Raw genomic sequence first — 72,089 nt, 5'->3', positions numbered from 1 at the left:
ATGTCACAATGCCCCCTCAGGCAGATCACAGACAAGGGCCAGTGACCTGGGTGACCAGTGCAGAGTTATGATGTCACACTACCCCCTTAGGCAGATCACAGTCAAGGGTCTCTCACCTGGGTGACCAGTGCAGAGGTATGATGTCACAATGCCCCTTAGGAAGAGCACAGACAAGGGAAGGTCACCTGGCTGCCCGGTGCTGAGTTATGATGTCACAATACCCTCTTATGCAGATCACAGTCAAGGGACTGTCACCTCGGTGCCCAGTGCAGAGTGTTGATGTCACAGTGAACCCTCAGGCAGATCACAGACAAGGGACTCTCACCTGGGTGACCAGTACAGAGTTATGATGTCACAATGCCCCCTTAGGCAGATCACAGAAAAGGGCCTGCCACCAGGGTGAACACTGCAGAGTTATGATGTCACAATGCACCCTCAGGCAGATCACAGACAAGGGCATGTCACCTGGGTGACCAGTGCAGGGTTACGATGTCAAAATGCCCCCTTAGGCAGATCACAGACTACGTCCTGTCACCTGGGTAACCATTGTAGGGTTTTGATGTCACAATGCACCTTAGGCAGATCACAGACAAGGTCCTGTCAACTGGTTGACTAGAGCAGATTTATGATGTCACAATACCCCCATAGGCAGATCACAGACAAGGGCCTGTCACCTGGCTGACCAATGCAGAGTTATGTCATCACAGTGTACCCTTTGGCAGATAACAGAAAAGGACCTGTCACCTGGGTGTCCAGTGCAGAGTTACGATGTCACAATGTCCCCTTAGGCAGATCACAGTCAAGGGCCAGTCACCTGGGTGTCCGGTGCAGTTATGGTGACACAATGTCCACCTAGGCAGATCATACATAAGGGCCTGTCACCTGGGTGACCAGCACAGAATTATGATGTCACAATGCCCCCTTAGGCATATCACAGACAAAGGTCTCTCACTTGGGTGACCAGTGCAGAGTTATGATGTCACAATACACCCTTAGGCAGATCTCAGACAAAGGCCTCTCACCTGAGTGCCCAGAGCAGAGTTATGATGTTCACAATGCCCCTTACGCAGATCACAGACAAGAGCCTGTCTACTGGGTGACTAGTGCAGACTTATGATGTCACAATGCCCCCTTAGGCAGATCACAGACAAGGGCCTGTCACCTGGGTGTCCAGTACAAAGTTGTTATATCACAATGCCCCCTTAGGCAGATCACAGACAAGGGCCTGTCACCTGGGTGCCCAATGCAGAGTTATGATGTCACAATGCCCCCTTAGGCAGATCACAGACAACGTCCTGTCACCTGGGTAACCACTGCAGATTTATGATGTCACAATGCCCCTCATGCAGATCACACACCAGTGCCTGTCACCTAGGTGACTAGTGCAGAGTTATGATGTCACAATGCCATCTTAGGCATATGACTGACAAAGGTTTCTCCCTTGGGAGACCAGTGCAGAGTTATGATGTCACAATGCACCCTTAGGCAGATCTCAGACAAAGGCCTCTCACCTGGGTGCCCAGTGCAGAGTTATGATGTCACAATTTCCGTTACGCAGATCACAGGCAAGGGCCTGTCTCCTGGGTGCCTAGTGCAGACTTATGATGTCACAATGCCCCCTTAGGCAAATCTCAGAAAAGGGCCTGTCACCTGGGTGCCCAGTACAGAGTTATGATGTCACAATGCCCCCTTAGGCAGATCACAGACAACGTCCTGTCACCTGGGTAACCAGTACAGAGTTATGATGTCACAATGCCCCCTTAGGGAGATCACAGACAAGGGCCTGTCACCTGGGTGACCAGTGCAGAGTTACGATGTCACAATGCCCCCATATGCAGATCACAGACAGTGGCCTGTCACCTGTGTGACCAGTGCAGAATTACGATGTCACAATGCCCCTTAGGCAGATCACAGACAAGGTCCTGTCACCTGAGTGACTAGTGCAGACTTATGATGTCACGAAGCCCTCTTAGGCAGATCAAACACAAGGGCCTGTCACCTGGGTGACCAGTAGAGAGTTATGATGTCACAATGACCCCTTAGGCAGATCACAGACAGGGCTCTGTCACCTGGGTGACCAGTGCAGTGTTATGATGTCACAATTTCCCCTCAGGCAGATCACACACAAGGGTCTGTCGTCTGAGAGACCAGTACAGGGTTAGGATGTCACAATGCCCCTTTAGGCAGATCTCACACAAAGCCTTGTCACCAGGTGACCATTGCAGAGTTATGATGTCACAATGCCACCCTACGCAGATCACACACAGTGGCCTGTCACCTGGGTGACCAGTGCAGAGTTATGATGTCACAATGCCCCCTTAGGCCGATCTCAGACAAGGGCCTGTCACCTGGGTGACTAGTGCAGAATTATGATGTCACAAAGCCCCCTTAGGCAGATCACAGAAAAGGGCCTGTCACCTGGGTGACCAGTGCAGGGTTATGTTGTCACAATGCCCCCTTAGGCAGATCACAGAAAAGGGACTGTCACCTATTTGCCCAATGGAGAGTTATGATGTCACAATGCCCCCTTAGTCCGATCACAGACAAAGTCCTGTCTCCTGGGTAACCATTGCAGAGTTATGATGTCACAATGCCCCTTAGGCAGATCACAGACAAGGGCCTGTCACCTGGGTGACTAGTGCAGACTTATGAAGTCACAATGCCCCCTTACGCAGATCACAGACAAGGGCCTGTCACCTGGGTGTCCAGTACAGAGTTATGATGTCACAATGCCCCCTTACGCAGATTACAGACAAGGACCTGTCACCTGGGTGACCAGTGCAGAGTTACGATGTCACAATGCCCCCTCAGGCAGATCACACACAAGGGCCTGTCATCTGTGTGACCAGTGCAGGGTTATGATGTCACAATACCCCCTTAGGCAGATCACAGACAAAGGCCTGTCGCCAGGTGACCAGTGCAGAGTTATGATGTCACAATGCCCCCATACGCATATCACAGACAGTGGCCTGTCACCTGTGTGACCAGTGCAGAATTATGATGTCAAAATACCCACTTAGGCAAATCACAGACAAGTTCCTGTCACCTGGGTGACTAGTGCAGAGTTATGAAGTCTCAATGCCCACTTAGGCAGATCACAGACAAGAGCCTGTCTCCTGTGTGACGATTACACAATTATGATATCACAATGCCCCCTTAGGCACATCAGAGACAAGTGTCTTTCACCTGGGTCACCAGTGCAGAGTTATGAAGTCACAGAACTCCCTTAGTCAGATCACAGACAAGAGACTGTCACCTGGGTGCCCAGTGCAGAGTTAAGTTGTCACTATGACCCCTTAGGCAGATTACAGATAAGGGCCTGTCACCTGGGTGACCATTACAGAGTTATGATGTCACAATAGCCCCTTATGGAGATCACACACAAGGGCCTGTCACCTGGGTGACAAATGCAGAGTTATGATGTCACAATGCACCCTCAGGTAGATCACAGCCAAGGTCCTGTCACCTGGGTGACCAGTGGAGAGTTATGATGTCACAATGCACCCTCAGGTAGATCACAGCCAAGGTCCTGTCACCTGGGTGACCATTACAGACTTATGATGTCACAATAGCCCCTTAAGGAGATCACAGACAAGGGCCTGTCACCTGGGTGACAAATCCAGAATTATGATGTCAAAATGCACCCTCAGGTAGATAACAGACAAGGGCCTGTCCCCTGGGTGACCAGTGCAGAGTTTTGATGTCACAATGCCACCTCAGGCAGACCACACACAAGGGCATGTCACCTGTGTGACCAGTGCAGGGTTATGATGTCACAATGCCCCCTTATGCATATCATAGTCAGTGGCCTGTCACCTGGGTAACCAGTGCAGATTTATGATGTCACAATACCCCCATAGGAAGATCACAGACAATGGCCTCTCACCTGGGTGCCGAGTGCAGAGGTATGATGTCTCAATGCCCCCTTAGGCAGATCACAGACAAGAGCCGGGCACCTGGGTGCCTCATGCAGAGTTATGATGTCACAATGCCCCCATATGCAGATCACAAACAGTGGCCAGTCACCTGGGTGACCAGTGCAATGTTATGATGTCACAATACCCCCTTAGGCAGATCTCAGAAAAAGGCCTCTCACATGGGTGCCCAGTGCACAGTTATGATGTCACAATGCCCCTTAGACAGATCACAGACAAGGCCCTGACACCTGGGTGACCAGTGCAGGGTTATGATGCCCCAATGCCCCCTTAGGCAGATCACAAAAAAGGGCATGACACCTGGTTGACCAGTGCAGTGTTATGATGTCACAATGTCCCCTTAGGCAGATCACAGACAAGGGCCTGTCACCTGGGTGCCCAGTGCAGAGTTATGATTTTACAATGCCCTCTTAGGCAGATCACAGACAAGGGCCTGTCACCTGTGGGACCAGTACAGATTTATGATGTCACAATGTCGTCTGAGGAAGATCACAGCAAGGGCCTGTCACACGGGTGACCAGTGCAGAGTTATGATATCACAATACACCCTTAGGCAGATCACAGACAAAGGCCTCTCACCTGCGTGCCCAGTGCAGAGTTATGATTTCACAATGCCCCCTTAGGCAGATCACAGAGGAGGGTCTGTCACCTGGAAGACCAGTGCATAGTTATGATGTCGCAATGGCCCCTTAGGCTGATCAAAGCCAAGGGTCTTTCACTTGGGTGACCAGTTCAGGGTTATGATCTCACAATGCCCCGTTATGCAGATCCCAGTCAATGGTCTGACATCTGGGTGACCAGTGCATAGATATGATGTCACAATGGCACCTTAGGGAGATCACAGACAAGGGACTCTCACCTGGTTGTCCAGTGAAGACTTATGATGTCACAATGCCCCCGTAGCAGTTCACAGACAAGGCCCTGTCACATGGATGACCAGTACAGGCTTATGATGTCCAAATGCCCCCTTAGGCAGATCACCAAAATGGGCATGTCAGCTGGGTGACCAGTGCAGTGTTATGATGTCACAATGTCCCCTTGGGCAGATCACAGATAAGGGACTGTCACCTGGGTGCGCAGTGCAGAGTTATGATGTCACAATGAGCCCTCAGGTAGGTCACATACAACGACCTGTCACCTGGGTGACCAGTGCAGATTTATGATGCAACAATGCCACCTGAGGCAGATCACACACAAGTGTCTGTCGCCTGTGTGACCAGTGCAGGTTTATGATGTCACAATGCCCCTTATGCAGATCACAGGCAAGGGTCTGTCACCTGGGTGACCAGTGGAGAGTAATGATGTCACAATGGACCCTTACGCAGGTCAAAGACAAGGGTCTTTCACCTGGGTGACCAGTGCAGGGTTATGGTGTCACAATGCCCCCTTACGCATATCACAGACAATGGTCTGTCCCCTGGGAGACCAGTGCAGGGTTATCATGTCACAATGCCCCCTTAGCAGATCACAGACAAGGCCCTGTCACCTGGGTGACCAGTGCAGGGTTATGATGTCCCAATGCCCCCTCAGGCAGATCACAGACAAGGGTCTGTCACCTGGGTGACTAGTGCAGACTTATGATGTCACAATGCCCCGTTAGGCAGATCACAGACAACGGCCTGTCACTTGGGTGACCAGTGCAGAATTATGATGTCACAATACCCCTTAGGCAGATCACAGACAAAGGCCTCTCACATGGTTGCCCAGTTCAGAGTTATGATGTCACAATTCCCCTTACACAGATCACAGACAAGGGCCTGTCACCTGGGTGGCTAGTGTAGAATTATGATGTCACAAAGCCCCCTAAGGCAGATCACAAAGAAGGGCCTGTCACCTGGGTGACTAGTGCAGACGAATGATGTCACAATGCCCACTTACGACGATCACAGACAATGGCCTGTCACCTGGGTGACCAGTACAGAGTTATGATGTCACAATGCCCCCTTAGGCAGATCACAGACAATGGTCTCGTTACCTGGGTGATCAGTGCAGTGGTATGATGTCACAATGCCCCTCAGGCAGATCACACACAAGGGCCTGTCACTGTGTGACCAATGCAGGTTTATGATGTCACTATGCCCCCTTAGGGAGATCACAGACAAAGGACAGTCACCAGGGTGACCTGTCCAGGGTTATGATGTCACAATGCCCTCTTACGCAGATCACAGACATTGGCCTTTCACCTGGGTGACCAGTGCATAATTATTGTGTCACAATACCCCCTTACGTAGATCACAGACAAGGGCCTGTCACCTGGGTACCCAGTGCAGCGTTATCATATCACAATGCCCCCTTAGGCAGATCACAGACAAGGGTCGGTCACCTGGGAGCCCAATGAAGGGTTATGATGTCAAAACGCCCCCTTAGGAAGATCACAGACAAGTTCCTGTCACCTGGGTTACCAGTGCAGAGTTATGAGGTCACAATGCCACTTACGCAGATCACAGACAACGGCCTGTCACCTGGGTGAGTAGTGCAGAATTATGATGTAACAATGCCCCGTTAGGCAGATCAGAGACAAGGGCCTGTCGCCTGGGTGACCAGTGCAGAGTTATGATGTCACAATGCCCCCTTAGGCAGATCACAGACAAGGGACTGTCACCTATTTGCCCAATGCAGATTTATGATGTCACAATGCCCCCTTAGGCAGATCACAGACAAAGGCCTGTCGCCAGGTGACCAGTGCAGAGTTATGATGTCAAAATAACCCCTTAGGAAAATCACAGACAAGGGCCTGTCACCTGGGAGCCCTGTACAAAGTTATGATATCACAATGCCCCCTTAGGCAGATCACAGACAAGGGCCTGTCACCTGGGTGCCCAATGCAGTTACGATGTCACAATGCCCCCTTAGGCAGATCACAGACAACGTCCTGTCACCTGGGTAACCAGTTCAGAGTTATGATATCACAATGCCCCTTATGCAGATCACAGACAAGTGCCTGTCACCTAGGTGACTAGTGCAGACTTATGATGTCACAATGTCCCCTTAGGCAGATCACAGACAAGGGCCTGTCAGCTGGGTGACCAGTGCAGATTAATGATGTCAAAATACACCCTTAGGGAGATCACAGACAAAGGCCTCTCACCTGGGTGCCCAGTGGAGAGTTATGATGTCACAGTGCCCCGTAGGCAAATCACAGACAAGGGCCTGTCATTGGGTGACTAGTGCAGACTTATGATGTCACAATGCCCCCTTAGGCAGATCACCGACAAGGGCCTGTCACCTGGGTGACCAGTGCAGAGTTATGAAATCACAATGTCCCCTTCGGCAGATAACAGAAAAGGACCTGTCACCTGGGTGTCTAGTGCAGAGATACGATGTCACAGTGTCCCCTAAGGCAGATCACAGTCAAGGGCCTGTCACCTGGGTGTCCAGTGCAGAGTTACGGAGACACAATGTCCACCTAGGAAGATCATAGACAAGGGCCTGTCACCTGGGTGACTAGTGCAGACTAATGATGTCACAATGCTCACTTACGAAAATCACAGACAATGGCCTGTCACCTGGGTGACCAGTACAGAGTTATGATGTCACAATGCCCCCTTAGGCAGATCACAGACAAAGGTCTGTCACCTGGGTGACCAGTGCAGTGGTATGATGTCACAATGCCCCCTCAGGCAGATCACACACAAGGGCCTGTCACTGTGTGACCAATGCTGGCTTATGATGACACTATGCCCCCTTATTGAGATCACAGAAAAAGGCCTGTCACCAGGGTGACCAGTCCAGAGTTATGATGTCCCAATATGCCCTTATGCAGGTCACAGACATTGGCCTTTCACCTGGGAGACCAGTGCAGAATTATTGTGTCACAACACCCCCTTACACAGATAACAGACAAGGGCCTGTCACCTGGGTGCCCAGTGCAGATTTATGATATAACAATGCCCCCTTAGGCAGATCACAGACAAGGGCCGGTCATCTGGGTGCCCAATGCAGAGTTTTGATGTCACAATGCCCCCTTAGGGAGATCACAGACAAAGGCCTGTCACCTGGGTTACCAGTGCAGATTTATGAGGTCACAATGCCCCTTACGCAGATCACAGACAAGGGCCTGTCACCTGGGTGACTAGTGCAGAATTATGATGTCACAAAGCCCCATTACGCAGATCACAGACAAGGGCCTGTCACCTGGGTGACCAGTGCAGGGTTACGATGTCACAATGCCCCCTTAGGCAGATCACAGAAAAGGGACTGTCACCTATTTGCCTAATGCAGAGTTATGATGTCACAATGCCCCCTTAGGCCGATCACAGACAAAGTCCTGTCACCTGGGTAACCATTGCAGAGTTATGATGTCACAATGCCCCTTAGGCAGATCACAGACAAGGGCCTGTCAACTGGTTGACTAGTACAGACTTATGAAGTCACAATGCCCCCTTAGGCAGATCACAGACAAGGGCCTGTCACCTGGGTGTCCAGTACAGAGTTATGATGTCACAATGCCCCTTACGCAGATCACAGACAAGGGCCTGTCACCTGGGTACCCAGTGCAGACTTATGATGTCACAATGCCCCCTTAGGCAGATCACAGACAAGGGCCTGTCAACAGGGAGCCAAATGCAGAATTATGATATCACAATGCCCCCTTAGGCACATCAGAGACAAGTGTCTGTCACCTGGGTCACCAGTGCAGAGTTATGAAGTCACAGTACTCCCTTAGTCAGATCACAGACAAGAGACTGTCACCTGGGTGCCCAGTGCAGAGTTAAGGTGTCACAATGACCCCTTAGGCGGATTACAGATAAGGGCCTGTCACCTGGGTGACCATTACAGAGTTATGATGTCACAATAGCCCCTTATGGAGATCAAAGACAAGGGCCTGTCACCTGGGTGACAAATGCAGAGTTATGATGTCACAATGCACCCTCAGGTAGATCACAGACAAGGGACTGTCTCCTGGGTGACCAGTGCAGAGTTTTGATGTCACAATGACACCTCAGGCAGACCAAACACAACGGCCTGTCACCTGTGTGACCAGTGCAGGGTTATGATGTCACAATGCCCTCTTAGGCAGGTCATAGTCAGTGGCCTGTCACCTGGGTGAGCAGTGCAGATTTATGATGTCACAATACCCCCTTAGGAAGATCACAGACAAGGGCCTCTCACCTGGGTGCCGAGTGTAGAGTTATGATGTCTCAATGCCCCCTTAGGCAGATCACAGACAAGGGCCGGGCACCTGGGTGCCTAATGCAGAGTTATGATGTCACAATGCCACCATACGCAGATCACAGACAGTGGCCTGTCACCTGGGTGACCAGTGCAGAATTATGATGTCACAATACCCCCTTAGGGAGATCACAGACAACGGCCTGTCACATGGGTTTCCGGTGCAGAGTTATGATGTCACAATGCCCCCTAAGGCCGATCACAGACAAGGGCCTGTCACCTGCGTGCCCAATGCAGAGTTTTGATGTCATAATGCCCCCTTAGGCAGATCACACACAATGGCCTGTCGCCTGAGTGACCACTGCAGAGTTATGATGTCACAATGCCCCCTTAGGAAGATCACCGACAATGTCCTGTCACTTGGGTAACCAGTGCGGAGTTATGATGTCACAATGCCCCTTAGGCAGATCACAGACAAGGGCCTGTCACCTGGGTGACCAGTGCAATGTTGTGATGTCACAATACCCCCTTAGGCAGATCTCAGAAAAAGGCCTCTCACATGGGTGCCCAGTGCACAGTTATGATGTCACAATGTCCCTTAAGCAGATCACAGACAACGACCTGTCACCTGGGTGACCAGTGCAGTGTTATGATGTCCCAATGCCCCCTTAGGCAGACCACAAAAAAGGGCATGACACCTGGTTGACCAGTGCACTGTTATGATGTCACAATGTCCCCATAGGCAGATCACAGACAAGGGCCTGTCACTTGGGTGCCCAGTGCGGAGTTATTTTGTTACAATGCGCTCTTAGGTAAATCACAGACAAGGGCCTGTCACCTGGGTGCCCAGTGCAGAATTATGATGTCACAATGCCCCCTTAGGCAGATCACAGACAAGGTTCTGTCACCTGGGTGACCAGTGCATAGTTATGATGTCACAATACTCCCTTAGGGAGTTCAGAAACAAGGGACTGTCACCTGGGTGCCCAGTGCAGTTATGATGTCACAATGCCCCCTCAGGCAGATCACACAGATGGGCCTCTAACCTGTGTGACCAGTGCAGGGTGATGATGTCACAATGCCCCCTTGGGCAGATCACAGACAAAGGCCTGTCACCCGGGTGACCAGTGCAGTTATGATGTCACAATGCCCCCTTAGCGAGATCACCGTCACTTGCCTGTCACCTGGGTGACCAGTGCAGAGTTATGATGTCACAATGCCCCCTTAGGCAGACCAAAGTCAGGGGCCGGTCACCTGTATGCCCAGTGCAGAGTCATGATGCCACAATACCCCTTTAGGCAGATCACAGAGAAGGGATTCTCACCTTGGTGCCCAGGGAAGGGTTATGATGTAACACTGCACCCTTAGGCAGATCGCAGATAAGGGCCTGTCACCTGTGTGGCCAGTAAAGATTTATGATGTCACAATGGACTCTGAGGAAGATCACAGACTAGGGCCTGTCACCTGGGTGACCAGTGCAGAGTTATGATGTCACAATACACCCTTAGGCAGATCACAGACAAAGGCCTCTCACCTGGGTGCCCAGTGCAGAGTTATGATTTCACAATGCCCCTTAGGCAGATCACAGAGAAGGGTCTGTAACCTTGGTGACCAGTGCATAGTTATGATGTCACAATGGCCCCTTAGGCTGAACAAATCAAGGGTCTTTCACCTGGGTGACCAGTGCAGGGTTATGATCTCACAATGTCCCCTTATGCAGATCACAGGCAATGGTCTGTCACCTGGGTCACCAGTGCATAGTTATTATGTCACAATGGCCCCTTAGGGAGATCACAGACAAGGGACTGTCACCTGGTTGACCAGTGAAGACTTACGATGTCACAATGCCCCCGTAGCAGATCACAGACAAGGCCCTGTCACCTGGATGACCAGTGCAGGGTCATGATGACCCAATGCCCCCTTAGGCAGATCAAAAAAAAGGGCATGTCAGCTGGGTGACCAGTGCAGTGTTATGATGTCACAATGTCCCCTTTGACAGATCACAGACAAGGGAATGTCACCTGGATGCCCATTGCAGAGTTATGATGTCACAATGCACCCTTAGGCAGATCACAGACAAGGGCCTGTCACCTGGGTGTCCTGTGCAGAGTTATGATGTACCAATGTACTCTTAGGCAAATCACAGACAAGGGCCTGTCACCTGGTTGAGGAGTACAGACTTATGATGGCACAATGCCCCATTAGGCAGACCATAGACAAGGGTCTGTCACCTAGGTGAACATTGCAGACTTACGATGTCACAATGCCCCCTTAGCAGATCACAGACAAGGCCCTGTCACCTGGATGACCAGTGCAGGGTTATGATGTCACAATGCCCCCTTACGCAGATCACAGACAGTGGTCTGTCACCTGGGTGAACAGTGCACACTTATCAAGTCACAATGCCCCCTTAGGCAGATCACAGGCAATGGTCTGTCACCTGGGTGACCAGTGCAGAGTTATGATGTCACGATGCCCATTTAGGCAGATCACAGACAACGGACTGTCACCTGAGTGACCAGTGCAGACTTATGATGTCACAATGCCCCCTCAGGCAGATCACGCACAAGGGCATGTCACCGGTGTGACCAGTGCATGGTTATGATGTCACAATGCTCCCTTAGGCAGATCACAGATATGGGTCTGTCACCTGGGTGACCAGTGCAGAGTTATGATGTCACAATGGCCTCTTAGGCTGATCAAAGACAAGTGTCTTTCACCTGGGTGACAAGTGCACGGTTATGATGTCACAATGCCCCATTACGCAGATCACACACAGCGGTCTGTCACCTGGGTGACCAGTGCAGACTTATCACGTCACAATGACCCCTTAGGCAGATCACAGACAATGGTCTGTCACCTGGATGACCAGTGCAGAATTATGATGTCACAATGCCCCCTTAGGCAGATAACAAAAAATGGCATGTCACCTGTGTGACCAGTGCAGGGTTATGATTTCACAAGGCCCCCTTAGGCAGATCACAGACAAGGGTCTGTCACCTGGGTGACCAGTGCATAGTTACGTTGTCACAATGGCCCCTTAGGCAGATCAAAGACAAGGGTCTTTCACCTGGGTGACCAGTGCAGGGTTATGATGTCACAATGCCCCCTTACGCAGATCACAGACAATAGTCTGTCATCTGAGTGACCAGTGCAGAGTTATCATGTCACAGTCGCCCCTTAGGCTGATCACAGACAATGGTCTGTAACCTGGGTGACCAGTGCACAGTTATGATGTCACGATGCCCCATTCGGCAGATCACAGACAAGGGACTGTCACCTGGGTGGCCACTGCAGACTTATGATGTCACAATGCCCCCTTATCAGATCACAGAAAAGGCCCTGTCTACTGGGTGACCATTGCAGAGTTATGATGTCACAATTCCCCCTTAGGCAGATCACAGACAAGGGTCTGACACCTGGGTGTCCAATGCACAGTTATGATGTCACAATGGCCCCTTAGGCAGATCAAAGACAAGGGACTTTCACCTGGGTGCCCAGTGCAGGGTTATCATGTAACAATGCCCCCTTAGCAGACCACAGACAAGGCCCTGTCACCTGGGTGACCAGTGCAGGTTTATGATGTCCCAATGCCCTATTAGGCAGATAACAAAAAAGGGCATGTCAGCTCTGTGACCAGTGCAGGGTTATGATTTCACAATGCACCCTTAGGCAGATCACAGACAAGGGTCTGTCTCCTGGGTGACCAGTGCATAGTAACGTTCTCACAATGGCCCCTTAGGCAGATCAAAGACAAGGGTCTTTCACCTGGGTGACCAGTGCAGGGTTATGATGTCACAATGCCCCCTTACGCAGATCACAGAAAATGGTCTGTCACCTGGGTGACCAGTGCAGAGTTATCATGTCACAATGCCCCCTTAGGCAGATCACAGACAAGGGTCTGTCACCTGGGTGACCAGTGAAGTGTTATGATATCACGATGCCCCATTAGGCAGATCACAAACAAGGGACTGTCACCTGGGTGGCCAGTGCAGACTTATGATGTCACAAAGCCCCCTTAGCAGATCACAGACAATGCCCTGTCACCTGGGTGACCAGTGCAGGGGTATGATGTCCCAATGCCCCCTTAGGCAGATCACATACAATGGTCTGTGACCTGGGTGACCACTAAAGAGTTGTGATGTCACAATGCCCCCTTAGCAGATCACAGACAAGGCCCTGTCACCTGGATGACCAGTGCAGGGTTATGATGTCACAATGCCCCCTTACGCAGATCACAAACAATGGTCTGTCACCTGGGTGACCAGTGCAGAGTTATCCTGTCACAATGCCCCTTAGGCAGATCACAGGCAATGGTCTGTCACCTGGGTGACCAGTGCAGAGTTATGATGTCACGATGCCCCATTAGGCAGATCACGGACAAGGGACTGTCACCTGGCTGACCAGTGCAGACTTATGATGTCACAATGCCCCCTTAGCAGATCACAGACAAGGCCCTGTCACCTGGGTCACCACTGCAGGGTTATGATGTCCCATTGACTCCTTATCAGATCACTAAAAGGGCATGTGAGCTGGGTGACCAGTGCTGTGTTATGATGTCACAATATGCCCTTTGGCAGATCACAGACAAGGGCCTGACACCTGGGTGCTCAGTGCACAGTTATGATGTCACAAACTGCCCTCAGGCAGGTCACAGACAACGGCCTGCCACCTGGGTGACCAGAGCAGAGTTATGATGCAATAATGCCCCTGAGGAAGATCACACACAAGTGTCTGTCACCTGTGTGACCAGTGCAGGGTTATGATGTCACAACGACCCCTTACGCAGATCACAGGAATGAGTCTGTCACCTGGGTGACCAGTGCAGTGTTAAGATGTAACAATGGCCCCTTAGGCAGGTCAAAGACAAGGGTGATTCACCTGGGTGACCAGTGCAGTGTTATGGTGTCACAATGCCCCCTTACGCATATCACAGACAATCGTCTGTCACCTGGGTGACCAGTGCATGGTTATCATGTCACAATGCCCCCTTAGGCAGATCACCAACAAGAGACTGTCACCTGGGTGACCAGTGCAGACTTATGATGTCACAATGCCCCCTTAGTAGATCACAGACAAGGCCCTGTCACCTGGGAGACCAGTGCAGGCTTATGATGTCCCAATACCCCCTTAGACAGATCACAAAAAAAGGCATGTCACCTGGGTGACCATTGCAGAATCATGATGTCAAAATTCCCCCTTAGGTAGATCACAGACAAGGGTCTGACACCTGGGTGTCCAGTGCAGTGTTATGATGTCACAATGGCCCCTTAGGCAGATCAAAGACAAGGGTCTTTCACCTGGGTGACCAGTGCAGGGTTATGATGACACAATGCCCCCTTACGCAGATCACAGACAATGGTCTCTCACCTGGGTGACCAGTGCAGAGTTATCATGTCACAATGGCCCCTTAGGCAGATCACAGACAATGGTCTGTCACCTGGGTGACCAGTGCACAGTTATGATGTCACGATGCCCCATTCGGCAGATGAAAGACAAGGTTCTTTCACCTGGGGGACCAGTGCTGGGTTATCATGTCACAATTCCCCCTTAGGCAGATCAGAAAAAATGGTCTGTCACCTGGGTGACCAGTAAATAGTTCTGATGTCTCAATGCCTCCTTATGCAGATCACAGACAAGGGCCTGTCACCTGGGTGACCAGTGCAGAGTTATGATGTCACAATGCAACCTCAGGCAGATCACCGACAAGGGCCTGTAACCTGGGTGACCAGTGCAGACTTATGATCTAACAATGCCCCTTCAGGCAGATCTCACACAAGGGCCTGTCACCTGTGTGACCAGTGCGTGGTAATGATGTCACAATGCCCTCTTAGGCAGATCACAGACAAGGGTCTCTCACCTGTGTGACCAGTGCAGAGTTATATTGTCACAATGCACCCTCAGGCAGATCACATGCAAGGGCAAGTCACATGAGTGACCAGTGCAGAGTTATGATGTCACAATGCCCCCTTAGGCAGATCAAAGACAAGGGACTGTCACCTGGGTGAGCAGCGCAGACTTATGATGTCACAATGCCCCCTTAGCAGATCACAAAAAAGGTCGTGTCACCTAGGTGACCAGTGCAGTGTTATGATGTCACGATGCCCCTTAGGCAGATCACAGACAAGGGCCTATAACCTGGGTGTTCAGTGCAGAGTTATGATTTCACAATAGCCCCTTCAGGGAGATCACAAACTGGGTCCTGTAACCTGTGTCACCAGTGCATGGTTATGATGTCACAATGCCCCCTTAGGCAGATCACAGACAAAGGCCTATCACTAGGGTGACCAGTGCAGTTATGATGTCACAATGCCCCCATAGCCAGATCACAGACAGTTGCCTGTCACCTGCGTGTCCAGTGCAGAATTGTGATGTCACAATACCCCCTTAAGCAGATCACAGTCAAGGGCCTCTCACCTGGGTGCCCAGTGCCGAGTTATGATTACACAATGTCCCCTTATGCATATCACAGAAAAGGGCCTGACACCTGGTTGACCAGTACAGAGTTATGATGTCACAATGCCCCATTAGGCAGATCACAGACAAGGGACTGTCACCTGGTTGACCAGTGCAGACTTATGATGTCACAATGCCCCCTTAGCAGACCACAGACAATGCCCTGTCACCTGGGAGACCAGTGCAGGCTTATGATGTCCCAATGCCCCCTTAGGCAGATAACAAAAAAGGGCATGTTACCTGTGTGACCAGTGCAGGGTTATGATTTCACAATGCCCCCTTAGGCAGATCACAGGCAAGGGTCTGTCACCTGGGTGACCAGTGCATAGTTACGATGTCACAATGGCCCCATAGGCAGATCAAAAACAAGGGTCTTTCACCTGGGTGACCAGTGCAGGGTTATGATGTCACAATGGCCCCTTAGGCCGATCACAGACAATGGTCTGTCACCTGGGTGACCAGTGCACAGTTATGATGTCACGATGCCCCATTCGGCAGATGAAAGACAAGGTTCTTTCACCTGGGTGACCAGTGCCGGGTTATCATGTCACAATTCCCCCTTAGGCAGATCACAAACAATGGTCTGTCACCTGGGTGACCAGTAAATAGTTCTGATGTCTCAATGCCCCCTTATGCAGATCACAGACAAGGGCCTGTCACCTGGGTGACCAGTGCAGAGTTATGATGTCACAATGCAACCTCAGGCAGATCACCGACAAGGGCCTGTAACCTGGGTGACCAGTGCAGACTTATGATCTAACAATGCCCCTTCAGGCAGATCACACACAAGGGCCTGTCACCTGTGTGACCAGTGCGTGGTAATGATGTCACAATGCCCTCTTAGGCAGATCACAGACAAGGGTCTCTCACCTGGGTGACCAGTGCAGAGTTATATTGTCACAATGCACCCTCAGGCAGATCACAGGCAAGGGCAAGTCACATGAGTGACCAGTGCAGAGTTATGATGTCACAATGCCCCCTTAGGCAGATCAAGGCAAGGGACTGTCACCTGGGTGAGCAGCGCAGACTTATGATGTCACAATTCCCCCTTAGCAGATCACAGACAAGGCCCTGTCACATGGGTGACCAGTGCAGGGTTATCATGTCTCAATGCCCCCTTAGGCAGATCACAAAAAAGGTCGTGTCACCTAGGGGACCAGTGCAGTGTTATGATGTCAGGATGCCCCTTAGGCAGATCACAGACAAGGGCCTATAACCTGGGTGTTCAGTGCAGAGTTATGATTTCACAATAGCCCCTACAGGGAGATCACACACAGGGTCCTGTCACCTGTGTCACCAGTGCATGGTTATGATGTCACAATGCCCCCTTAGGCAGATCACAGACAAAGGCCTGTCACCAGGGTGACCAGTGCAGTTATGATGTCACAATGCCCCCATAGCCAGATCACAGACAGTTGCCTGTCACCTGCGTGTCCAGTGCAGAATTGTGATGTCACAATACCCCCTTAAGCAGATCACAGTCAAGGGCTTCTCACCTGGGTGCCCAGTGCAGAGTTATGATGACACAATGCCCCCTTATGCATATCTCAGAAAAGGGCCTGTCACGTGGTTGACCAGTACAGAGTTATGATGTCACAATGCCCCATTAGGCAGATCACAGACAAGGGACTGTCACCTGGGTGACCAGTGCAGACTTATGATGTCACAATGCCTCCTTAGCAGACCACAGACAATGGTCTGTCACCTGGGTGACCAGTGCAGAGTTATCATGTCACAATGCCCACTTAGGCAGATCACAGACAATGGTCTGTCACCTAGGTGACCAGTGAAATGTTATGATATCACGATGCCCCATTAGGCAGATCACAAACAAGGGACTGTCACCTGGGTGGCCAGTGCAGACTTATGATGTCACAATGCCCCCTTAGCAGATCACAGACAATGCCCTGTCACCTGGGTGACCAGTGCAGGGGTATGATGTCCCAATATCCCTTTAGGAAGATCACAGACAATGGTCTGTGACCTGGGTGACCACTACAGAGTTCTGATGTCACAATGCCCCCTTAGCAGATCACAGACAAGGCCCTGTCACCTGGATGACCAGTGCAGGGTTATGATGTCACAATGACCCCTTACGCAGATCACAAACAATGGTCTGTCACCTGGGTGACCAGTGCAGAGTTATCATGTCACAATGCCCCTTAGGCAGATCACAGACATGGGTCTGTGACCTGGGTGACCAGTGCAGTGTTATGATGTCACAATGCATCCTCAGGCAGATCACAGACAAGGGCCTGTCACCTGAGTGACCAGTGCAGACTTATATTTTAACAATACCCCCTTAGGCAGATCACACACAAGGGCCTGTCACCTGTGTGACCAGTGCAGGCTTATGATGCCACAATGCCCCCTTAGGCAGATCACAGAGAAGGGTCTGTCACCTGGGTGACCAGTGCAGAGTTATGATGTCAAAATGGCCCCTTAGGCAGATGAAAGACAAGGGTCTTTCACCTGGGTGACCACTGCAGGGTTATCATGTCACAATACCCCCTTACGCAGACCACAGACAATGGTCTGTCACCTGGGTGACCAGTAGAGAGTTATGATGTCACAATGCCCCCTTATGCAGATCACAGACAAGGGCCTGTCACCTGGGTGACCGGTGCAGAGTTATGAGGTCACAATGCACCCTCAGGCAGATCACAGACAAGGGCCTGTAACCTGGGTGACCAGTGCAGACTTATGATGCAACAACGCCCCCTCAGGCAGATCACACACAAGGGACTGTCACCTGTGTGACCAGTGCATGGTTATGATGTCACAATGCCCCCTTAGGCAGATCACAGAGAAGGGCCTGTCACCTGGGTGACCAGTGCAGACGTATGATGTCACAATGGCCCCTTAGGCAGATCAAAGACAAGTGTCTTTCACTTGCGTGACCAGTGCAGGGTTTTGATGTCACAATGCCCCCTTACGCAGATCACAGACAGTGGTCTTTCACCTGGGTGACCAGTGCAGACTTATCACGTCGCAATGCCCCCTTAGGCAGATTACAGACAATGGTCTGTCACCTGGGTGACCAGTGTAGAGTTATGATGTCACAATGCCCCCTTAGGCAGATCACGGACAAGGGTCTGTCACCTGGGTGACCAGTGCAGACTTATGATGTCACAATGCACCCTTAGCACACCACAGACAAGGCCCTGTCACCTGCGTGACCAGTGCAAGGTTATGACGTCACAATGCCCCCTCAGGCAGAAAACAATAAAGGGCATGTCACCTGTGTGACCACTGCAGGGTTATGATTTCACAATGCCCCCTTAGGCAGATCACAGAGATGGGTCTGTCACCTGGGTGACCAGTGCATAGTTATGATGTCACAATGGCCCCTTAGGCAGACCAGTGGAGAGTTTTGATTTCATGATGCCCCATTAGGCAGATCACAGACAACGGACTGTCACCTGGGTGACCAGTGCAGACTTATGATGTCACCATGCCCCCTCAGCAGATCACAGACAAGGCCCTGTCACCTGGGGTCCCGTGCAGGGTTATTATGTCCCAATGCCCCCTTAGGCAGATCACAAAAAAGGGCATGTCACCTGTGTGACCACTGCATGGTTATGATGTCACAATGCCCCCTTAGGCAGATCACAAAAAAGGGCATGTCAGCTGAGTGACCAGTGCAGTGTTTTGATGACACAAGATCCCCTTAGGCAGATCACACACAAGGGATTGTCACCTGGCTGCCCAGTGCAGAGTTATGATGTCAAAATGCACCCTTAGGCTGATCACAGGCAAGGGCCTGTCACCTGCGTGCCCAGTGCAGAGTTATGATGTAACAATGCCTCCTGAGGCAAATCACAGACCAGGGCCTGTCACCCGGTTGATCAGTAAAGACTAATGATGTCACAATGCCCCATTAGGCAGATCACAGACAAGGCACTGTCACCTGAGTGACCAGTGCAGACTTACGATGTCACAACGCCCCCTTAGCAGATCACAGACAAGGCCCTGCCACCTGGATGAGCAGTGCAGCATTCTGCTGTCCCAATGCCCCCGTAGGCAGATCACATAAAAGGGCATGTCTGCTGGGTGACCAGAGCAGTGTTATGATGTAAAAGTGTCCCCTTAGGCAGATCACAGACAAGGGACTGTCACCTGGGTGACCAGTGCAGAGTTATGATGTCACAATGCACCCTTAGGCAGATCACAGACAAGGGCCTGACACCTGCGCGCTCAGTGCACAGTTATGATGTAACAATGCCCCCTTAGGCATATCACAGACAACGGCCTCTCACCTGGTTGACCAGTACAGAACTATGATGTCACAATGCCCCATTAGACAGATCACAGACAAGGGACTGTCACCTGGGTGACCAGTGCAGACGTACGATGTCCCAATGCCCCCATAGCAGACCACAGACAAGGCCCTGTCACCTGGGTGACCAGTGCAGGTTTATGATGTCCCAATGCCCCCTTAGGCATAGAAAAAAAAGGGCAGGTCACCTGTGTGACCAGTGCAGGGTTATGATTTCACAATGACTCCTTAGGCAGATCACAGACAAGGGTCTGTCACCTGGGTGACCAGTGCATAGTTACGATGTCACAATGGCCCCTTAGGCAGATCAAAGGCAAGGTTTTTTCACCTGGGTGACCAGTGCAGGCTTATGATGTCACAATGCCCCCTTATGCAGATCACAGAGAGTGGTCTGTCACCTGGGTGACCAGTACAGAATTATGATGTCAAAATGCCCCCCTATGCAGATCACAGACAAGGGCCTGTCACCTGGGTGACCACTGCAGAGTTATGATGTCACAATACACTCTTAGGCAGATCACAGACAAGGGACTGTCACCAGGGTGACCACTGCAGAGTTATGATGTCGCAGTGCCCCCTTAGGTAGATCACAGATAGTGGCCTGTCACCTAGGTGACCAGGGCAGAAGTATGATGTCACAATACCCCCTTAGGCAGATCACAGACAAGGACCTGTCACGTGTGTGACCAGGGGAGGGTTATGATGTCACAATGCCCCCTTAGGCAGATCACAGTCTAAGGCCTGTCAGCAGGGTGACCAGTGCAGAGTTATGATGTCTCAATGCCCCCTAAGGCAGATCTCATACAAGGGCCTGTCACATGGGTGCTCAGTGCAGAGTTATGATGTCACAATGCCCATTTAGGCAGAACACAGACAAGATCCTGTCACCTAGGCGACCAGTGCAGAATTATGATGTCACAATACCCCCTTAGGCATATAAGAGTCAAGGGCCTGTCACCTGGGGGCGCAGTGCAGAGTTGTGATATCACAATGCCACCTTTGGCAGATCACAGAAAAAGGCCTGTAACATGGGTGACCAGTGCAGAGTTATGTTTTCACAATACCGTCTTTGGCAGATCACAGACAAGGGACTGTCACCTGGGTGTCCAGTGCAGAGTTACGATGTCACAATGCCCCTTAGGAAAATCACAGACAAGGGCTTGTCACCTGGTTGACCACTACAGAGTTATGATGTCACAATGCCCCCTTAGGCAGATCAAAGACAATGGCTGGTAACCTGGCTGCCCAGTGCAGATTTATTATGTGACAATACACCTTCAGGCAGATCACAGACAAGGGATTGTCACCTGGGTGCCCATTGCAGAGTTATGATGTAACAATGCCCCCTTAGGCAGATGACAGATAAGGGCCTGTCACCTCGGTGACCAGTACAGATTTATGATGTCACAATGCCCCCTGAGGCAGATCACAAACAAGGGCCTGTCACCGGGGTGACCAGTGCAGGGTTATGACGTCACAATGCCCCTGAGACAGATCACAGACAAAGGCCTGTCAACAGGGTGACCTGTGCAGAGTTATGATGTCACAATGCCCCCTTAGGCAGATCACAGACAAGGTTCTGTGACCTGGGTGACCAGTGCAGATTTATGATGTCACAATGCCCCCTTAGGCAGATCACCGACTAGGGACTATCACCTGGGTGACCAGTGCAGAATTATGATGTCTCAATACACCCTTAGGCAGATCGCAGACAAAGGCCTCTCACCTGGGTGCCCAGTGCAAAGTTGTGATGTCACAATGCCCCTTACGCAGATCACAGACAAGGGCCTGTCTCCTGGGTGACTTGTGCAGACTTATGATGTCACAATATCCCGTTAGGCAGAGCACAGACAAGGGCCTGTCACCTGGGTGCCTAGTACAGAGTTATGATATCAAAATTCCCATAAGGCACATCACAGACAAGGGCCTGTCACCTGGTTTCCCAATGCAGACTTATCATGTCACAATGACCCCGTAGGCAGATCACAGACAACGTCCTGTCACCTGGGTAACCAGTGCAGAGTTATGATGTCACAATGCCCCTTAGGCAGATCATAGACAAGGGCCTGTCACCTGGGTGACCAGGGCAGGGTTATGATGTCACAATGCCCCCTTAGGCAGATAACAGAAAAGGGCCTGTCACCTGGGTGACCAGTGCAGAGTAATGATGTCACAATTCCCTCTTAAGCAGATCTCAGTCAAAGCCCTGTCACCCGGGTGTCCAGTGCAGAGTTATGATGACAGAATGCCCACTTAGGGAGACCAGAGACAAGGGCCTGTCACCTGGGAGACCTTTGCAGAATTATGATGTCACAATGCCCCCTTATGCTGATCACAGGCAAGGGTCTGTCACCTTGATTACCATTGCAGAGTTATGATGTCACGATGCCCCCTTAGGCAGATCACAGAGAAGGTTCTGTCACCTTGGTGACTAGTACAGAGTTATGATGTGACAATACTCCCTTAGGCAGATCAGAGACAAGCGACTGTCACCTGGGTGCCCAGTGCAGACTTATGATGTTACAATGCCCGCTCAGGCAGATCACACACAAGGGCCTGTCACCGGTGTGACAAGTGCAGGGTTATGATGTCACAATGCCCCGAAGCAGATCACAGACAAGGGTCTGTCACCTGGGTGACCAGTGCAAGTTATGATGTCACAATGGCCCCATAGGCAGATCAAAGACAAGGGTCTTTCACATGGGTGACCAGTGCAGATGTATCATGTCACATTGCCCCCTTAGGCAGATCACAGACAATGGTCTGTCACCTGGGTGACCAGTACAGAATTATGATGTCAAAATGCCCCCTTATGCAGATCACAGAGAAGGGCCTGTCACCTGGGTGAGCAGTGCATGGTTATGATGTCAAAATGTACCCTCAGGCAGATCACACACAAGGGCATGTAACCTGGGTGACAAATGCAGACTTATGATGAAACAATGCCCCTTCAGGCAGATCACACAGAAGGGCCTGTCACCTGTGTGACCAGTGCAGGGTTATGATCTCACAATACCCCCTTAGTCAGATCACAGACAAAGGAGTGACACCTGGGTGCCCAGTGTAGAGTTATGATGTCACAATACCCCTTTAGGCAAAACAGAGACAAGGGCCTGTCACCTTGTTGACCAGTACAGAGTTATGATGTCACAATGCCCCCTTAGGCAGCTCAAAGACAATGGCCGGTCACCTCGCTGCCCAGTGCAGGGTTATTATGTCACAATACCCCTTCAGGCAGATCACAGACAAGGGATTGTCACCTGGGTGCCCAGTGAATAGTTATGATGTAGCAATGCCCCCTTAGGCAGATCACAGATAAGGGCCTGTCACCTGGGTGACCAGTACAGACTTATGATGTCACAATTCCCCCTGAGGCAGATCACAGACAAGGGTGTGTCACCTTGGTGGCCAGTGCAGGGTTATGATGTCACAATGCATCTTAGGGAGATCACAGACAAAGGCCTGTCACCAGGGTGACCTGTGCAAAGTTATGATGTCACAATGCCCCCTTAGGCAGATCACAGTCAGCTGCCTGTCACCTGGGTGACCAGTGCAGAATTATGATGTCACAATGCCCCTTAGGCAGATCACAGACAAAGGCCTCTCACTTGGGTGCCCAGTGCAGAGTTATGATGTCACAATGCCCCCTTAGGCAGATCTTAGACAAGGGCCTGTCACCTGGGTGCCCTATGCAGGGTTATGATGTCAGAATGCCCCATTAGGCAGATCACAGACAAGGGCCTGTCACCTGGTTGACTAGTGCAGATTTATGATGTCATAATGCCCCCTTAGGGAGATCACAGAAAAGGGCCTATCACCTGGGTAACCAGTGCAGAATAATGATGTCACAATACACCCATAGGCAGATTCCAGACAAAGGCCTCTCACCTGGGTGACCAGTGCAGAGTTATGATGTCACAATGCCCCCATACGCAGATCACAGCCAGTGACCTGTCACCTGGGTGACCAGTGTAGAATTATGATGTCACAATACCCCCTTAGGCAGATCACAGACAATGGCCTGTCACCTGGATGCCCAGTGCAGAATTATGATGTCACAATGCCTCCTTAGGCAGATCACAGACAAAGGACTGTCACCAGGTGACCAGTGCAGAGAGATGATGACACAATGCCCCCACACGCAGATCACAGACTGGCCTGTAACCTGGGTGACCATTGCAGACTTATGACGTCACAATGACCCTTAGGCAGATCACAGATAAGGTCCTGTCAACTGGGTGACCAGTAAAGAGTTATGAAGACAGAATACCCCCTTGTGCAGATCACAGACAAGGGTATGTCACCTGTGTGACCAGTGCAGAGTTATGATGTCACAATACCCCTAAGGCAGATCACAGAAAAAGGCCTGTCACCAGGGTGACCAGTGCAGAGTTATGATGTCACAATGCCCCCTTAAGCAGATTGCAGTCAGTGGCCTGTCACCTGGGTGACCAGTGCAGAGTTACGGTGTCACAATGCCCCCTTAGGCAGATCACAGACAACGTCCTGTCACCTGGGTAATCAGTGCAGAGTTATGATCTCACAATGACGACTTAGGCAGATCACAGACAAAAGCCAGTCACCAGGGTGACCAGTGCAGAGTTATGATGTCTCAATACACCCTTAGGCAGATCGCAGACAAAGGCCTCTCACCTGGGTGCCCAGTGCAAAGTTGTGATGTCACAATGCCCCTTACGCAGATCACAGACAAGGGCCTGTCTCCTGGGTGACTTGTGCAGACTTATGATGTCACAATATCCCGTTAGGCAGAGCACAGACAAGGGCCTGTCACCTGGGTTCCCAGTACAGAGTTATGATATCAAAATTCCCGTAAGGCACATCACAGACAAGGTCCTGTCACCTGGTTTCCCAATGCAGACTTATCATGTCACAATGACCCCTTAGGCAGATCACAGACAACGTCCTGTCACCTGGGTAACCAGTGCAGAGTTATGATGTCACAATGCCCCTTAGGCAGATCATAGACAAGGGCCTGTCACCTGGGTGACTAGTGCAGGCTTATGATGTCACAATGCCACCATAGGCAGATCACACACAAGGGCCTGTCACCTGGGTGACCAATAAAGAGTTATGATGTCACAATCCCCTTTAGGCAGATCACAGACAAGGGACTGTCACCTGGGTGCCCAATGCAGAGTTGTGATGTCACAATGCCCCTTTAGGCAGATCAGAGACAAAGGCCTGTCAGCTGGGTGACTAGTGCAGACTTATGATGTCACAATGACCCCTTAGGCAAATAACAGACAAGGGACTGTCACCTGGGTGACCAGTGCAGGATTATGATATCACAATGCCCCCTTAGGCAGATGACAGACAAGGGCCTGTCACCTGGGTAACGATTGCAGAATTATGATGTCACAACGCCCCTTAGGCAGATCACAGACAAGGGTCTGTCTCCTGGGTGACCAGTGCAGGGTTCTGAGGTCACAATACTCCCTTAGTCAGATCACAGAGAAGAGACTGTCACCTGTGTGCCCAGTGCAGAGTTATGATGTCACAATGCCCCCTTAGGCAGATCACAGATAAGGACCTGTCACCTGGGTGACCAGTACAGAGTTATGATGTCACAATACCCCCTTAGGCAGATCACAGAAAAGGTTCTGTGACCTGGGTGACCAGTGCAGATTTATGATGTCACAATTCCCCCTGAGGCAGATCACAGACAAGGACCTATCACCTGGGTGACCAGGGCAGAATTATGATGTCACAATACACCCTTAGGCAGATCACAGACAAAGGCGTCTCACCTGGGTGCCCAGTGCAGAGTTATCATGTCACAATGCCCCTTAGGCAGATAACAGACGAGGGCCTGTCTCCTTGGTGACTAGTGCAGACTTATTATGTCACAATGCCCCCTTAGGCAGATAACAGACAAGGGCCTGTCACCTGGGTGACCAGTGCAGACTTATGATGTCACAATGCCCCCTTAGGCAGATAACAGAAAAGGGCCTGTCACCTGGGTGACCAGTGCAAGGTTATGATGTCACAATGCCCTCTTAGGCAGATCACAGGCCAGGGCCTGTCACCTGGGTGTCCAGGGCAGAGCTATGATGACAAAATGCCCACTTAGGAAGATCAGAGACAAGGGTATGTCACCTGGGTGACCTTTGCAGAATTATGATGTCACAATGCCCCCTTATGCAGATCAGAGTCAAGGGTCTGAAACCTGGGTGCCTAGTGCAGAGTTATGATGGCACAATGCCCCTTAGGCAGATCACGGACGAGGGCCTGTCCCTGGATGAATAGTGTGACTTATGATGTCACAATGCCCCCTTAGGCAGATAACAGGAAAGGGCCTGTCACCTGGGTGACTAGTGCAGACTTATGATGTAACAATGCCCCCTCAGGCAGATCACACACAAGGGCCTGTCACCAGTGTGACCAGTTCAGGGTTATGTTGTCACAATACCCCCTTAGGCAGATCACAGACAAGGGACAGACACCTGGGTGCCCAGTGCAGAGTTATGATGTTACAATGCCCCCTTAGGCAAATCTAAGACAAGGGCATCTCACCTGGCTGACCAGTACAGAGTTATGATGTCACAATGCACCCTTAGGCAGATCAAAGACAATGGCCGGTCACCTGGCTGCCCAGTGCAGGGTTATTATGTCACAATTCCCCTTCAGGCAGATCACAGACAAGGGATTCTCACCTGGGTGCCCAGTGCAGAGTTATGATGTAACAATGCCCCCTTAGGCAGATCACAGGTAAGGGCCTGTCACCTGGGTGACCAGTACAGACTTATGATGTCACAATTCCCCCTGAGGCAGATCACAGACAAGGGCGTGTCACCTGAGTGGCCAGTGCAGCGTTATGATGTCACAATGCCCCTTAGGGAGATCACAGACAAAGGCCTGTCACCAGGGTGACCTGTGCAGATTTATGATGTCACAATGCCCCCTTAGGCAGTTCACAGTCAGTTGCCTGTCACATGGGTGACCAGTGCAGAATTATGTTGTCACAATACAGCCTTAGGCAGATCACAGACAAAGACCTCTCACTTGGGTGCCCAGTGCAGGGTTATGATGTCACAATTCCCCCTTAGGCAGATCAGAGAGAAGGGCCTGTCACCTGGGAGCCCAATGCAGAGTTATGATGTCAGAATGACCCCTTAGGCAGATCACAGACAAGGGCCTGTCACCTGGTTGGCTAGGGCAGATTTATGATGTCACAAGGCCCCTTAGGCAGATCACATAAAAGGACCTATCACCTGGGTGACCAGTGCAGAATTATGATGTCACAATGCACCCTTAGGCAGATCACAGACAAAGGCCTCTCACCATGGTGCCCAGTGCAGAGGTATGATGTCACAATGACCCTTAGGCAGATCACAGACGAGGGCCTGTCTCCTGGGTGACCAGTGCATAGTTATGATGTCACAATGCCCCCATACGCAGATCACAGCCAGTGGCCTGCCACCTGGGTGACCAGTGTAGAATTATGATGTCACAATACCCCCTTAGGCAGATCACAGAGAGTGGCCTGTCACCTGGATGCCCAGTGCAGAATTCTGATGTCACAATGCTCCCTTAGGGAGATCACAGACAAGGGTCTGTCACCTGGGTGACCAGTGCAGAGTTATGATGTCACAAAGCCCCCTCAGGCTGATCACAGACAAGGGTCGAACACCTGGCTGTCCAGTGCAGAGTTATGATGTCACAATGGCCCCTTAGGCAGATCAAAGACAAGGGTCTTTCTCCTGGGTGACCAGTGCAGGATTATGATGTCACAATGCCCCCTTACGCAGATCACAGACAAAGGTCTGTCACCTGGGTGACCAGTGCAGAGTTATGATGTCCCAATGCCCACTTAGTCAGATCACAAAAAAGGTCATGTCACCTGGGTGACCAGTGCAGTGTTTTGATGTCACAGTGTCCCCTTTGGCAGATCACAGACAAGGGCCTGTCTCCTGGGTGACTAGTGCAGACTTATGAGGTCACAATGCCCCCTTAGGTAGATTACAGACAAGGGCCTGTCACCTGGGTGAACAGTGCGGAGTTATGATATCACAATGCCCCCTGAGGCAGATCACAGAGAAGGGCCTGTCACCTGTATGACAAGTGCGGTGTTATGATGTCACATTGCCCCCTTAGGCAGATCTCAGACAAAGGCCTGTCACCAGGGTGACCAGTGCAGAGTTATGAAGTCACAATACTCCCTTAGGCAGATCACAGACAAGGGACTATCAGCAGGGTGACCAGTGGAGAGTTATGATGTCACAGTGCCCCCTTAGGCAGATCACAGACAGTGGCCTGTCACCTGGGTGACCAGGGCAGAATTATGATGTCACAATACCCCCTTAGACAGATCACAGGCAAGGGCCTCTCACCTGGGTGCCCAGTACAGAGTTATGATGTCACAATGACCCCTTAAGCAGATCACAGACAAAGGCTGGTCACATGGTTGCCCAGTGCAGAGTTATGATGTCACAATGACACCTTAGGCATATCACAGACAAGGGTCTGTCACTTCGGTGAATGGTGCAGATTTATGATGTCACAATGCACCCTCAGGCAGATCACAGACAAGGGCCTGTCACCTGGGTGACCAGTGCAGAGTTATGATGTCACAATGTCCCCTCACGCAGATCAAACACAAGAGCCTGTCACCTGTGTGACCAGTGGAGGGTTAGGATGTCAAAATGCCCCCTTTGGCAGATCACAGACAAAGGCCTGTCAGCAGGGTGACCAGTGCAGAGTTATGATGTCACAATGCCCCCTTAGGCAGATCTCATACAAGGGCCTGTCACCTGGGTGCCCAGTGCAGAGTTATGATGTCACAATGGCCATTTAGGCAGATCACTCACAAGGACCTGTCACCTGGGTGACCAGTGCAGAATTATGATGTCACAATAACCCCTTAGGCTTATAACAGTCAAGGGCCTGTCCCCTGGGTGTGCAGTGCAGAATTGTGATGTCACAACGCCCCCTTAGGCAGATCACAGACAAAGGCCTGTAACATGGGTGACCAGTGCAGGGTTATGATGTCACAATGTCCCCTTATGCAGATCACAGACAATGGTCGTTCACCTGGGTGACCGGTGCCGAGTTGTCATGTCACAATGCCCAGTTAGGAAGATCACAGACATTGGTCTGTCACCTGGGTGACCAATGCAGTGTTATGATGTCACAGTACCCCCTTAGGCAGATCACAGACAAGGGTTTGTCACCTGGGTAACCATTGCAGGGTTATGATGTCCCAATGCCCCCTTAGGCAGATCACAAAAAAGGGCATGTCACCTGGGTGACCAGTGCAGTGCTTTGATGTCACAATGTCCCCTTAGGCAGATCACAGACAAGGGCCTGTCTCCTGGGTGACTAGTGCAGACTTATGATGTCACAATAAACCCTAAGGCAGATCACAGACAAGGGCCTGTAACCTGGGTGACCAGTGCAGAGTTATGATGTCACAATGCCACCTGAGGCAGATCAAAGAGAGGGGCCTGTCACCTGTGTGACCAATGCAGGATTATGATGTCACATTAGCCCCTCAGGCAGGTCACACACAAGGGCCTGTCACCTGTGTGACCAGCGCAGGGTTATGATGTCACAATGCCCCTAAGCAGATCACAGACAAGCGTCTGTCACATGGGTGACCAGTGCAAGTTATGATGTCACAATGGCCCCATAGGCAGATCAAAGACAAGGGTGTTTCACATGGGTGACCAGTGCAGATTTATCATGTCACATTGCCCCCTTAGGCAGATCACAGACAATGGTCTGTCACCTGGGTGACCTGTACAGAATTATGATGTCAAAATGCCCCCTTATGCAGATCACAGACAAGGGCCTGTCACCTGGGTGACCACTGCAGAGTTATGATGTCACAGTGCCCCCTTAGGTAGATCACAGACAGTGGCCTGTCACCTAGGTGACCAGGGCAGAATTATGATGTCACAATACCCCCTTAGGCAGATCACAGACAAGGGCCTGTCACGTGTGTGACCAGGGGAGGGTTATGATATCACAATGCCCCCTTAGGCAGATCACAGTCTAAGGCCTGTCAGCAGGGTGACCAGTGCAGAGTTATGATGTCTCAATGCCTCCTAAGGCAGATCTCATACAAGGGCCTGTGACATGGGTGCTCAGTGCAGAGTTATGATGTCACAATGCCCATTTAGGCAGAACGCAGCAAGGTCCTGTCACCTAGGCGACCAGTGCAGGATTATGATGTCACAATGCCCCCTTACGCAGATCACAGACAAAGGTCTGTCACCTGGGTGACCAGTGCAGAGTTATGATGTCCCAATGCCCACTTAGTCAGATCACAAAAAAGGTCATGTCACCTGGGTGACCAGTGCAGTGTTTTGATGTCACAGTGTCCCCTTTGGCAGATCACAGACAAGGGCCTGTCTCCTGGGTGACTAGTGCAGACTTATGAGGTCACAATGCCCCCTTAGGTAGATTACAGACAAGGGCCTGTCACCTGGGTGAACAGTGCGGAGTTATGATATCACAATGCCCCCTGAGGCAGATCACAGAGAAGGGCCTGTCACCTGTATGACAAGTGCGGTGTTATGATGTCACATTGCCCCCTTAGGCAGATCTCAGACAAAGGCCTGTCACCAGGGTGACCAGTGCAGAGTTATGAAGTCACAATACTCCCTTAGGCAGATCACAGACAAGGGACTATCAGCAGGGTGACCAGTGGAGAGTTATGATGTCACAGTGCCCCCTTAGGCAGATCACAGACAGTGGCCTGTCACCTGGGTGACCAGGGCAGAATTATGATGTCACAATACCCCCTTAGACAGATCACAGGCAAGGGCCTCTCACCTGGGTGCCCAGTACAGAGTTATGATGTCACAATGACCCCTTAAGCAGATCACAGACAAAGGCTGGTCACATGGTTGCCCAGTGCAGAGTTATGATGTCACAATGACACCTTAGGCATATCACAGACAAGGGTCTGTCACTTCGGTGAATGGTGCAGATTTATGATGTCACAATGCACCCTCAGGCAGATCACAGACAAGGGCCTGTCACCTGGGTGACCAGTGCAGAGTTATGATGTCACAATGTCCCCTCACGCAGATCAAACACAAGAGCCTGTCACCTGTGTGACCAGTGGAGGGTTAGGATGTCAAAATGCCCCCTTTGGCAGATCACAGACAAAGGCCTGTCAGCAGGGTGACCAGTGCAGAGTTATGATGTCACAATGCCCCCTTAGGCAGATCTCATACAAGGGCCTGTCACCTGGGTGCCCAGTGCAGAGTTATGATGTCACAATGGCCATTTAGGCAGATCACTCACAAGGACCTGTCACCTGGGTGACCAGTGCAGAATTATGATGTCACAATAACCCCTTAGGCTTATAACAGTCAAGGGCCTGTCCCCTGGGTGTGCAGTGCAGAATTGTGATGTCACAACGCCCCCTTAGGCAGATCACAGACAAAGGCCTGTAACATGGGTGACCAGTGCAGGGTTATGATGTCACAATGTCCCCTTATGCAGATCACAGACAATGGTCGTTCACCTGGGTGACCGGTGCCGAGTTGTCATGTCACAATGCCCAGTTAGGAAGATCACAGACATTGGTCTGTCACCTGGGTGACCAATGCAGTGTTATGATGTCACAGTACCCCCTTAGGCAGATCACAGACAAGGGTTTGTCACCTGCGTAACGATTGCAGGGTTATGATGTCCCAATGCCCCCTTAGGCAGATCACAAAAAAGGGCATGTCACCTGGGTGACCAGTGCAGTGCTTTGATGTCACAATGTCCCCTTAGGCAGATCACAGACAAGGGCCTGTCTCCTGGGTGACTAGTGCAGACTTATGATGTCACAATAAACCCTAAGGCAGATCACAGACAAGGGCCTGTAACCTGGGTGACCAGTGCAGAGTTATGATGTCACAATGCCACCTGAGGCAGATCAAAGAGAGGGGCCTGTCACCTGTGTGACCAATGCAGGATTATGATGTCACATTAGCCCCTCAGGCAGGTCACACACAAGGGCCTGTCACCTGTGTGACCAGCGCAGGGTTATGATGTCACAATGCCCCTAAGCAGATCACAGACAAGCGTCTGTCACATGGGTGACCAGTGCAAGTTATGATGTCACAATGGCCCCATAGGCAGATCAAAGACAAGGGTGTTTCACATGGGTGACCAGTGCAGATTTATCATGTCACATTGCCCCCTTAGGCAGATCACAGACAATGGTCTGTCACCTGGGTGACCTGTACAGAATTATGATGTCAAAATGCCCCCTTATGCAGATCACAGACAAGGGCCTGTCACCTGGGTGACCACTGCAGAGTTATGATGTCACAGTGCCCCCTTAGGTAGATCACAGACAGTGGCCTGTCACCTAGGTGACCAGGGCAGAATTATGATGTCACAATACCCCCTTAGGCAGATCACAGACAAGGGCCTGTCACGTGTGTGACCAGGGGAGGGTTATGATATCACAATGCCCCCTTAGGCAGATCACAGTCTAAGGCCTGTCAGCAGGGTGACCAGTGCAGAGTTATGATGTCTCAATGCCTCCTAAGGCAGATCTCATACAAGGGCCTGTGACATGGGTGCTCAGTGCAGAGTTATGATGTCACAATGCCCATTTAGGCAGAACGCAGCAAGGTCCTGTCACCTAGGCGACCAGTGCAGAATTATGATGTCACAATACCCCCTTAGGCATATAAGAGTCAAGGGCCTGTCACCTGGGTGCGCAGTGCAGAGTTGTGATATCACAATGCCACCTTTGGCAGATCACAGAAAAAGGCCTGTAACATGGGTGACCAGTGCAGAGTTATGTTGTCACAATACCGTCTTTGGCAGATCACAGACAAGGGACTGTCACCTTGGTGTCCAGTGCAGAGGTACGATGTCACAATGCCTCCTTAGGCAAATCACAGACAAGGGCTTGTCACCTGGTTGACCACTACAGAGTTATGATGTCACAATGCCCCCTTAGGCAGATCAAAGACAATGGCTGGTAACCTGGCTGCCCAGTGCAGAGTTATTTTGTGACAATACACCTTCAGGCAGATCACAGACAAGGGATTGTCACCTGGATGCCCATTGCAGAGTTATGATGTAACAATGCCCCCTTAGGCAGATCACAGATAAGGGCCTGTCACCTCGGTGACCAGTACAGATTTATGATGTCACAATGCCCCCTGAGGCAGATCATAGACAACGTCCTGTCACCTGGGTAACCAGTGCAGAGTTATGATGTCACAATGCCCCTTAGGCAGATCACAGACAAGGGCCTGTCACCTGGGTGACCCGTGTAGAGTTATGATGTCACAGTGCACCCTCAGGCAGATCACAGACAAGGTCCTGTCACCTGGGTGACCAGTGCAGGGTTATGATGTCACAGTGCCCCCTTAGGCAGATCACAGGAAAAGGCCTGTCACCAGGGTCACCAGTGCAGAGTTATGGTGTCACAATGCCCCCTTAGGCAGATTACAGACAAAGGCCAGTCACCAGGTGTCCAGTACATAGTAATGATGTCACAATGCCCCCATACGCAGATCACAGACAGTGGCCTGTCACCTGAGTGATCAGTGCAGAATTATGATGTCAAAATGCCCCCTTAGGCAGATCACAGAGAAAGGCCTGTCACCACGGTGACCAGTGCAGAGTTATGATGCCACAATGCCCCTTAGGCAGATCACACACAAGGTCCTGTCACCTGGGTGACTTGTGCAGACTTATGATGTCACAGTGCCCCCTTAGGCAGATCATAAACAAGGGCCTGTAAACTGGGTGACAAGTGCAGGGTTATGATGTCACAATGCCCCCTTAGGCAGATAACAGACAATGTCCTGTCACCTGGGTGATCAGTGAAGAATTATGTTGTCACAATGCCCTCTTAGGCTGATCAAAGACAAGGGCCTGTCACCTGGGTGACTAGTGCAGGCTTATGATGTCACAATGCCACCATAGGCAGATCACACACAAGGGCCTGTCACCTGGGTGACCAATAAAGAGTTATGATGTCACAATCCCCCTTAGGCAGATCACAGACAAGGGACTGTCACCTGGGTGCCCAATGCAGAGTTGTGATGTCACAATGCCCCCTTAGGCAGATCACGGACAACGTCCTGTCACCTGGGTGACCAGTGCAGAGTTATGATGTCACAAAGCCCCCTCTGGCAGATCACACACAAGGGCCTGTCAACTGTATTACCAGTGCAGAGTTATGATGTCACAATGCCTCCTTAGGAAGATCACAGATAAGGACCTGCCACCTGGGTGACCAGTACAGATTTATGATGTCACAATACCCCCATATGCAGATCACAGACAAGGGTCTGTCACCTGGGTGACCAGTGCACAGTTATGATGTCACAAAGCCCCCTCAGGCAGATCACACACAAGGGCCTGACAACTGTATTACCAGTGCAGAGTTATGATGTCACAATGCCTCCTTAGGAGGATCACAGATAAGGACCTGCCTCATGGGTGACCAGTACAGATTGATGATGTCACAATACCCCCATATGCAGATCACAGACAAGGGCCTGTCACCTGGGTGACCCGTGTAGAGTTATGATGTCACAGTGCACCCTCAGGCAGATCACAGACAAGGTCCTGTCACCTGGGTGACCAGTGCAGGGTTATGATGTCACAGTGCCCCCTTAGGCAGATCACAGGAAAAGGCCTGTCACCAGGGTCACCAGTGCAGAGTTATGGTGTCACAATGCCCCCTTAGGCAGATTACAGACAAAGGCCAGTCACCAGGTGTCCAGTACATAGTAATGATGTCACAATGCCCCCATACGCAGATCACAGACAGTGGCCTGTCACCTGGGTGATCAGTGCAGAATTATGATGTCACAATGCCCCCTTAGGCAGATCACAGAGAAAGGCCTGTCACCACGGTGACCAGTGCAGAGTTATGATGCCACAATGCCCCTTAGGCAGATCACACACAAGGTCCTGTCACCTGGGTGACTAGTGCAGACTTATGATGTCACAGTGCCCCCTTAGGCAGATCATACACAAGGGCCTGTCAACTGGGTGACAAGTGCAGGGTTATGATGTCACAATGCCCCCTTAGGCAGATCACAGACAATGTCCTGTCACCTGGGTGATCAGTGAAGAATTATGTTGTCACAATGCCCTCTTTGGCTGATCAAAGACAAGGGCCTGTCACCTGGGTGTCCAGTGCAGAGGTATGATGACAAAGTGCCCACTTAGGAAGATCAGAGACAAGGGCATGTCACCTGGGTGACCTTTGTAGAATTATGATGTCACAATGCCCCCTCATGCAGATCACAGTCAATGGTCTGTCACCTGTGTGACCAGTACGGAGTTATGATATCACAATGTCCCCTTTTGCAGATCACAGACAAGGGCCTGTCATCTGGGTGACCGGTGCTGGGTTACGATGTCACAATGTACCCTCAGGCAGATCACAGGCAAGGGCCTGTATCCTAGGAGACCAGTGCAGACTTATGATGTAACAATGCCCCCTCAGGCAGATCACACACATGGGCCTGTCACCAGTGTGACCAGTTCAGGGTTATGTTGTCACAATACCCCCTTAGGCAGATCACAGTCCAGGGACTGACACCTGGGTGCCCAGTGCAGAGTTATGATGTCACAATGCCCCCTTAGGCAAATCACAGACAAGGGCCTGTCACCTTGTTGACCAGTACAGAGTTATGATGTCACAATGCACCCTTAGGGAGATCAAAGACAATGGCCGGTCACCTGGCTGCCCAGTGCGGGGTTATTATGTCCCAATACCCCTTCAGGGAGATCACAGACAGGGGATTGTCACCTGGGTGCCAAGTGGAAACTTATGATGTAACAATGCCCCCTTAGGCAGATCACAGATAAGGATCTGTCACCTGGGTGACCAGTACAGACTTATGATGTCACAATTCCCCCTGAGGCAGATCACAGACAAGGGCGTGTCACCTGGGTGACCAGTGAAGGCTTATGATGTCACAATGTCCCTTAGTTAGATCACAGACGAGGGCCTGTCTCCTGGGTGACCAGTGCAGAGTTATGATGTCACAATGCACACTCAGACAGATAACAGACAAGAGTCTGTCACCTGGGTGACCAGTGCAGACTTATGATGTAAAAATGCCCCTCAGGCAGATAACACACAAGGGCCTGTCAACTGAGTGACCAGTCCAGCGTTATGATGTTACAATGCCCACTTAGGCAGATCAAGGCAATGGTCGGTCACCTGGATGCCCAGTGCAGAGATATTATGTCACAATACCCCTTCAGGCAGATCACAGACAAGAGAATGTCACCTGGGTGCCCATTCCAGAGGTATGATGTAACAATGCCCCCTAAGGCAGATCACAGATAAGGGCCTGTCACCTGGGTGACCACTAGAGACTTATGATGTCACAATCCCCCCTGAGGCAGATCACAGACAAGGGCCTGTCACCTGGGTGACCAGTGCAGGGTTATGATGTCACAATGCCACTTAGGCAGATCACAGAAAAAGGCCAGTCAACAGGGTGACTTGTGCAGAGTTATGATGTCACAATACCCCTTAGGGAGATCACAGACAAGGTTCTGTGACCTGGGTGACCAGTGCAGAGTTATGATGTCACAATGCCCCCTTAGGCAGATAACAGAAAAGGGCCTGTCACCTGGGTGACCAGTGGAGAGTTATGATGTCACAATGCCCTCTTAGGCAGATCACAGATAAGGGCCTGTCACCTTGGTGTACAGTGCAGAGCTATGATGACAAAATGCCCACTTAGGGAGATCAGAGACAAGGACATGTCACCTGGGTGACCTTTGCAGAATTATGATGTCACAATGCACCCTTATGCAGATCAGAGTCAAGAGTCTGTCACCTGGGTGACCATTGCAGAGTAATGATGTCACAATGCCCCCTTAGGCAGATCACAGACAAGGTTCTGTCAAGTTGGTGACCAGTGCAGAGTTATGGTGTCACAATACTCCGTTAGGCAGATCAGAGACAAGGGACTGTCACCTGGGTGCCTAGTGCAGGCTTATGATGTAACAATGCCCCCTCTGGCAGATCATACAGAAGGTCCTGTCACCTGTGTGACCAGTGCAGGGTAGTGATGTCACAATGCCCCTTAGGCAGATCACAGACAATGTCTGTCACCTGGGTGGCCAGTGCAAGTAATGATGTCACAATGGCCCCTTAGGCAGATCACAGACAATGGTCTGTCACCTGGTTGACGAGTACAGAGTTGCGATGTCACAAGACCCCTTATGCAGATCACAGACAAGGGCCTTTCACCAGGGTGACCAGTGCAGGGTTATGATGTCACAATGCACCCTCAGGCAGATCACAGACAACGGCCCGTAACCTGGGTGACCAGTGCAGACTTATGATGTAACAATGCCCCTCAGGCAGATCACACACAAGGGCTTGCACCTGTGTGACCAGTTCAGTGTTATGTTGTCACACTACCCCCTTAGGCAGATCAAAGCTAAGGGACTGACACCTGGGTGCCCAGTGCAGAGTTATGATGTCACAATGCCCCCTTAGGCAAATCACAGACAAGGGCCTGTCACCTGGTTGACCAGTACATGGTTATGATGTCACAATGCACCCTTAAGCAGATCAAAGACAATGTTCGTTCACCTGGCTGCCCAGTGCAGGGTTATTATGTCACAATACCCCTTCAGGCAGATCACAGACAAGGTATTTTCTCCTGGGTGCCCAGTGCAGAATTATGATGTAACAATGCCCCCTTAGGCAGATCACAGATAAGGGCCTGTCACCTGGGTGACCAGTACAGATATATGATGTCACAATTCCCTCTGAGGCAGATAACAGACAAGGGCGTGTCACCTGGGTGGCCAGTGCAGGGTTATGATGTCACAATGCCCCTTAGGGAGATCACAGAAAAAGGCCTGTCAGCAGGGTTACATGTGCAGGGTTATGATGTCACAATGCCCCCTTAGGCAGATCACAGTCAGTTGCCTTTCACCGGGGTGACCAGTGCAGAATTATGATGTCACAATACACCCTTAGGGAGATCACAGACAAAGGCCTCTCACTAGGGTGCCCAGTGCAGAGTTATGATGTCACAATGCCCCCTTAGGCAGATCACAGACAAGGACCTGTCAACTGGGAGCCCATTGCAGAGTTATGATGTCAGAATGTCCCCTTAGGCAGATCACAGACAAGGTCCTGTCACCTGGTTGGCTAGGGCAGATTTATGATGTCACAAGGCACCTTAGGCAGATCACATAAATGGGCCTATCACCTGGGTGACCAGTGCAGAATTATGATGTCACAATACACCCTTCGGCAGATCACAGACAAAGGCCTCTCACCTGGGTCCCCAGTGCAGAGTTATGATGTCCCAATGTCCCTTAGGCAGATAACAGACCAGGGCCTGTCTCCTGGGTGACCAGTGCACAGTTATGATGTCACAATGCCCCCATACGCAGATCACAGCCTGTGGCCTGTCACCTGGGTGACCAGTGTAGAATTATGATGTCACAATACCCCCTTAGGCAGATCACAGACAGGGGCCTGTCACCTGGATGCCCAGTGCAGAGTTCTGATGTCACAATGATCCCTTAGGTAGATCACAGACAAGGTTCTGTCACCTGGGTGACAAGTGCAGAGTTATGATGTCACAAAGCCCCCTCAGGCAGGTCACACAGAGGGGCATGTCAACTGTATGACCAGTGCAGGTTTATGATGTCACAATGACTCCTTAGGCAGATCACAGACAAAGGACTGTCACTAGGTGACCAGTGCAGAGTTATGATGTCAAAATGCTCCCATACGCAGATCACAGGCAGTGGTCTGTCACCTGGGTGACCAGTGCAGACTTATGATGTCACAATGCCCCTTAGGCAGATCACAGACAATGCCCTGTCACCTGAGTGACCAGTGCAGGGTTATGATCTCACAATGCCCCCTTAGGCAGATCACAGACAAGGGCCTGTCACCTGGGTGACCATTGCAGAATTATGATGTCACAATGTCCCCTTAGGCAGATCACAGACAAAGGTTTGTCACGTGGGTGACCACTGCAGAGTTATGATGTCACAATACTCCCTTAGTCACATCACAGGCAGGAGACTGTCACCTGGGTGCCCAGTGCAGAGTTATGATTTCACAAGGACCCCTTATGCAGATCACAGATAAGAGCCTGTCACCTGGGTGACCATTACATAGTTATGATGTCACAGTACGCCCTTATGCAGATCACAGACAAGGGCCTGTCACCTGGGAGCCCAGTACAGAGTTATGATATCACAATGCCCCCTTAGGCAGATCACAGACAAGGGCCTGTCACCTGGGTGCCCAATGCAGACTTATGATGTCACAATGACCCCATACGCAGATCACAGACAGTGGCCTGTCTCCACGGTGGCCAGTGTAGTATTATGATCTCACAATACCCCCTTAGGCAGGTCACAGAAACGGGCCTGTCACCTGTGTGCCCAGTGCAGAGTTATGATGTCACAATGCCCCCTTAGGCAGATCACAGAAAAGCGCCTGCCACCTGGGGGCCCAATGCAGATTTATGATGTCACAATGCCCCCTTAGGCAGATCACAGACAAGTGTCTGTCAACTGCGTGACCAGTGCAGAATTCTGATGTCACAATGCCCCTCAGGCAGATCACACACAAGGGCCTGTCATCTCTGTGACCAGTGAAGAGTTATGATGTCACAATGTCCCCTTAGTCAGATCTCAGACAAAGGACTGTCACCAGGTGACCAGTGCAGAGTTATGATGTCACAATGCCCCCATAGGCAGATCACAGACAGTGGCCTGTCACCTGGGTGACCAGTGCAGATTTATGATGTCAAAATGCTCCTTACGCAGATCACTAACAAGGGCCTGTCACCTGGGTGACTAGTGCAGACTTATGATGTCAAAAAGCCCCCTTAGGCAGATAACACACAAGGGCCTGTCACTTGGGTCACCAATACAGAGTTATGATGTCACAATCCCCCTTAGGCAGATCACAGACAAGGGACTGTCACGTTGGTGCCCAATGCAGAGTTTTGATGTCACAATGCCCCCTTAGGCAGATCACAGAAAACGTCCTGTCACCTGGGTAACCAGTGCAGATTTATGATGTCACAATGCCCCTTAGGGAGATCACAGTCCTGAGCCTGTCAGCTGGGTGACCAATGCAGTGTTACGATGTCACAATGCAACCTCAGGCAGATCACCGACAAGGGCCTGTCACCTGGGTGACCAGTGCAGAGTTATGATGTCACAATGCCACCTCAGGCAGATCACACTCAAGGGCCTGTCACCTGTGTGACCAGCGCAGGGTTATGATGTCACAAAACCCCCTTAGGCAGATCACAGACAAAGGCCTGTCACCAGGGTGACAAGTGCAGAGTTATGATGTCACAATGTGCCCTTAGGCAGAAAACAGACAAGGGCCTGTTACCTGGGTGACCATTAAATAGTTATGATGTCACAGTACCCCTCTATGCACATCACAGACAAGGCCTGTCACCTGGGAGCCCAGTACAAAGTTATGATATCACAATGCCCCCTTAGGCATATCACAGACAAGGGCCTGTCACCGGGGTGCCCAATGAAGACTTATGATGTCACAATGACCCCATACGCAGATCACAGGCAAGGTCCTGTCACCTGGGTTACCAGTGCAGAGTTATGATGTCAGAATGCCCCTTACGCAGATCACAGACAAGGGCCTGTCACCTCGGTGACTAGTGCAGACTTATGATGTCACAATGTCCCTTAGGCAGATCACAGACAAGGGCTTGTCACCTCGGTGACCAGTGCAGTGTTATGATGTCACAATGAGCCCTTAGGCAGATAACAGACAAGGGCCTGTAACATGGGTGACCATTGCAGAATTATGATGTCACAATTGCCCCTTAGGCAGATCACAGACAAGGGTCTGTCTCCTGGGTGACCAGTGCAGTGTTATGATGTCACAATACTCCCTTAGTCAGATCACAGACAAGAGACTGTCACCTGGGTGCCCAGTGTAGAGTTATGATGTCACAATGACCCCTTATTCAGATCACAGATAAGGACCTCTCACCTGGGTGACCAGTAGAGTTATGATGTCAGAATATCCCCTTATGCAGATCACAGACATGGGCCTGTCTCCTGGGTGACCAGTGCAGAGTTATGATGTCACAATGCACCCTCAGGCAGATCACAGACTAGGGCCTGTCACCAGGGTGACCAGTGCAGAATTATGATGTCACAATGCCCCCTTAAGCAGATCACAGTCAGTGGCTTGTCACCTGGGTGACCAGTGCAGAGTTATGATGTCACAATGCCCCCTCAGGCAGATCACACACAAGGGTCTGTCATCTGTGTGACCAGTGCAGGGTTATGATGTCACAATGCCCCTTAGGCAGATCACAGACAAAGGCCTGTCACCAGGTGACCACTGCAGAGTTAAGACATCACAATGCCCCATATGAAGATCACAGACAGTGGCGTGTCACCTGGGTGACTAGTGCAGAACTATGATGTCACAATTCCCCCTTAGGCAGATCACAGACAAGGTCCTGTCACCTGGGTGACCAGTGCAGAGTAATGATGCCACAATGCCCCCTTAGGCAGATCACAGACAAGGGACTGTCACCTGGGTGACCAGTGCAGGGTTATGACGTCACAATGCCCCCTTAGGGAGATCACAGACAAGGGCCTGTCACCTGGTTGCCCAGTTCATATTTATGATGCCACAATGCCCCCTTAGGCAGATCACAGCGGAGGGCCTGTCACCTGGGTGCCCAGTGCAGAGTTATTACCTCACAATGCCCCCTTAGGCAGATTACTGACCAAGACCTGTAACATGGGTGACCATTGCAGAGTTACGTTGTCACAATACGCCCTTAGGCAGATCACAGTCAAGGGACTATCACCTGGGTGCCCAATGCAGATTTATGATGTCACAATGCTCCCTTATGCAGATCACAGAAAAGGTCCTGTCACCTGGGTGCACAGTGCAGAGTCATGATGCCACAATACTCCTTTATGCAGTTCATAGACTTCGGATAGTCACCTGGGAGCCCAGTGCAGATTAATGAGGCAAAAATGTCCCCTTAGGCAGATAACAGATAAGGGCCTGTCACCTGGTTGACCAGTACAGAGTTATGATGTCACAATGCCCCCTGAGGCAGATCACAGACAAGGGCCTGTCACCTTGGTGACCAGTACAGTGTTATGATGAAACAATGCCCCCTTAGGCAGATCACAGACAAAGCCTGCCACCAGGGTGAGCAGTGCAGGCTTATGATGTCACAATACTCCCTTAGGCAGATCACAGACAAGGGTCTGTCACCTGGGTGACCAGTGCAGAGTTATGATGTCACAATACTCCCTTAAGCAGATCACAGTCAAGGGACTGTCACCTGGGTTCCCAGTGCAGAGTTATGATCTCACAATGACCCCATAGGCAGATCACAGATAAGGGCCTGTCACCTGGGTGCCCAGTACAGAGTTATGGTGTCACAATGGACACTCAGGCACATCAAAGTAAAGGGTCTGTCACCTGGGTGACCAGTGCAGAGTTATGATGTCACAATTCCTCCTCAGGCAGATCCCATACAAGGGCCTGTCACCTGTGTGACCAGTGCTGGGTTATGATGTCACAATGCCCCCTTAGGCAGATCACAGACAGTGTCCTGTCACCTGGGTGACCAGGGCAGAATTATGATGTCACAATACCCACTTAGGCAGATCACAGAAAAGGGCCTCACAACTGGGTTCCCAGTACAGAGCTATGATATCACAATGACCCCTTAGGCAGATAACAGACAAGGGCTTTTCACCTGGGTGCCCAATGCAGAGTTATGATGTCACAATGCCCCCTTAGGCAGGTCACAGACAAGGTCCTGTCACCTGGGTAACCAGTGCAGAGTTATGAATTCACAATGCCCCTTAGGCAGATCACAGACAAGGGCCTGTCACCTGGGTGACTAGTGCAGACTTATGATGTCACAATGCCTCTTAGGCAGATCACAGACAAGGCCTGTCATCTGGATGATTAGTGTAGATTTATGATGTCACAATACCGCATTAGGCAGATCACACACAAGGGCCTGTCACCTGGGAGACCAGTGGAGAGTTATGATGTCACAATACGCCCTTAGGCAGAACACAGACTAAGGCCTGTCACCTGGCTGACCACTGCAGAATTCTGATGTCATAATGCCCCCTTAGGCAGATCACAGACAAGGGCCTGTCTCCTGGGTGACCAGTGCAGAGTTATGATGTCACAATATTCCCTTAGGCAGATCACACACAAGGGACTGTCACCTGGGTGCCCAGTGCAGAGTTATGATGTCACAATGACCCCTTAGGCAGATCACAGATAAGGGCCTGTTACCTCGGTGACCAGTACAGAGTTATGATGTCACAAGGCCCCCTTTTGCAGATCAGAGACAAGGGCCTGTAACCTGGGTGACCAGTGCACAGTTATGATATCACAATGCACACTCAGGCAGATCACTGACAAGGGCCTGTCACCTGGGTGACCAGTGCAGACTTATGATGTCACATGGCCCCCTCAGGCAGACCACCCACAAGGGCCTGTCAGCTGTGTGACCAGTGCAGGTTTATGATGTCACAATGCCCCCTTAGGCAGATTACAGACAAGGGTCTGTGACCTGGGTGACCAGTGCAGAGATACGATGTCACAATGCCCCCTTAGGCAGATCACAGACACGGGCCTGTCACCTGGTTGCCCAGTGCATAGTTATGATGTCACAATGCCCCCTTAGGCAGATCACAGAGAAGCGCCTGTCACCTGGGTGCCCAGTCCAGAGTTACTAGGTCACAATGCCCCTTAGGCAGATCACAGACAAAGACCTGTAACATGGGTGACCAGTGCAGAGTTATGTTGTCACAATACGGCCTTAGGCAGATCACATACATGGGACTGTCACCTGGGTGCCTAATGCAGACTTATGATGTCACAATGCCCCCTCAGGCAGATCACAGACAAGGTCCTGTCACCTGGGTGCCCAGTGCACACTTATGATGTCACAATAATCCTCCAGGCAGTTCATAGACATGGGATTGTCACCTGGATGCTCAGTGCAGATTAATGATGTAAAAATGCCGCCTTAGGCAGATAACAGATAAGGGCCTGTCACCTGGGTGACCAGTACAGAGTTACGATGTCACAATGCCCCCTGAAGAAGATCACAGACAAGGGCCAGTCACCTGGGTGACCAGTGCAGAGTTATGATGTCACAATGCCCCCTCAGGCAGATCACACACAAGGTCCTGTCACCTGTGTGACCAGCACAGGGTTATGATGTCACATTGCCCCCTTAGGCAGATCACAGACAAAGGCCTGGCACATGGGTGAGCCGTGCCGAGTTATGGTGTCACAATACTCCCTTAGGCAGATGACAGACAAAGGTCTGTCACCTGGGTGACCAGTGCAGAGTTATGATGTCACAATGCCCCCTTAGGCAGATGACAGACAAGGGACTGTCACCTGGGTGCCCAGTGCAGAGTTATGATGTCACAATTACCCCTTAGGCAGATCACAGATAAGGGCCAGTCTCTTGGGTGTCCAGTCCACAGTTATGATGTCAAAATGCCCCCTGAGGCAGATCACACACAAGGTCCTGTCACCTGTGTGTCCAGTGCAGGGTTATGATGTCACATTGCCCCCTTAGGCAGATCACAGACAAAGGCCTGGCACCAGGGAGACCAGTGCAGAGTTTTGATGTCACATTACTCCCTTAGGCACATCACAGACAAGGGTCTGTCACCTGGTTGACAAGTGCAGAGTTATGATATCACAATACTCCCTTAAGCAGATCACAGACAAGGGCCTGTCACGTGGGTGCCCAGTGCACAGTAATCATCTCACAATGACCCCATAGGCAGATCACAGATATGGGCCTGTCACCGGGGTGACCAGTACAGAGTTATGATGTCACAATGCCCCCTTACGCAGATAACAGAAAAGGGCTTGTCACCTGGGTGACCAGAGCAGAGTTATGATGTCACAATGCACACTCAGGCACATCACGGAAAAGGGCCTGTCACCTGTGTGAGTAGTGCAGAGTTATGATGTCACAAATCCCCCTTCGGCAGGTCACAGACAAGGTCCTGTCACCTGGGTAACCAGTGCAGAGTTATGAAGTCACAATGCCCCTAAGGCAGATCACAGACAAGGGCCTGTCACCTGGGTGACTAGTGCAGACTTATGATGTCACAATTCCTCTTAGGCAGATCACAGACAAAGGCCTGTCATCTGGATGACTAGTGCAGATTTATGATGTCACAGTACCACATTAGGCAGATCACACACAAGGGCCTGCCACCTGGGTGACCAGTGGAGAGTTATGATGTCACAATACGACCTTAGGCAGAACACAGACAAAGGCCTGTCACCTGGCTGACCACTGCAGAATTCTGATGTCACAATGCCCCCTTAGGCAGATCACAGACAAGGGCCTGTCACCTGGGTGACCAGTGCAGAGTTATGATGTCACAATATTCCCTAGGCAGATCACAGACAAGGGACTGTCACCTGGCTGCCCTGAGCAGAGTTATGATGTCACAGTGACCCCATAGACCGATCACAGATAAGGGCCTGTCACCTTGGTGACCAGTACAGAGTTATGATGTCACAATGACCCATTTTGCAGATCACTGACAAGGGCATGTTACCTGGGTGACCAGTGCAGAGTTATGATGTCACAATTCCTCCTCAGGTAGATCCCATACAACGGCCTGCCACCTGTGTGAACAGTGCTGGGTTGTGATGTCACAATACCCCCTTAGGCTGATCACAGACAGTGTCCTGTCACCTGGGTGACCATGGCAGAATTATAATGTCACAATACCCAATTTTGCAGATCACAGAAAAGGGCCTCACAACTGGGTGTCCTGTACATAGCTATGATATCACAATGCACCCTTAGTCAGATAACAGACAAGGGCTTGTCACCTGGGTGACCAGTGCAGACTTATGATGTCACATGGCCCCCTCAGGCAGAACACACACAAGGGCCTGACACCTGTGTTACCAGTGCAGGTTTATGATGTCACAATGCCCCCTTAGGCAGATTACAGACATTGTTCTGTCTCCTGGGTGAGAAGTTCAGGGTTACGATGTCACAATGGCCCCTTAGGCAGATCAAAGACAAGGGTCTTTCTGCTGGGTGACCAGTGCAGGGTTATGATGTCACAATGCCCCCTTAGGCAGATCACAGACAAGGTTCTGTCACCTGGGTGACAAGTGCAGGTTTATGATATCAGAATGACCCCTTTGGCAGATGACAGAAAAGGGACTCTCACCTGGATGACCAGTGCAGAATTATGATGTCACAATGCCGCCTTAGCACATCACAGAGAAGGCCCTGTCACCTCGGTAACCAGTGCAGGATTATGATATCCCAATGCCCCGTTAGGCAGATCACAAAAAAGGGCATGTCAAATGGGTGACCAGTGCAGTGTTATGATGTCACAATGTCCCCTTAGGCAGATCACAGACAAGGGCCTGTTACCTGGGTGACCAGTGCAGAGTTATGATGTCACAATGCCCCCTTAGGCAGATCACAGACAAGGGACTGTCACCTGGTTGCCCAGTGCAGAGTTATGATGTCACAATCCTCCCTTAGGCAGAACACACAGAAGGGCCTGTCACCTGGGTGACCAGAGCAGAGTTATGATGTCACAGTGCCCACTCAGGCAGATCACACACAAGGTCCTGTCACCTGTGTGACCAGTACAGGGTTATGATGTCACAATGCCCCCTTAGGCAGATCACAGACAAAGGCCTGGCACCGGGGTGACCGCTGCCGAGTTATGATGTCACAATACTCCCTTAGGCAGATCACAGACAAGGGCCAGTCACCTGGGTGACCAGTGCAGAATTATGATGTCACAATGCCCCCTCAGGCAGATCACACACAAGGTCCTCTCACCTGTGTGACCAGTACAGGGTTATGATGTCACATTGCCCCCTTAAGCAGATCACAGACAAAGGCCTGGCCCCTGGGTGAGCAGTGACGAGTTATGATGTCACAATACTCCCTTAGCAGATCACAGACAAGGGTCTGTCACCTGGGTGACCAGTGCAGAGTTGTGATGTCACAATACTCCCTTAGGCAGATCACAGACAAGGGACTGTCACCTGGGTGCCCAGTGCAGTGTTATGATGTCAAAATTACCCCTTAGTCAGATCACAGATAAGGGCCTGTCACCTGGGTGACCAGTACAGAGTTATGATGTAACAATGCCCACTTAGGAAGATCACAGACGAGGGCCTGTCACCTGGGTGACTAGTCCAGAGTTATGATGTCAAAATGCCCCCTGAGGCAGATCACACACAAGGTCCTGTCACCTCTGTGACCAGTGCAGGTTTATGATGTCACATTGCCCTCTTAGGCAGATCACAGACAAAGCCTGGCACCAGGGTGACCAGTGCAGAGTTATGATGTCTCAATACTCCCTTAGGCAGATCACAGACAATGGTCTGTCTCCTGGGTGACCAGTGCAGAGTTATGATGTCACAATACTCCCTTAAGAAGATCACAGTCAAGGGACTGCCACCTGGGTGCCCAGTGCAGAGTTATGATCTCACAATGACCCCATAGGCAGATCACAGATAAGGGCCTGTCACCTAGGTGACCAGTTCAGAGTTATGATGTCACAATGCCCCCTCATGCAGATCACAGACAAGGGCTTGTCACCTAGGTGACCAGAGTGGAGTTATGATGTCACAATGGACATTAAGGCACATCACAGAAAAGGGCCTGTCACCTGGGTGACCAGTGCAGAGTTATGATGTCAAAATTCCTCCTCAGGTAGATCCCATACAAGGGCCTGTCACCTGTGTGACCAGTGCTGGGTTATGATGTCACAATGCCCACTTAGGCAGATCACAGACACTGTCCTGTCCTCTCGGTAACCAGGGCAGAATTATGATGTCACAATACCCACTTAGGCAGATCACAGAATAGGGCCTCACAACTGGGTGCCCAGTACAGAGCTATGATCTCACAATGCCCCCATACGCAGATCACAGACAAGGGCTTGTCACCTGGGTGACCAGTGCAGGTTAAGATGTCACAATGCCACTTACACAGATCACAGACAAGGGCCTGTCACCTGTGTGACTAGTGCAGACTTATGATGTCAGAATGCCCCCTTAGGCAGATCACAGACAAGGGCCTGTCACCTGGGTGACCAGTGCGGAGTTATGATGTTTCAATGCCCCCTTAGGCAGATAACAGACAAGGGTCTGTCACCTGGGTGACCACTGCAGATTTATGTTGTCGCAATGCCCCCTTAGGCAGATGACAGACAAGGGTCCGTCACCTGGGTGACGAGTGCAGAGTTATGGTATCAGAATACACCCTTAGGCAGATCACAGACAAGGGACTGTCAACTGGGTGCCCAGTGCAAGTTAAGATGTCACAATGACCCCTTAGGCAGATCACAGATAAGGGCCTGTCACCTAGGTTACTAGCACATAGTTATGATGTCACAATGCCCCCTTATGCAGATCACAGAAAAGGGACTGTCACCTGGGTGACTAGTGCAGAGTTATGATGTCACAATGACCCCTTAAGCAGATCACAGACAAGGTTCTGTCACCTGGGTTACCATTGCAGTGTTAGGATGTCACAATTCCCCCTTAGGGAGATCACAGACAAGGGTCTGTCACCTGGGCGACCAGTGCAGAGTTATGATGTCACAATGGCCCCTTAGGCCGATCAAAGACAAGGGTATTTCACCTGGGTGACCTGTGCAGAGTTTTGATGTCACAAAGCCCCATTATGCAGACCACTGTCAAGGGTATGTCACCTGGGTGACCAGTGTAGAGTTATCATATCACAATGCCCCTTAGGCAGAACACAGACAAGGTCCTGTCACCTGGGTGACTAGTGCTGAGTTATGATGTCACAATGCTCCCTTAGTCAGATCAGTGTCAGTGGCCTGTCACCTGGGTGACCAGTGCTGAGTTATGATGTCACAATACGCCCTTAGGCAGAACACAGACAAATGCCTGTCACCTGGCTGAACACTGCAGAATTCTGATGTCACAATGCCCCCTTAGGAAGATCACAGACAAGGGCCTGTCACCTGGGTGACCAGTGCAGAGTTATGATGTCACAATATTCCCTTAGGCAGATCACAGACAAGGGACTCTCACGTGGGTGCCCAGTGCAGATTTATGATGTCACAATGCCCCCTTTTTCAGATCACAGACAAGGGCCTGTCACCTGGGTGACCAGTGCAGAGTTATGATGTCACAATGCACACAGAGGCAGATCACAGACCAGGGTCTGTCACCTGGGTGACCATTGCATACTTATAATGTCACAATACCCCCTCAGGGAGACTACACACAAGGGCCTGTCATCTGTGTGACCAGTGCAGGGTTATGATGTCACAATGCCCCTTAGGCAGATTACAGAGAAGGGTCTGTCACCTGGGTGACCAGTGCAGAGTTACGATGTCACAATATCCGCTAAGGCAGATCAAAGCAAGGGTCTTTCTCCTGGGTGATCAGTGGACGGTTATGATGTCAAAATGCCCCCTTAGGTAGGTCACAGACAAGGTTCTGTCACCTGGGTGCCCAGTGCAGAGTTATGATGTCACAAGGCCCCTTAGGCAGATCACAGTCAAGGGCCAGTTATCTGGGTGTCCAGTGCAGAGTTATGATGACAAAATGCCCACTGAGGAAGATCACAGAAAAGAGCCTGTTACCAGGGTGACCATTGCAGAATTATGATGTCACAATGCCCACTTAGGAAGATCACAGACAAGGGTCTGTCACCTTGGTGACAAGTGCAGAGTTATGCTGTCACAATGCCCCCTTAGGCACATCACAGACAAGGGACTGTCACCTGGGTGACCAGTGCAGACTTATGATGTCACAATGCCCCCATAGCAGATCACAGACAAGGCCCTGTCACCTGGGTGACCAGTGAAGGGTTATGATGTCGCAATACCCCTTAGGCAGATCACAAAAATGGCATGTCACCTGGGAGCCCAGTACAGAGTTATGATGTCACAATGCCCCCTAAGGCAGATCACAGACAAGTGCCTGTCACCTGGGTGACTAGTGCAGACTTATGATGTCACAATGATCCCCTCGGCAGCTCACAGAAAAGGGCCTGTCACCTGGGTGACCAGTGCAGATTTATGGTGTCACAATAGCCCCTTAGGCAGATCACAGACAAAGTCCTCTCACCTGTGTGCCCAGTGCAGATTTAAGATGTCACAATGCCCCTTAGGCAGATCACAGACAAGGGCCTGTCACCTGGGTGACGAGTGCAGAGTTATGATGTCACAATGACCCCTTAGGCAGATAACAGAAAAGGAGCTGTCACGTGGGTGGCCACTGCAGAGTTATGATGTGAAAATATCCCCTTAGGCAGATAACAGACAAGGGCCTGTCACCAGGGGTGACCATTGCAGAATTATTATATCACAATGCCCCCTCAGGCAGATAACTGATAGGGGCGGGTCACCTAGGTGAACAGTACAGAGTTATGATCTCACAATGCCCCTTAACGCAGATCACAGACAAGGGCCTGTCACCTTGGTGACCAGTGCAGAGTTATGATATCACAATTCACCGTTAGGCAGATCAAAGACAAAGGAATGTCAACTGGCTGCCCAGTTAAGAGTTATGATGGAACAAAACCCCCTTAGGCAGATCACAGACAAGGGACTCTCAACTTTGTGCCCAGTGCAGAGTTTTGATGTCACAATGACCCCTTAGGCAGATCACAGAGAAGGGCCTGTCACCTTGGTGACCAGCGAGAGTTATGATATCACAATTCACCGTTAGGCAGATCAAAGACAAAGGAATGTCAACTGGCTGCCCAGTTAAGAGTTATGATGGAACAAAACCCCCTTAGGCAGATCACAGACAAGGGACTTTCAACTTTGAGCCCAGTGCAGAGTTTTGATGTCACAATGACCTCTTAGGCAGATCACAGAGAAGGGCCTGTCACCTTGGTGACCAGCGAGAGTTATGATATCACAATGCACCGTTAGGCAGATCAAAGACAATGTAAGGTCACATGGCTGCCCAGTGCAGAGTTATGATGTCACAGTACACATTAGGCAGATCACAGACAACAGCCTGTCACCAGGGTGAACACTGCAGAGTTATGATGTCACAATACACCCTCAGGCAGATCACAGACAGGGGCCTGTCACCTGGGTGACCAGTGCAAAGTTATGATGTCACAATGCCCCCTTAGGCAGATCACAGACAAGGACCTGTCACCTGGGTGACCGGCGTAGAGTTATGATGTCACAATGCTACTTAGGCAAATCAAAGACAAGGGCCTGTCACCTGGGTGACTAGTGGAGACTAATGATGACAAAATGCCCCTTTAGGCAGATCACAGACAAGGGTATGTGACCTGGGTGACCAGTACAGAGTTATGATGTCTCAATGCCCCCTTAGGCAGATCACAGAAAAGGGTCTGTCACCTGGGTGACCAGTGCAGAGTTATGATGTCACAATGCCCCCTAAGGCGGATCCCACACAAGGGCCTGAAACCTGTGTGACCAGTGAAGGGCTATGATGTCACAATGCCCCCTTAGGCAGATCACAGACAAAGGCCTGTCACCAGGTTGACCAGTCGAGAGTTATGATGTCACAATGCCCCCTTACGCAGATCACAAACAGTGGCCTGTCGCCTGGGTGACCAGTGCAGTATTATGATGTCACAATACCCCGTTAGGCAGATCACAGGCAAGGGCCTGTCACCTGGGTGCCCAGTGCAGATTTATGATGTCACAATACCCTTTAGGCAGATCACAGACAAGGGACTGTCACCTGGGTGCCCAGTGCAGAGGTATGATGTCACAATGACCCTTTAAGCAGATCACAGACAAGCTCCTGTCACCTGGGTTACCATTGCAGAGTTATGATGTCACAGTGCCCCTTACGCAGATCACAGACAAGGGCCGGTCACCTGGGTGACTAGTGCAGAATTATGATGTCACAATGCCCCCATAGGCAGATCACAGACAAGGGCATGTCACCTGGCTGAGCAGTGCAGAGTTATGATGTCACAATGCGCCCTTAGGCAGATAAGAGACAAGGGCCTGTCACCTGGGTGAGCATTGCAGAAGGTTGATATCACAATGCCTCTTTAGGCAGATCCCAGACAAGGGTATGTCACCTTGGTGACCAGTGCAGAGTTATGATGTCACAATACTCCCTTAGTCAGATCACAGACAAGGGACTTACACCTGGGTGCACAGTGCAGAGTTATGATGTCAGAATGCCCCCTTAGGCAGATCACACAAAAGGACCTGAAACCTGGGTGACCAGTACAGACTTATGATGTCACAATACACCCTTATGCAGATCACAGACAAGGGCCTGTCACCTGGGTAACCAGGGCAGAGTTATGATGTCACAATGACCCCTAAGGGAGATCACAGACAAAGGTCTGTCACCAGGGTGACCAGAGCAGAGTTATGATGTCACAATACACCCTTAGGCAGATCTCAGACAAAGGCCTCTCACCTGGGTGCCCAGGGCAGAGTAATGATTTCACCATGACCCTTACGCAGAACACAGACAGTGGCCTGTCAGCTCGGTGACCAGAGCAGAATTATGATGTCACAATACCCCCTTAGGCAGATCACAGGCAAGGGCCTGTCACCTGGGGGCCCAGTGCAGAGGTATGATGTCACAGTGCCCCTTAGGAAGATCACAGACAAGGGCCTGTCACCTGGGTGACTAGTGCAGACTTATGATGTCACAATGTCGCCTTAGGCAGATCACAGACAAGGGCCTGTCACCTGGGTGACCAGTGCAGAGTTATGATGTCACAATGCCCCCTTATTCAGATAACAGAAAAGGACCTGTCACTTGGGTGTCCAGTGCAGAGGTATGATGTCACAATGTCCCCTTAGGCAGATCACAGATAAGGGCCTGTCACCTGGGTGACCATTGCAGAATTATGATGTCACAAGGCCCCCTGAGGCAGATCACACACAAGGGCCTGTCAACAGGGTGAACACTACGGAGTTATGATGTCACAATGCACCCTCAGGCAGATCACAGACAACGGCCTGTCACCTCGGTGACCAGTGCAGGGTTATGATGTCACAATGCCCCCTTAGGCACATCACAGACAAGGTCCTGTCACCTGGGTGACCAGTGCACAGTAACGGTGTCACAATGCTCCTTAGGCAGATCACAGACAAGCGCCTGTCACCTGGGTGACTAGTACACACAAATGATGTCACAATGTCCCCTTAGGCAGATCACAGACAAGGGCCTGTCACCTGGTTGACCAGTGCAGGGTTCTGATGTCACAATGACCCCTCAGGTGGATCACACACAAGGGCCTGTAACCTGTGTGTCCAGTGCAGGGTTATGATGTCACCATGCCCCCTCAGGCAGATCACAGTCAGTGGCCTGTCACCAGGGTGTCCAGTCCAGATTTCTGATGTCACTATGCCCCTCAGGGAGAACACAGACAGTGGCCTGTCCCCTCGGTGACCAGTGCAGAATTATGATGTCACAATACCCCCTTAGGCAGATCACAGGCAAGGGCCTGTCACCTGGGTGCCCAGTGCAGAGTTATGATGTCACAACGCCCCCTTAGGCAGAGCACAGACAAGCGCCTGTCACCTGGATTCCAAATGCAGACTTAGGATGTCACAATGCCCCGTTAGGCAGATCACAGACAAGGTTCTGTCACCTGGGTTACCACTGGAGAGTTTTGATGTCACAATTTCCCTTATGCAGGTAACAGACAAGGGCCTGTCACCTGGGTGACTAGTGCCGAATTATGATGTCACAATGCCCCCTTAGTCAGATCACAGACAAGGGACTGTCACCTGGGTGACCACTGCAGTATTATGATGTCACAATTCCCCCTTACGCAGATCACAGACAAGGATCTGTCACGTGGGTGACCAGTGCAGAGTTATGATTTCACAATACCCCATTAGTCAGATCACAGACAAGGGACTGTCACCTGGTTGCCAAGTGCAGAGTTATGATGTCACCATGCCCTCTTAGGCAGATCACAGATAAGGACCTGACACCTGGGTGACCAGTACAGAGTTATGATGTCACAATATCCCCTTATGCAGATCACAGACAAGGGCCTGTTACCTGAATGCCCAGTGCAGATTAATGATGTCACAATGCCCCCTTAGGCAGATCGCAGACAAGGGCCTGTCACCTGGATGCCCAATGCAGAGTTATGATGTCACAATGCCCCGCTACGCAGATTACAGACAAGGTACTGTCACCTGGTTTACCAGTGCAGAGTTATGATGTCACAATGCCCCTTACGCAGATCACAGACAAGGGCCTGTCACCTCGGTGACCATTGCAGAATTTTGATGTCACAATGCCCCCTTAGGCAGATCACAGTCAAGGTACTGTCACCTGGGTGACCAGTGCAGCGTTATGAAGTCACAATGTCCCCTCAGGTGGATCACACACGAGGGCCTGTCACCTGTGTGACCAGTGCAGGGTTATGATGTCACAATGCCCCCTTAGGCAGATCACAGACAAAGGCCTGTCACCAGGGTGACCAGTGCAAAGTTTTGATGTCCCTATGCCCCCTTTCCCAGAACACAGACAGTGGCCTGTCACCTCGGTGACCAGAGCAGAATTATGATGTCACAATACCCCCTTAGGCAGATCACAGGCATGGGCCTGTCACCTGGGTGCCCAGTGCCTGAGCAGAATTATGATGTCACAAAACCCCCTTATGCAGATCACAGGAATGGGCTTGCCACCTGGGTGCCCAGAGGAGACTTATGATGTCACAATGCCCCCTTAGGCAGAGCACAGACAGGGGCCTGTCACCTGTGTGCCCAATGCAGAGTTTTGGTGTCACAATGCCTCTTTAGGCAGATCACAGACCAGCTACTGTCACCTGGGTTACCAGTGCAGAATTATGATGTCACAATGCCACTTACGCAGATAACAACAAGGGCCTGTCACCTGGGTGACTGGTGCAGAATTATGATGTCACAATGCCTCCTTAGGCAGATCACAGACAAGGGTCTGTCACCTGGGTGACCAGTGCAGAGTTATGATGTCACAATGCCCCCTTAGGCATATCACAGATAAGGACCTGTCACCTGGGTGACCAGTACTGTGTTATGATGCCACAATTCCCCCTTAGGCAGATCACAGACAAGGGTCTGTCACCTGGGTGCCTAATGCAGAGTTATGATGTCACAATGACCCCTTAGGCAAATCACAGACAAGGTCCTGTCACCTGGACAACCAGTGCAGAGTTATGATGTCACAATGCCCCTTAGGCAGATCACAGACAAGGGCCTGTAACCTGGTTGACTAGTGCAGATTTATGATGCCACAATGCCCCCTTAGGCAGATCACAGACAAAGGCCTGTCACCTGGATGACCAGTGCAGAGTTATGATGTCACAATGCACCCTCATGCAGATCACAGACAAGGGCTTGTCACCTGGGTAACCAGTGCAGAGTTAAGATGTCACAATGCCCCCTCAGGCAGATCACACCAAGGTCCTGTCACCTGTCTGACCAGTGAAGGGTTATGATGTCACAATTCCCACTTAGGCAGATCGCAGACAAAAGCCTGTCACCAGGGAGACAAGTGCAGAGTGCTGATGTCACAATGCCCCCTTAGGCAAATCATAGTCAGTGGCCTGTCAGCTGGGTGACCAGTGCAGAATTATGAGGTCACAATACCCCTTTAGGCATATCACAGTCCAGGGCCTCTCACCTGGCTGCCCAATGCACAGTTATGCTGTCACAATGCCCCTTAGGCAGATCACAGACAAGGGCCTGTCACCTGCATGGCAAGTGCAGACTTATGATGTCACAATGCCCCCTTTGGCAGATCGCAGACAAGGGCCTGTCACCTGGGTAACCAGTGCAGAGTTATGATGTCTCAATGCACCCTCAGGCAGATCACAGACAAAGGCCTGTCACCTTGGTGACCAGTGCAGAGTTATGATGTCACAATGTCCCTAAGGCAGATCAAAGGCAAGGGTCTGTCCCCTGGGTGAACAGTGCAGAGTTCTGATGTCACAATTCACGGTTAAGGAGATCAAAGACAAGGGCCATCACCTGGCTGCCCAGTGCAGAGTTATGATGACACAATAACCCCTTAGGCAGATTACAGACAAGGGCCTCTCAGCTGGGTGCCCAGTGCATAGTAATGATGTCACAATTCCCCCTTAGGCAGATCACAAACAAAGGCGTGTAACCTGGGTGACCAGTGCAGAGTTACAGTGTCACAATGCCTCTTAGGCAGATCACAGAACAGGTCCTGTCACCTGGGTGACTAGTGCAGTCTTATGATGTCACAATGCACCCTTAGACAGATCACAGATACGGGCCTGTCACCTGGGCTATCAGTGCAGAGTTATGATGTCACAATGCCCACTCAGGCAGATTACACACAAGGGCCTGTCACCTGTGTGACCAGTGCAGGGCTATGATGTCACAAAGCCCCCTTAGGCATATCACAGTCAAAGGCCTGTCACCCGGGTGACCAGTGCAAAGTTATGATGTCACAATGTCCCCTTACGCAGATCTCAGACATTGGCCTGTCACCAGGGTGACGAGTGCAGAATTATGATGTCACAATACCCCCTTAGGCAGATCACATACAAGGGCCTGTCACCTGGGTGACCATTGCAGAATTATAATGTCACAAAGCCCCCTTAGGCTGCTCACAGGCAAGGGTCTGTCACCTCGGTGACCAGTGCAAAGTTATGATATCACAATGCACCGTTAGGCAGATCTTAGACAAGGGCCGGTCAACTGGACGCCCAGTGCAGAGTTAAGATGTCACAGTACCCCCTTAGGCAGATCACAGACAAGGGCCTGTCACCTGGGTGCCCAATGCAGACTTATGATGTCACAATGCCCCCTTAGGCAGATCACAGACAAGGGCCTGTCACCTCGATGCCCAATGCAGAGTTACGATGTCACAATGCCCCGTTACGCAGATTATAGACAAGGTTCTGTCACCTGGGTTACCAATGCAGAGTTATGATGTCACAATGCCCCTTACACAGATCACAGACAAGGGCCTGTCACCTGGGTGACCACAGCACTATTATGATGTCACATTTACCCCTTAGGCAGATCACAGACAAGGGACTGTCACCTGGGTGCCCAGTGCAGAGTTATGATGTCACCATGCCCCCTTAGGCAGATCACAGATAAGGACCTGACACCGGGTGACCAGTACAGAATTATGATGTCACAATACCCCCTTATGCAGATCACAGACAAGGGACTGTCACCTGGGTGACCAGTGCAGAGTTATGATGTGACAATGCACCCTCAGGCAGATCACAGACAACAGAATGTCACCTGCGTGACCAGTGCAGGCTTACGATGTCACAATGCCCCCTTAGGCAGATCACAGACAAAGGCCTGTCACTAGGGTGACCAATGCAGAGTTATGATGTCACAATGCCCCCTTAGGCAGATCACAGTCAGTGGCCTGTCACCTGGGTGACCAGTGCAGAGTTATGATGTCACAATGCCCCCTTAGGGAGATCACAGACAACGTACTGTCACCTGGGTAATCAGTGCAGAGTTATGATGTCACAATGACCTCTTAGGGAGATCACAGACAAAGGCCTGTCACCAGGGTGACCACTGCAGACTTATGATGTCACAATACACCCTTAGGCAGATCTCAGACAAGAGCCTCTCACCTGGGTGCCCAGGGCAGAGTAATGATGTCACAATGACCTTTTCACAGATCACAGACAAGGGCTGTCTCCTGGGTGACTAGGGCAGACTTATGATGTCACAATGCCCCCTTAGGCCAATCACAGATAAGGGCCTCTCACCTGGGTCAGCAGTACAGTTATGATGTCACAATGCCCCCTTAGGCAGATCACAGACAAGGTCCTGTGAACTGGGTTGCCAGTGCAGAGTTATGATGACACAATGCCCTTTACGTAGATCACAGACAAGGGCCTGTCACCTCGGTGACCATTGCAGAATTTTGATGTCACAATGCCCCCTTAGGCAGATCACAGACAAGGGACTGTCACCTGGGTGACCAGTGCAGAGTTATGATGTGACAATGCACCCTCAGGCAGATCACAGACAACAGAATGTCACCTGCGTGACCAGTGCAGGCTTACGATGTCACAATGCCCCCTTAGGCAGATCACAGACAAAGGCCTGTCACTACGGTGACCAATGCAGAGTTATGATGTCACAATGCCCCCTTAGGCAGATCACAGTCAGTGGCCTGTCACCTGGGTAACCAGTGCAGAGTTATAATGTCACAATGCCCCTTAGGCAGATCACAGACAAGGGCCTGTCAACTGGTTGACTAGTGCAGATTTATGGTGTCACAATGCCGCCTTAGGCAGATGACAGACAAGGGCCTGTTACCTGGGTGACCAGTGCAGAGTTATGATGTAACAATGCACCTTAGGCTGATTTCAGACAAAGGCCTCCCACCTGGGAGCCCAATGCAGACTTATGATGTCACAATGCCCCTTAGGGGATCACAGACAAGGGCCTGTCACCTGGGTGACTAGTGCAGACTTATGTTGTCAGAATGCCCCCTTAGGCAGATCACAGACAAGGGCCAGTCACCTGGGTGACCAGTGCAGATATATAATGTCAAAATGCCCCCTTTGCCAGATCACAGACAAGGGCCTGTCACCTTGGTGACAAGTACAGAGTTATGATGTCACAATGCCCCCTGAGGCAGATCAGACAAGGGTCTGTCTCCTTGGTGACCAGTGCAGAATTAGGATGTCACAATACTCCCTCAGGCGGATCACACACAAGGGCCTGTCACTTGTGTGACAAGTGCAGGGTTATGATATCACAATGCCCCGTTAGGCAGATCACAGACAACGGCCTGTCACCAGGGTGACCAGTCCAGAGTTGTGATGTCACAATGCCCCTTTACGCAGATCACAGACAGTGGCCTGTCACCTGGGTGACCAGTGCAGAATTATGATGTCACAATACCACCTTAGGCAGATCACAGACAAGGGCCTTTCACCTGGGTGCCCAGTGCAGAGTTATGATGTCACAATGGCCCCTTAGGCAGATCACAGACAAGGTACTGTCACCTGGGTAACCAGTGCAGAGTTATGATGTCACAGTGTCCCTGAGGCAGATCACAGACAAGGGCCTGTCAACTGGTTGACTAGTGCAGATTTATGGTGTCACAATGCCCCCTTAGGCAGATCACAGACAAGGGCCTGTCACCTGGGTGACCAGTGCAGAGTTATGATGTCACAATGCACTCTTACACAGATTTCAGACAAAGGCCTCTCACCTGGGGTCCCAGTGCAGAGTTATGATGTCTCAATGCCCATAACGCAGATCACAGACAAGGGCCTGAATCCTGGGTGATGAGAGCAGACTTATGATGTCACAATTCCCCCTTAGGCAGATCACAGACAAGGGCCTGTCACCTGGGTGCTCAGTACAGAGTTATGATGTCACAATGCCCCCTAAGGCAGATCACAGACAAGTGCCTGTCACCTGGGTGATGAGTGCAGATTTATGATTTCACAATGCCCCCTTAGGCAGATCACAGACAAGGGCCTGTCACCTGGGTGACCAGTGCAGATTTATGATGTCACAATACCCCCTTAGGCAGATCACAGACAAAGGCCTCTCACCTGGGTGCACAGAGCAGACTTATGATGTCACAATTCCCCTTAGGCCGATCACAGACAAGGGCCTGTCACCTGGGTGACTAGTGCAGACTTATGAAGTCACAATGTCCCAATAGGCAGATCACAGACAGGGGCCAGTCATCTGAGTGACCAGTGCAGAGTTATGATGTCACAATGCCCCCTTCGGCAGATAACAGAAAAGGACCTGTCTCCTGGGTGTCCAGTGCAGAGTTATGATGTCAGAATGTCCTCTTTTGCAGATTACAGACAAGGGCCTGTCACCTGGGTGCTCAGTGGGGGTTAAGATGTCACAATGCCCCCTTAGGAAGATCACAGGCAAGGGCCTGTCACCTGCATGACCATTGCAGAATTATGATGTCCCAATGCCCCCTTAGGCCGATCACACATAAGGGCCTGTCACCTGGGTGACCAGTACAGAGTTATGATGTCACAATGCCCCCTTAGGCAGATCACAGACAAGGTTCTGTGACCTGGGTTACCAGTGCAGAGTAATGATGTCACAATGCCCTTTACACAGATCACAGACAAGGGCCTGTCACCTCGGTGACAATTGCAGAATTTTGATGTCACAATGCCCCCTTAGGCAGATCACAGACAAGGGTCTGTTTCCGGAGTGACCAGTGCAGATTTATGATGTCACAATACTCCCTCAGTCAGATCACAGACAAGAGACTGTCACCTGGGTGCCCAGTGCAGAGTTATGATATCACAATGACCCCTTAGGCAGATCCAAGTTAAGGGCCTGTCACCTGGGTGTCCAGTACAGAGTTATAATGTCACATTTCCCCCTTATGCAGATCACACACCATGGCCTGTCACCTGGGTGACTAGTGGAGAGTTATGATGCCACAATGCACCCTCAGGCAGATCACAGACAAGGGCCTTTCACCTGGGTGACCAGTGCAGAGTTATGATGTCACAATGCCACCTCAGACAGATCACACACAAGGGCCTGTCACCTGGGTGACTAGTGCACACTTATTATGTCACAATGCCCCCTTAGGCAGATCATAGACAAGGGCCAGTCACCTGGGTGACCAGTGCAGAGTTATGATGTCACAATGCCCCCTTAGGCAGATCACAGACAAGGGCCTGTCACCTGGGTGCCTCATGCAGAGTTATGATGTCACTATGGCCCTTAAGACAGATCACAGACAAGGTACTGTCACCTGGGTAACCAGTGCAGAGTTATGATATCAAAATGTCCGTTAGGCAGATCACAGACAAGGGCCTGTCAACTGGTTGTCTAGTGCAGATTTATGGTGTCACAATGCCCCCGTAGGCCGATCACAGACAAGGGCCTGTCACCTGGGTGCCCCATGCAGAGTTTTGATGTCACACTGCCCCCTTAGGCAGATCACACACAGGTGCCTGCACCTGTTTGACCAATGCAGGGTTATGATGTCACAATGCCCCCTTAGGCAGATCACAGACAAAGGCCTGTCACCAGGGTGACCAGTCCAGAGTTATGATGTCACAACGCCCCCTTATGCAGATCACAGACATTGGCCTTTCACCTGGGTGACCAGTGCAGAAATATTGTGTCACAACAACCCCTTAGGCAGATCACAGACAAGGGCTTGTCACCTGGGTGACCAGTGCAGAGTTATGATATCACAATGCCCCCTTAGGCAGATCACAGACAAGGGCCGGTCACCTGGGTGCCCAATGCAGAGTTATGATGTCACAATGCCCCCTTAGGGACATCACAGGCAAGGTCCTGTCACCTGCGTTACAATGCAGAGTTATGAGGCCACAATGCCCCTTATGCAGATCAAAGACAAGGGCCTGTCACCTGGGTGACTAGTGCACAATTGTGATGTCACAAAGCCCCCTTAGGCAGATCACACACAAGGGCCTGTCAGCTGGGTGACCAGTGCAGAGTTATTATCTCACAATGCCCCCTTAGGCAGATCAGAGACAAGGGACTGTCACATATTTGCCCAATGCAGAGTTATGATGTCACAATGCCCCCTTAGGCAGATCACAGACAAAGTCCTGTCACCTGGGTAACCATTGCAGAGTTATGATGTCACAATGCCCCTTAGGCAGATCACAGACAAGGGCCTGTCACCTGGGTGACCAGTCCAGAATTATGATGTCACAATGCCCCCTTACGCAGATCACAGGCAGGGGCCTGCAACTGGGTGACCAGTGCAGAGTTACGATGTCACAATGCCCCCTCAGGCAGATCACACCCAAGGGCCTGTCACCTGTGTGACCAGTGCAGGTTTATGATGTCACAATGCCCCCTTAGGCAGATCACAGACAAAGTCCTGTCGCCAGGTGATCAGTGCAGAGTTATGATGTCACAATGCCCCCATACGCATATCACAGACAGTGGCCTGCCACCTGTGTGAACAGTGCAGAATTACGATGTCAAAATACCCCCTTAGGCAAATCACAGACAAGTTCCTGTCACGTGGGTGACCAGTGCAGAGTTATGATGTCACAATGCCCCTTAAGCAGATCACAGACAACGACCTGTCAACTCGGTGAATAGTGCAGACTTATGATGTCACAATGCCCCCTTAGGTAGATCACAGACAAGGGCCTGTCACCTGGGTGCCCAGCTGCAGTATTATAATGTCACAATGCCCCCTTAGGCAGATCACAGGCAAGGGACTGTAAACTGGGAGCCAATTGCAAAGTTATGATGTCACAATGCCCCCTTCGGCAGATCACAGACAAGGTCATGTCGCCTGGGTTACCAGTGCAGTTATGATGTCACAATGCCCCTTACGCATATCACACACAAGGGCCTGTCACCGGGATGACTAGTGCAGACTTATAATGTCACAATGCCCACTTAGGCAGATCACAGACAAGAGCCTGTCTCCTGGGTGACGATTGCAGAATTATGATGTCACAATGCCCCCTTAGGCATATCAGAGACAAGTGTCTGTCACCTTTGACACCAGTGCAGAGTTATGAAGTCACAGTACTCCCTTAGTCAGATCACAGACAAGAGACTGTCACCTGGGTGCCCAGTGCAGACTTAAGGTGTCACAATGACCACATAAGCAGATTACAGATAAGGGCCTGTCACCTGGGTGACCATTACAGAGTTATGATGTCACAATAGCCCCTTATGGAGATCACAGACAAGGGCCTGTCACCTGGGTGTCAAATGCAGAGTTATGATGTCACAATGCACCCTCAGGTGGATCACAGACAAGGGCCTGTCACCTGGCTGACCAGTGCAGAGTTTTGGTGGTGCAATGCCACCTCAGGCAGACCACACACAAGGGCCTGTCACCTGTGTGACCAGTGCAGGGTTATGATGTCACAATGCCCCCATACGCAAATCACAGACTGTGGCCTGTCACCTGGGCGACCAGTGCAGAATTATGATGTCACAATACCCCCTTAGGCAGATCACAGGCAAGGGCCTGTCACCTGGGTTCCCAGTGCAGCGTTATGATGTCACAATTCCCCCTTAGGCCGATCACAGACAAGGGCCTGTCTCCTGGGTGCCCAATGCAGACTTTTGATGTCATAATGCCCCCTTAGGCAGATCACACACAATGGCCTGGAGCCTGGGTGACCACTGCAGAGCTATGATGTCTCAATGCCCCCTTGGGCTGATCACCAACAACGTCCTGTCACCTGGGTAACCAGTGCGGAATTATGATGTCACAATGCCCGTTAGGCAGATCACAGACAAGGGCCTGTCACCTGGGTGACCAGCGCAGTGTTATGATGTCACAATGCCCCCTTAGGCAGATAACTGAAAAGGAACTGTCACCTGGGTTACCAGTGCAGAGTTATGATGTCACAATGCACCCTCAGGCAGATCACAGACAGAGGTCTGTCAGCTGGGTGACCAGTGCAGAGTTATGATGTCAAAATGCCCGTTACACAGATCACAGACAAGGGCCTGTCACCTGGGTGACTAGTACAGAATTATGATGTCACAAAGCCCCCTTAGGCAGATCACAGACAAGGGCCTGTCACCTGGGTGACTAGTGCAGACTAATGATGTCACAATGCCCACTTACGAAGAACACAGACAAGGGCCTGTGACCTGGGTGACAAGTACAGAGTTATGATGTCACAATACCCCCTTAGGAAGATCACAGACAAAGGTCTCTCCCCTGGGTGATCAGTGCAGTGGCATGATGTCAGAATGCCCCCTCAGGCAGATAACAGTCAAAGGCCTGTCACCAGGGTGACCAGTCCAGAGTTATGATGTCACAGTGACCCCTTATGCAGATCACAGACTTTGGCCTTTCACCTGGGTGATCAGTGCAGAATTATTGTGTCACAGTTCCCCCTTAGGCAGATCACAGAAAAGGGCCTGTCACCTGGGTGACCAGTGCAGAGTTATGATATCACAATGCCCCCTTAGGAAGATCACAGACAGGGGCCTCTCACCTGGGTGCCGAGTACAGAGTTATGATGTCTCAATGCCCCCTTAGGCAGATCACAGACAAGGGCCGGGCACCTGGGTGCCTAATGCAGGGTTATGATGTCACAATGCCCCCATACGCAAATCACAGACTGTGGCCTGTCACCTGGGTGACCAGTGCAGAAGTATGATGTCAGAATACCCCCTTAGGCAGATCACAGACAAGGGCCTGTCACCTGGGTTCCCAGTGCAGAGTTATGATGTCTCAATGCCCCCTTAGGGCGATCACAGACAAGGTCCTGTCTCCTCGGTGCCCAATGCAGAGTTTTGATGTCATAATGCCCCCTTAGGCAGATCACACACAATGGCCTGTCTCCTGGGTGACCACTGCTGAGTTATGATGTCTCAATGCCCCCTTAGGCAGATCACCGACAACGTCCTGTCACCTGGGTAACCAGTGCGGAGTTATGATGTCACAATGCCCCTTAGGCAGATCACAGACAATGGCCTGTCACCTGGGTGACCAGTGCAATGTTATGATGTCACAATACCCCTTAGGCAGATCTCAGTAAAAGGCCTCTCACATGGGTGCCCAGTGCACAGTTATGATGTCACAATGCCCCTTATGCAGATCACAGACAAGGCCCTGTCACCTGGGTGACCAGTGCAGTGTTATGATGTCCCAATGCCCCCTAAGGCAGATCACAAAAAAGGGCATGAAACCTGGTTGACCAGTGCAGTGTTATGATGTCACAATGTCCCCTTAGGCAGATCACAGACAAGGGCCTGTCGCCTGGGTGCCCAGTGCAGAGTTATGATGTTACAATGCCCTCTTAGCAGATCACAGACAAAGGCCTGTCGCCAGGTGACCAGTGCAGAATTATGATGTCACAATGCCCCCATACGCATATCACAGACAGTGGCCTGTCACCTGTGTTACCAGTGTAGAATTATGATGTCAAAATAAACCCCCTTAGGCAAATCACAGACAATGGCCTGTCACCTGGTGCCCAGTACAATGTTATGATATCACAATTCTCCTTAGGCAGATCACAGACGAGGGCCTGTCATCTGGGTGCCCAATGCAGAGTTACGATGTCACAATGCTCCCTTAGGCAGATCACAGTCAACGTCCTGTCACCGGGGAAACCAGTGCAGAGTTATGACGGCACAATACACCCTTAGGCAGATCAGAGCAAAGGCCTCTCACCTGGGTGCCCAGTGGAGAGTTATAATGTCACAATGCCCCTTAGGCAGATCACAGACAAGGGCCTGTCATTGGGTGACTAGTGCAGACTTATGATGTCACAATGCCCCCTTAGGCAGATCACAGACAAGGGCCTGTCACCTGGGTGACCAGTGCAGAGTTATGAAATCACCGTATCCCCTTCGGCAGATAACAGAAAAGGACCTGTCACCTGGGTGTCTAGTGCAGAGTTACGATGTCACAATGTCCCCTTAGGCAGATCACACTCAAGGGCCAGTCACCTGAGTGTTCGGTGCAGAGTTATGGTGACACAATGTCCACCTAGGCAGATCACAGACAAGGGCCTGTCACGTGGGTGACCAGCACAGAATTATGATGTCACAATGCCCCCTTAGGCATATCACAGACAAAGGTCTCTCACTTGAGTGACCTGTGCAGAGTTATGATGTCACAATACACCCTTAGGCAGATCTCAGACAAAGGCCTCTCACCTAAGTGCCCAGTGCAGAGTTATGATGTCACAATGCCCCTTACGCAGATCACAGACAAGAGCCTGTCTCCTGGGTGACTAGTGCAGACTTATGATGTCACAATGCCCCCTTAGGCAGATCACAGACAAGGGCCTGTCACCTGGGTGTCCAGTACAAAGTTATGATATCACAATGCCCCCTGAGGCAGATCACAGACAAGGGCCTGTCACCTGGGTGCCCAATACAGAGTTGTGATGTCACAATGCCCCCTTAGGCAGATCTCAGAAAAGGGCCTGTCACCTGGGTGCCCAGTACAGAGTGATGATGTCACAATGCCCTCTTAGGCAGATCTCAGACAACTTCCTGTCACCTGGGTAACCAGTACAGAGTTATGATGTCACAATACCCCCTTAGGGAGATCACAGACAAGGGCCTGTCACCTGGGTGACCAGTGCAGAGTTACGATGTCACAATGACCCCATACGCAGATCACAGGCAGTGGCCTGTCACCTGTGTGACCAGTGCAGAATTACGATGTCACAATGCCCCTTAGGCAGATCACAGACATGTTCCTGTCACCTGAATGACTAGTGCAGACTTATGATGTCACCATGCCCCCTTAGGCCGATCAAACACATCGGCCTGTCACCTGGGTGACCAGTAGAGAATTATGATGTCACAATGACCCCTTAGACACATCACAGTCAGGGCTCTGTCACCTGCGTGACCTGTGCAGAGTTATGATGTCACAATGCCCCCTCAGGCAGATCACACAGAGGGGCCTCTAACCTGTGTGACCAGTGCAGGGTTATGATGTCACAATGCCCCCATAGGCAGATCACAGACAAAGGCCTGTCTCCCGGGTGACCAGTGCAGTTATGATGTCACAACACCCCCTTAGCGAGATCACAGTCAGTTGCCTGTCACCTGGGTGACCAGTGCAGAGTTATGATGTCACAATGCCCCCTGAGGCTGATCACAGACAAGGGAATGTCACCTGGTTCACCAGCACAGAGTTATGATGTCACAATGCCCACTTAGGCAGACCAAAGACAGGGGCCGGTCACCTGTATGCCCAGTGCAGAGTTATGATGTCACCATACCCCTTTAGGCAGATCACAGACAAGGGATTCTCACCTGGGTGCCCAGTGCAGAATTATGATGTAACACTGCACAATTAGGCAGATCGCAGATAAGGGCCTCTCACCTGTGTGACCAGTACAGATTTGTGATGTCGCAATGCCCTCTGAGGAAGATCACAGACAAATGCCTGTCACCTGGGTGACCAGTGCAGAGTTCTGAAGTCACAATACACCCTTAGGCAGATCACAGACAAAGGCCTCTCACCTGGGTGCCCAGTGCAGAGTTATGATTTCACAATGCCCACTTAGGCAGATCACAGAGAAGTGTCTGTCACCTGGGTGACCAGTGCATAGTTACGATGTCACAATGGCCACTTAGGCTGATCAAAGGCAAAGGTCTTTCACCTGGGTGACCAGTGCAGGGCTATGATCTCACAATGCCCCCTTATGCAGATCACAGAAAATGGTCTGTCACCTGGCTGACCAGTGCATAGTTATGATGTCACAATGGCCCCTTGGGAGATCACAGACAAGGGACTGTCACCTGGTTGACCAGTGAAGGCTTACGATGTCACAAAGCCACCGTAGCAGATCACAGACAAGGCCCTGTCACCTGTATGACCAGTGCAGGGTTATGATGTCCCAATGCCCCCTTAGGCAGATAACCAAAAAGGGCATGACAGCTGGGTGACCAGTGTAGTGTTATGATGTCACAATGTCCCCTTGGACAGATCACAGACAAGGGACTGTCAACTGGGTGCCCATTGCAGAGTTATGATGTCACAATGCACCCTTATGTAGATCATAGACAAGGGTCTGTCACCGGCGTGCCCTGTGCAGAGTTATGATGTAACAATGTCCTCTTAGGCAAATCACAGGCAAGGGACTGTCACCTGGTTGACCAGTACAGACTTATGATGTCACAATGCCACATTGGGCAGATCACAGACAAGGGACTGTCACCTGGGTGACCAGTGCAGACTTACGATGTCTCAATGCCCCCTTAGCAGATCACAGACAAGGCTCTGTCACCTGGATGACCAGTGCAGGGTTATGATGTCCCAATGACCCCTTAGGCAGATCGCCAAAAGGGGCATGTGAGCTGGGTGAGCAGTGCAGTGTTATGATGTCACAATGTCCCCTTTGGCAGATCACAGAAAAGGGCCAGACACCTGGGTGCCCAGTGCACAGTTATGATGTCACAATGCACCCTTAGGCAGATCACAGACAAGGGCCTGTGACCTGGGCGCCCAGTGCAGAGTTATGATGTCACTATGCGCCCTCAGGCAGGTCACAGACAACGGCCTGTCACCTGGGTGACCAGTGCAGATTTATGATGCAACAATGCGCCCTGAGGCAGATCACACACAAGTGTCTGTCATCTGTGTGACCAGTGCAGGTTTATGATGTCACAATGCCCCCTTACGCAGATCTTAGACAAGGGTCTGTCACCTGGGTGACCAGTGAAGAGTTATGATGTCACAATGGACACTTACGCAGGTCAAAGACAAGGGTCTTTCACCAGGGTGACCAGTGTAGTGTTATGGTGTCACAATGCCCTCTTACGCATATCACACACAATGGTCTGTCCCCTGGGAGACCAGTGCAGGGTTATCATGTCACAATGCCCCTTTAGGCAGATCACAGACAATGGTCTGTCACCTGGGTGACCAGTGCAGATTTATGATGTCACAATGCCCCCTTAGGCAGATCAGAGACAAGGGACTGTCACCTGGGTGACCAGTGCAGACTTATGATGTCCCAATGCCCGCTTAGGCAGATAACACCAAAGGCCCTGTCACCTGGGTGAGCAGTGCAGGGTTATGATGTCCCAATGCCCGCTTAGGCAGATAACACCAAAGGGCCTATCACCTGGGTGACAAGTGCAGGGTTATGAGGTCACAATGCCCCATTACGCAGATCACAGACAGTGGTCTGTCAACTGGGTTACCATTGCAGATTTATGATGTCACAATTCCCCCATAGGCAGATCACAGACAAGGGTCTGACACCTGGGTGTCCAGTGGAGAGTTATGATGTCACAATGGCCCCTTAGGCAGATCACACACAAGGGCCTGTCACCTGTGTGACCAGTGCAGGGTTATGATGTCAAAATGACCCCTTAGGCAGATCACAGACAAGGGTCTGTCACCTGCGTGACCAGTGCATAGTAACGTTGTCACAATGGCCCCATAGGCAAATCAAAGACAAGGGTCTTTCCACTGGGTGACCAGTGCAGGGTTATGATGTCACAATACCCCCTTACGCAGATCACAGTCAATGGTCTGTCACCTGGGTGACCAGTGCAGAGTTATCATGTCACAATGCCCCCTTAGGCAGATCACAGACAATGGTCTGTCACCTGGGTGACCAGTGCAGTGTTATGATATCACGATGCCCCATTTAGCAGATCACAGACAAGGGACTGTCTCCTGGGTGGCCAGTGTAGACTTAAGATGTCACAATGCCCCCTTAGCAGATCACAGACAAGGCCCTGTCACCTGGGTGACCAGTGCAGGGTTATGATGTCCCAATGCCCCCTTAGGCAGATCACAAAAAAAGGCATGTCACCAGGGTGACCACTGCAGAATCATGATGTCACAATTCCCCCTTAGGTAGATCACAGACAAGGGTCTGACACCTGGGTGACTAGTGCAGACTTATGTTGTAACAATGCCCCCTCAGGCACATCACACACAAGGGCCTGTCACCTGTGTGACCAGTGCAGGGTTATGATGTCAAAATGCCCCCTTAGGCAGATCACAGACAAGAGTCTGTCACCTGTGTGACCAATGCATATTTATGCTGTCACAATGGCGCCTTAGGCAGATGAAAGACAAGGGTCTTTCACCTGGGTGACCAGTGCCGGGTTATCATGTCACAATGCACACTTAGGGAGATCACAGACAATGGTCTGTCACCTGGGTGACCAGTACAGAGTTCTGATGTCACAATGCCCCCTTAGCAGATCACAGACAAGGCCCTGTCACCTGGATGACCAGTGCAGGGTTATGATTTCACAATGCCCCCTTACGCACACCACAGACAATGGTCTGTCACCTGGGTGACTGGTGCAGAGTTATCATGTCACAATGTCCCCATAGGCAGATCACAGGAAATGGTCTGTCACCTGGGTGACCCGTGCAGAGTTATGATGTCACGATGCCCCATTAGGCAGATCACGGACAAGGGACTGTCACCTGGGCGACCAGTGCAGACTTATGATGTCACAATGCCCCATTAGCAGATCACAGACAAGGCCCTGTCACCTGGGTGACCAGTGCAGTGTTATGATGTCCCAATGACTCCTTATCAGATCACAAAAAGGGCATGTCAGCTGGGTGACCAGTGCAGTGTTATGATGTCACAATATCCCCTTTGGCAGATCACAGACAAGGGCCTGACACCTGGGTGCCCAGTGCACAGTCATGATGTCACAATGCACCCTTAGGCAGATCACCGACAAAGGCCTGTGACCTGGGAACCCAGTGCAGAATTATGATGTCACAATGCGCCCTAAGGCAGGTCACAGACAACGGCCTGTCACCTGGGTGACCAGTGCAGAGCTATGATGCAACAATGCCCCTGAGGAAGATCACACGCAAGTGTCTGTCGCCTGTGTGACCAGTGCAGGGTTATGATGTCAGAATGCCCCCTTACGCAGATCACAGGAATGAGTCTGTCACCTGGGTGACCAGTGCAGAGTTATGATGTCACAATGGACCCTTAGGCAGGTCAAAGACGAGGGTCTTTCACCTGGGTGACCAGTGCCGGTTTATGGTGTCACAATGCCCCCTTACGCATATCACAGACAATCGTCTGTCACTTGGGTGACCAGTGCAAGGTTATCATGTCACAATGCCCCCTTAGGCAGATCACAGAGAATGGTCTGTCACCTGGTTGACCAGTGCTGATTTATGATGTCACAATGCCCCCTTAGGCAGATCACAGAAAAGGGACTGTCACCTGGGTGACCAGTGCAGACTTATGATGTCACAATGCCCCCTTAGCAGATCACAGACAAGGCCCTGTCACCTGGGTCAGCAGTGCAGGGTTATGATGTCCCAATGACCCCTTAGGCAGATCACAAAAAAGGGCATGTCACCTGGGTGACAAGTGCAGAGTTATGATGTCACAATGCCCCCTTAGGTAGATCAATGTCAAGGGCCTGTCACCTGGGTGACCAGTGCAGAGTTATGATGTTACAATGCCCTCTTAGGCAGATCAAAGTCAACGGTGTGTCACCTGGGTGACTAGTGCAGAGCTATGATGTAACAATGCTCCCTTAGGCAGATCACAGGCAAGGGTCTGTCACCTGGGTGACCAGTGCAGAGTTATGATGTCACAATGCCACCTTACGCAGATCAGAAACAAGGGCCTGTCACCTGGGTGAGCAATGCAGTGTTATGATGTAACAATGCCCTCATAGGCAGACCAAAGACAAGGGTGTGTCACCTGGGTGACCAGTGCAGAGTTATGATGTATCAATGCTCCCTTAGGCAGACCACAGGCAAGGGTCTGTCACCTGGGTGACCAGTGCGGAGTAATGATGTCAAAATGCCCCCTTAGGCAGATCTCAGAGAAGAATCTGTCACCGAGGTGACCAGTAGAGAGTTATGATATCACAATGTCCCCTTAGGCAGATCACAGACAAGGGTCTGTCACCTGGGTGAGCAATGCAGAGTTATGATAACACAATGCCACCTTAGGCAGATCACAGGCAAGGGTCTGTCACCTGGGTGACCAGTGCACATTTATCATGCTACAAAGCCCCCTTGGGCAGATCACAGAGAAGGATTTGTCACCTGGGTGACCAGTGCAGAATTATGATGTCACAATGCCCCATTATGCAGATCACAGACAAGGGTCTGTCACCTGGATGACCAGTGTAGAGTTCTGATGTCACAATGACCCCTTAGGCAGATCACAGACAACGATCTGTCACTTCTCTGCCCTGTGCATACTTATGATGTCAAAATGACATCTTAGGGAGATCACAGACAAGGGCGTGTCAGCTGGGTGCCCAGTGCAGTGTTACGACGTCACAATGCTCCCTTAGGCAGATCACAGACAAGGGCCTGTCACCTGGGTGTCCAGTGCAGAGCTATGATGTCACAATGCCCCCTTGGGCAGAGGAAAGACAAGTGTGTGTCACCTGGTGACCAATGCAGAGTTATGATGTAACAATTCTCCCTTAGGCAGATCACAGGCAAGGGTCTGTCACCTGGGTGACCAGTGCAGAGTTATGATGTCACAATGCTCCTTTAGGCAGATCACAGCAAGGATTTGTCACCTGGGTGACCAATGCAGAAGTACGATGTCACAATGCCCCTTTAGGCATATCACAGAAAAGGACCTGTGACGTGGGTGACCAGTGCAGAGTTATGATGTCACAATGCCCCCTTAGGCAGATCACCGACAAGGGCCTGTCACCTGGGTGCCCAGTGCAGAGTTATGATGTCACAATGCCCCCTTAAGCAGATCACAGACATTGGCCTGTCACCTAGCTGACCAGTGCAGAGGTACGATATCACAATGCCCCCTTAGGCAGATCACAGACTAGGGCCTGTCACCTGGTTGACCAGTGCAGAGTTATGAATCACAGTGCCCCCTTAGGCAGAAAAAAGTCAA

The sequence above is a fragment of the Pan paniscus genome, chromosome 23 (assembly GCF_029289425.2).
Source record: "Pan paniscus chromosome 23, NHGRI_mPanPan1-v2.0_pri, whole genome shotgun sequence".
In the NCBI taxonomy this organism is placed as follows: domain Eukaryota; kingdom Metazoa; phylum Chordata; class Mammalia; order Primates; family Hominidae; genus Pan; species Pan paniscus.
This window is presented reverse-complemented; position numbering follows the sequence as displayed.